At 44.8% G+C, this 72,089-nt stretch overlaps 2 pseudogenes across 2 annotated transcripts; both read right to left on the minus strand.

Annotated features, from left to right (window-relative positions):
• Window positions 1–17,945: 17,945 nt before the first annotated feature.
• On the minus strand, window positions 17,946–18,207 carry LOC308438352 (splicing factor 3B subunit 5-like; annotated as a pseudogene). Its single transcript has one exon. The product of its transcript is annotated as a splicing factor 3B subunit 5-like (transcript).
• A 10,610-nt stretch (window positions 18,208–28,817) lies between these two features.
• LOC308438354 (nuclear receptor coactivator 2-like) lies at window positions 28,818–33,987 on the minus strand (annotated as a pseudogene). The gene is made up of 3 exons: window positions 31,857–33,987; window positions 31,049–31,269; window positions 28,818–29,888 (listed from the first exon to the last, which is right to left on the minus strand). The product of its transcript is annotated as a nuclear receptor coactivator 2-like (transcript).
• Between the last annotated feature and the right edge of the window lie 38,102 nt (window positions 33,988–72,089).

Consider the following 72,089-nt stretch of genomic DNA (forward strand, 5'->3'; position numbering starts at 1 on the left):
TTCGTGCACAGCCGTTGAATAGCAGAGCCAGGGTTTGAGTCATGTCTGGTTATATGAGTTGGCTCTTAAGTGATCACACACAGCGTGGATCCTATTTGATCTGGCAGGGTTGAGTTTGCCACCTGCATACCGCCTCACCTGATGCCAGACCTGCTCTCCAAGCACCATCCCTGCTTAGGGTAAAAGTTACAGCCTACCTGGATACCTCCCCCCTGGGCTTCCAGCTTCAATGCAAGCTAGCTCACAAGGGAGACTTCCACAGCCTCTGCCCTCAGTTGGTGGCCCAGGCCCCCCACAGTAGTCTACAGATCTCTCCCCTCTCCCGTCTGCCTTCCACAATGAAGATGGAATGAGCTTCTGTGAATCTGCACTGAGCTGTCTGATCATGTTGCCTCCTCACTCAAACACCATCAACTTCCTGTTTCCTAGGAAGGAAGGCCTGGCATTTTATTGGTGTAGCATCTACTGGAGCAGCCATCCCCACCCCCCACCCCTGCTTAACTGCACCTGTCAGTGGAAATGTCACTTCTGTACGCAGGCTTCCAGATTGGATTAGGCTCCCTCTTTTAATGTTGCCTCGAGACAATATATATTTTTAAGCACCCGTCAATCACCCACACCGACTTGTTCAGAGTTTGTTCTCTAAGAACATGGACTTCATGAGGACAGGAAGAATGCTGCTTCATGCTTCATCCATGTCCCGTGGCCCCTTAGCGCAGCGCTCTCCACAGACCAGGCACCCGATGTGTACATGAATGAGTCCCAGTGACTAGGGACAACGATTTGCAATTTGCTTCACAGGTGATCACAACTCCTGGGCTGCTGAGGTGTGGTCGTGGGCCTGGAGATGCCTCTGCTCTGATATCCTGCCCAAGGTTAGATGGTCGACTGCCATTGGCACAGGCTGCTGTGGGCAGGAGGTCTAAATGCTCTGCTGTTGGTCTCACCAGCAGGTGGGGGGTGTTAGCAAGGAAGTGGTCAGAGAATTCCTCTACAGCAATCTCTTTCCCTAGGACAGAGGTTCTCAACAGTCCTAATTCTGTGGCCCCTTAATAGAGTTCCTCATGTTGTAGTGACCTTCAGCCTCAAAATTATTTTTGCTGCTACTTCACAACTGCCATTTTGCTACTGTTCTGAGTTGTAATGTGAATATGGGACATGCGGGGACACCTGATTTGCAACCCCTGTGAACGGGTCACTCAATCTCCAATGGGGTTTTCACCCACAGGCTGAAAAGCACTGCCCTCGGGGGGCTGTCCAAGACCCCTTCATCTCTTTCGTTTTTCCTCCCTCCCATGTACTTTTTCCTTTCACATGACCATGTAGCCAGGTTGGCCTTGAACTTGTGACCCTCCTGCCTTTACTGCTGGCTTTCTAATACCATCTTTTGCTAAGACCATAGGATAATAGTTCTGCCTGTGCCTTCCCTCTGTCAGAAATGACCCCCACTTTCTAGACAAATCGTGTCCTCTTTCTAGCATTTTGGCTCAACCAGTCCTGCCATTTGCACCCACTTCTTAGCACACTGAGTGAAATGTTTGCTCTGTGTTGGCCTGGGCTGGATGGCCCATGCCTTTGTGGCCACTGTCCAGTTGATGGCCCGGACAGAGGACCATTTGCTGGAGTTATTTCTTTCATTTTGCCAGCTGCAGGCTTTCTGAGCAAAGGTGGAAAGCCCAAAATGCAATCAACTGTTATTTAATGAATGAATTAATTTACACACCCTGTCTAGGAAGGCGTTGTTCTCATCCTGTTTCTTCACGCGGTTTTGGTTTCAGTCTTGATTTTTTTTTGACACCTCATGTTGACAGACTACTAGGCGGCCATTTTCAGTCTTTATCTTATTGAATTTGACATGTAGGCTAACTGTGGAGTAGCCGTTGGCTTTTCTGTACTGAGATAGGAACTGTATTTTATAGTTCAAAAAAAAACTTGAAAAGGACTGATTTTAAAAAAAGAGGAATAAAAAAGAAACAATTCACAGGAATGGGGCTACATCTGTTTAACAAATTGAAATGTAATCCAGAGTAGAAAAGCATCTGCCTGCCCTCCTCCCAAGACAAACAGAATGGACAAAAGCCTCCAGTCCCAGATGGCTCCATGGGTGTTTCTACTAAACAGTGAAAAGCAAAACAAACAGCCTCATAATTTTATGCAAAGATCTTTCCAAAAAAACCTTTTGGGGGTCGGGGAAAATGGTTCTTAACTCATCTGTGGGAACAGCAGCATCTTGGGAGTTGTACCGTATTCCTTATGAAGACACACAAAAAATCCTCACAAATTATTAGTAAACTGAATCTAGTAATGTCTACAGTAATACAGTATGACCAAGTAAGATTTCTCCTAGGAGTACAAGGGTACTATCATTGCAATCCACTCTCTCGACAGTATATAAAAAAAGCCATATATCTGGCCCAATGGAGACACAAAGAATCCCATTCATGAAAGAAAACCTAAACGTTAGCAATTTGGAAGGGCACACCCTCAGCTAATAGTGTGCATCTATACGGGGGTAATAGTATGTTGCCTATTAGCTGCCTTGTAGACAACCATATTATCTGAGATTCAGGTAGACTTACTTTGTTCTTTTTGAAGCATATTCCTTTGCCTTTTGTTTGTTTTGCTTGCTTTAATGCACCTGTTAGGAGCTCCCCCCCCCCAAAGGAGGTAGAGATCGTAGAAACCTTTCCTTAGTCTTGATCTTAAAGGGAAGACACCTAGTCACTCAGTTTTCTGCTTAGTTTTAAAGACGCTTGGCATACAGATGCACCACTTCCATTTTCCCAAGCAGGGCTGCCTAGTCATGTACCAATGAAGGTGACTTCATCTGAACCTTCCCATTTTAATTAGTGACATAAAGTCGAGAGCCATTGGAGAGAGAGGGTCAGAGGTGAGAGGAAGGGAGAGAGTAGGGCCAAGATGGAGATCAAGAAGGGCGAATTGGATCCAAGTGGACTTTATTGGCGTTAGGTAGCTATACACATTTTAAGGATGTTGTAGGTCTTTTATCTCATATGGAAGGGCAGTCTGTATCTTTGTCATTTGATGTAATCCTATCGTGTAAAGGGTTTGTGGATTGAGAGTTTGATATATAAACCTGTATGAAAAGCTATCAGGCCTTAGCGTCATGTTTGTGCTGGGCAGGGTGGTCATTTTACCTGGGTTGAAGAGAATCGTGTGAGCGGAGTGAAATCGGGGACAGCTTGGACCGAGTGACAAGAGTCCAGGCTCCAGCTCCATATAAGAAGTGGCACCCATGGAGCGAGACCGAGGGGACCGATAAAGAGATAAGATGAATCCATTTTAATATTTACTGCAACACCCCCAGGGTGCAAAATCAACAAGACAGATATATTTTTAATATGCTTGACTCTCTGTCTTTTTCTCTTCCTCAAACACACACACACACACACACAAACACGCACACACACACACACACACACACACACACACACACACACACGGCCTAAGGAAAGTACACAACACTGCACAGCTTCATTCCCTCGCCACTTCCTTGCTAACACTCCCCACCTGCTGGTGAGACCAACAGCAGAGCATTTAGACCTCCTGCCCACAGCAGCCTGTGCCAATGGCAGTCGGCCATCTAACCTTGGGCAGGATATCAGAGCAGAGGCATCTCCAGGCCCACGACCACACCTCAGCAGCCCAGGAGTTGTGATCACCTGTGAAGCAAATTGCAAATCGTTGTCCCTAGTCACTGGGACTCATTCATGTACACATCGGGTGCCTGGTCTGTGGAGAGCGCTGCGCTAAGGGGCCACGGGACATGGATGAAGCATGAAGCAGCATTCTTCCTGTCCTCATGAAGTCCATGTTCTTAGAGAACAAACTCTGAACAAGTCGGTGTGGGTGATTGACGGGTGCTTAAAAATATATATTGTCTCGAGGCAACATTAAAAGAGGGAGCCTAATCCAATCTGGAAGCCTGCGTACAGAAGTGACATTTCCACTGACAGGTGCAGTTAAGCAGGGGTGGGGGGTGGGGATGGCTGCTCCAGTAGATGCTACACCAATAAAATGTCAGGCCTTCCTTCCTAGGAAACAGGAAGTTGATGGTGTTTGAGTGAGGAGGCAACATGATCAGACAGCTCAGTGCAGATTCACAGAAGCTCATTCCATCTTCATTGTGGAAGGCAGACGGGAGAGGGGAGAGATCTGTAGACTACTGTGGGGGGCCTGGGCCACCAAGTGGGGGCAGAGGCTGTGTATGCATGTGTATGTATGTACATAGGTATATAAGTATAGGGACAAATAATTGTCTCTTGTAACATGCGCTCAGTCATGTACACACTGAATGCTTGGTCTGTACTCATACTTGTATATGTATGCATATATGTGTATGTATGCATGCATGTATATTTCATGAAATTTGTATCTGATAAATGACTCATCAAAACATTACACATAGGACTCTTAAAACTCAGTGTAGGAACCGGAGAGATGATTCAGTGGAGAGTAAAACGTGCTCCTTTAACAGAGGACCTGAATCCAGTTCTCAAAACTATCAGAGGGATTAGAAACTTTCTGTAGCTCCAGCTTCAGGGGATCCAATGCCCTCTTCTGGCTTTCACTGTACCTGCACTCATATGCAAATGAACCTACAGAAATACAGACACATATTCCCTCTCTCTCTCTCTCCCTCTCTCTCTCTCTCCCTCCCTCCCTCCCTCCCTCCCTCTCCCTCTCTCTCTCTCTCTCTCTCTCTCTCTCTCTCTCTCACACACACACACACACACACACACACTTAAAAAAATGAACATTTTAAAGGAGATATTTGTAAATCCTTAAAACATCTTTAATAAAAAACAAAACAAAACAAAAGCCAGTTTCAAACCAATCAAAGTTCCAGCATTGGGGGTGGGGGGCATGAGGGTGAGACAAAGAAGGGGCTCAGGAGATTCCACAGGGGCCAAGGAACTGTTAGCAGCTAATGGCTCCTGGAAGAAGGAACAGTCAGTTTTCTTTTCTTCAAGGTTGTCGCCTGTGCTATGCTAGGTTGCCCAGTGCTCCAATGGTGGCCTTACACATGCATGTGTATATAATTAGACGCCGTGAGCTATAAACAACAACAAGAACCGCTGCCACAAAGTCTACAACACAAATCAACTGAGGGACAAAGGTTTGAACAGAATACTTGTCAAAGACAAAGACACATGACGAACAAGCACAAGAAGATATGAAAAGTGTCACAGTGTAACAGGAGCAAGGTCCACACAGCTGCAGCAGTTGCTCAGGCAAGTGCAAGCTGACACACTGATGCTTGGAGGGCTTTGGATAATTTCACACTCATTGCTGGAGATGCAAAATACACAGCCAGCTAGGAAACTGCTTGACCATTTATTTTAACACACGCACCTTGCTGTATGAGAGGAAAGCCTGTCGTGAAGAATTTATCTGAGGGAGATGAAGACCTCGGATCACCCAGGAAGCTGTGTGTGGATACCTATAGCAGCCTTAGTCATAAAGCCAGAAAAATAAATGTTGCTTTGGTAGATGGATACAGGGTAGCACACACCTCCAATCACACAGGCAGACAGTGCAGCAGTGTAGAGAAATGGACTACAAATGCTCTCACAAGGCTGAACTGAAAAAAAAAAAAAAAACTCCTGCCAAGTGAAAGACATCAGATCCCAAATGATTCATGCTGTAGGGATGTATTTTTGTTCAGAAACAGAAATCAGAAATGGAAATCAGACCTATGGGTGCCAGGCTTCCAAAGCCTGGGGAAAGAGTAGGCTAAGACTGCCCAGGGACACAAAGGAACCTTTCAAGATGTTACAAACATTCTATACCTTGTTTGGGGGGAGGTTCCATGTCTATATAAGGTTCTCAGAATGAACTGGATGAATGATGTATTTTTGCTAATCATTCAAAGACTGACAGTGGTTTGCAGCCTACTGAAGAAAACTTGTGAACGAAACCAACAAGGGATGGAAGACAGCTCGGTATCTTCCAAGCTCTCTTCCAGCCTCTATCCATCCTGAAGCTGAGGTTGTTGTGAACATGTGGATGTAGGAGGGAAACAACCTACTTTCTGAGCATTAGCCTGCACTGGGGGTGATTTGCTTCATACGGAGAAATCTCTGTTCTGTTTGAAGACAGTAATAAAAGTGAAAGAAATGCTCTATACAATTTAAACAGCCATGTCAGACACAGTCTTTTAAGAGGAACTTTATTTGGTACTGGGCAAAGGGTGTTTTGAGAAGAGATGCTCATCTTAAACATAGAAATCTATATAATTCTACCATGTCCCAGTGCCCATTTCAAAAGCGATTGTCTTATACTTAAGGTCCAAGGAAAACTTCTAGTAAGTTTTGCCAAATAACAAAACAGAGCCAAGGCAAAAGCACTGCCAAGGGCTGTAGCAGGGAGTGACTGAACAACGGTGAGGAGCTGTGAGGGAACACCCGGGATGCTCTTTAGACCAGCAGTACAGCTCAGAAACACTTGTAAGCAGAGATATAACCCTGGATGCCCCGTCCCTCCTCGGACAGTCTCCGTAGCAGGTCAGCACATGTCATGACCATTTTCTCAAGACCTAAATACCTGTACCATCTACCCCAGCATCTCTCCATCTCTCATGATGGTCTGCCATCTTCCTCCCTGCACTTGTGGTCTGGCCTTTTACATGAGCAGAGATGATGGTTGTGATGCGATTCTCTGACACAGGAATGTAGAGCAGCCACATTTCTTTCTTTTTCTTTTTAAATTACTTTTTAAAAAAGATTTATTTATTTATTTATTTATTTATTATTTATAAGTACACAGTGGCTGTCTTCAGACACACCAGAAGAGGGCATCTGATCCCATTACAGATGGTTGTGAGCCACCACGTGGTTGCTGGGATTTGAACTCAGGACCTCTGGAAGAGCAGTCAATGCTCTTAACTGCTGAGCCGTCTCTCCAGCCCAGCCGCATTTCTTCTGTTTCCTTGGATTCATAATTTTTTTCCACAGTCGCCCTTTATGTCCCACATTTTTGGCAGAGGAGCGAAGTTAATGTTGAGACAGTGAAGACGGGCTGAAACGTATAACCCAAAAGTGCTTTTCAGCATCTCTCAGAAGCCTGTCTGATCGCCACTGTAGCAGGGCCATTGGTATTATTATGAATGAGTCACTATGGTGATACTTAGTCTCATAAAAAATTTTTTGGGAAAATGTCTGAAAAATGAGCTCCAGATACACATAAATGATAATTAGCTAATAGGTCTGCTCAGCTAAGAACCAAATACCTTTTCTATAGCTAGGAGAGGCTTTTCTTTCCAATTAAATTTTTTAGAATTTCACACTTCAGTATTTACATACTTTCTACCTTTTCCAACTCCTTTCATGACCCCTCTGTCACTCTTATTACTCACCCCTTCTTTAATTATTTTTTGTTACATATATACATGTGTCCGTTTAGTGTTGTTAATATGCATATGTGTTGTCATTGCTTAGGGAACCATACTGTTGAGATGTCACGGGTGCAGCTTCCCTCTTGTAGACAGTATCTTGCACTAGATGCCCTGGTCCTGTGGTTCTTAGAAGTTCTCCATCCTCTTCTATGGCACCCCCTGAGCCTTAGATGTGGGTTTTTCATTGTATATGTGTCAGTGAGGGACACACAGTCTGCAGACTGTTGTTCTCAACAGTTTGGTCACTTGTGGATTCCCCGAGGACCTAGTTCTCATAGTATTTGAAAGTGTTATTTAAGCTTGCAGGAGAAAAGAAGAAGAAATAGTCCAAAGCAACTATAATACCTACAAACTACAACAATGACCAACCTGGTGAGATACAGTGATTCAACAGCCGCAGCAACCAATAGCTATGCAATCGGACTTAAGGCCAGCTTTCAGTAGGAGGGTATTTATGCCTGTCACTGTAAAACTAGCCCATTACTCACTGTTGGAAAGGAAATGCACTTTAAATGAGAACCCACTAACACCACCTTCCTAAACTGGTATAATTTTTACCTGAATTTAAATTCCCATCCATCTCCAGATAAATGTAGCTCTCATCCTTTATATCATATCTATTCGTGTGTGTGTGTGTGTGTGTGTGTGTGTGTGTGTGTGTGTGTGTGTGTGTTGGAGAGGCTGTTGGTGTCACATTAAGGAGACTAAATCAAAGCACGTTCCCTTGGAGTAGTCTTACCAAAAGTGAGCCTGGGGTTTCAATTCTTTCAATTCCTTCCCTCCCTGTCTTCTGCCTTCTCCTGTCTGTAATCTCCGTCTTAGGAATCTGAATCTCTTCCTGCTTGGAAGCTGTCTTGATAATCTGTCTATCCCTGTGTGTGTCCCTAACAAAGGGCTTTGCTCTCTCTTTTATTGAACAGCAGAAAAAGTGTTCCTACGGCAGAGGGGATGGGGGATACTTTATGGAAATCTTGACAGAATTTTACCAAGGATTGAAACTTTATCAACTACAGCTGTCCCAATGACCCAGATCACAACCAGACAGATGTTATATCAACATCCAGCAATATTCTCATGCTGCCTTAGGATTTATGGTGGATATTTGTTTTGTAGGCATTCATTACTGTAACACAAATGTATTACTCTAGGTCAGGGTCATGGAAGAGTACACAGTTTAAAACTATGCATTAGTTTAGATATAAAACCTGTGGGAAAGTCAGTGCAATTAAAGTTGTTTGTTGTACTGTTCTCTTAAAGGCATGGTAAACAAACAGGCTGAAAACACAGTGGTATAGCATCCTTAAGGCTCAAGTGATCTCAAGGTGGAACTTTGACTGTAAGGTTCAACAAAGTTCTTCTTTCTTTGAATGTGAAAGACATTTTCCTAACAGTGTCGTGTGTGTGTGTGTGTATGTGTGTGTGTGTGTGTGTGTGTGTGTACATGTATAGGATTCAGAGGGCAACTTAAAGGACTTCATTCTCTCCTTACATCATATAGGATCCAGTGATTAAACTCACATCATCAGGTTTGACAGCAAACACCTTACCCACTGAGATATTTTGATTTTTTTTTTAAAGATTTATTTATTTATTTTATGTTTGTGAGCACACTGTCACTGTCTTCAGACACACCAGAAAAGGGCATCAGATCCCATTACAGATGGTTGAGAGTCACCATGTGGATGCTGGGATTTGAACTCTGGAAGAACAGTCAGTGTTCTTAACCACTGTGCCATCTTTCCAGCCCTGATGCAGACTTTCTATTCTTCATCTTCATCCTCTTCCTCCTTTTGTTCCACTTCTTAGTCATCTTCATCATCTTCTGTCCTGCGCTACTGTCTCGCCAGCAAGAATGCACTTGGACACCAGGATCCTTCTGCAGCAAAACCTTTATTGCATCTTGAAGAGGAAGACACCGGGCAGGAAAAGGGACCCTAATTTATACCCCCCAAGGGTGGCGTGTCACTGTGTGATTAGCTGCCCACTAGTGGTCTGATCGTGACGCCCCGGGATGGGCGGTGACTTGGCTCGCACCACTCTTTGCACATGTGCCCAGTGGTTATTTACCACACTTTAGCTGATTCATGGCACCTGAAACCAGCGCCATCTTGTAAGGGCGCAGCCTTCGGCCCTCAACAATCTTCTTCATCATCCCGTTCTTCATCTTCTCGTTTTTTCTTCTTCTTGAAGTGAATTTTTTTTTCTCACATGGTACATCCTGATTAAAGTTCCCCCTCTTTCTACTTCTCCCTGTTCCTTCCCACCTCGCCTCACATCCCGATCCCCTCTCTTTCTGTCTCTCATTTTGAAACAAAGAGACTTCTAAGGGATGATAATAAAATAAAGTAACTTGAAACAAAAACTAACAACTAGAAGGAAAAGAGCCCAAGAGAAGGCACAAGAATTGTTGGAAGCCGTTTGTGCTGCACCCAAAGATGGCGCCAGCTTCCTGCTGATGATTCAGCAGAGCTGTAGTCCAGCCCAAGGGACGCAGTGCGCATGTACCACGCACGTCACAGCCCGCTCTTGGGGCATGCTAATGAGATACTGGAGGGCGCACCAATCGGGAAGCGGCTCGAGTCTCCTGGGCTTATATAAGCAGTGCACTTTGCTTCCTCGGAATTCCCCTGCTCAAGAGTTCATTACAAGAGTTCGTTACAATAAAGGTTGTTCGCAGAAGAATCCTGTTGCCACGCGTCGTCCTTGCTGTTGAGACGTTTGGTGCGCGACAAAGATTCAGAGACCTACTCATTCCCACACGTCAGATTCCATAAAATCTCTAAACCGGAAGCCATAAATATACTCACATACACCCTGCTGCACACACATGTAGACCCCGTGCTTGCTACTTCAGTCTCTGTGAGTCCTTCTGTGCTTTGCTCATGTTGATTTTACAGGGTGTAGCTGCTTGTATTACAAATGCTAATTATGTCCCCCCAAAAAAACTGTTTACATAAGAGTATCTGCAGTAGCTTCTGGGGACCTGCCCCCAGTTGGTCCTGATTGGTAAATAAAGATGCCAACAGCCAAGAGCTGGGGAGGGCAGACAGGGGTGGGATTTTAGGATTCCTCATCTTGGGACTGGGAGATGGAGAGAAGAGGGAGATCCACCATGTTGGAGGAAAGTGTGGACAGCAGAGAGACAGTCTACCATGGAGAAGAAAGGCAAGGGGAATGCCCCAGGCTCTGGGCCAAGGAAACATGGCTAAGATGGCTGTCTAATTGGAGTTAAGAGCAGCCAAGATGGAACATAGAATTAGTAAGTAATAACTCGGTATTAACAGCATGGAGGTTAGGCAATGGCCCAACTACTGTGCTGTTTAAGGCGTATTAAAATATAATGGTTGTATGTATATGTCTTTCACTCGGGAACATAAACCATTGAGTCAGATAGTGACCCTATGCTGGGATTTATCAATTAATACTAAATGTTACAAGAGGTTTCCTTGGTGTCCTTCATCCCCTCTGGATCTCACACTCTTTCTGCCCCGTCTTCTGCGGGGTTCTCTGAGCCTTAGGGGAGAGATAAGTTGGAGATAGAACATTTAGGGCCGAGCGTCCCAAGATCTGTCATCACTCTCTGCTTAATGTCTGGCTGTGGGTCTCTGTGTTTGTTCCCATCTGCTGAAGGAAGAAGCTTCTCTGATGAAGGCTGAGCAAGGCAACTGAGCTTTGAGTATAGCAGCACGCCATTAGACATTAGTGGTCATTCTCTTGCTACTTTTTGTTTGGCTTTGTGTTTAGAACATTGGTATTTGGTTTTACCCCAGATCCCTGGGCTCTCTCTAGCCTCAGGTTGTTGTTCTCCTGAACAGTGCCAGTAATGGGTTCTCTCTAGTGGACAGGACCTTTAGTCACATCAGACAGTGGTTGGTTGCTCCCACAGGCTTTGTACCACCATTGCACTAACATCTTGCAGGTGGGGACACCATTGCTGTCCGTCCAAGGAGCTGTGGCTCGGTTGGTATTTACATATTTCCTTTGTTAGGGTGTAGACCTCCCTGTACTAAGGACACTAGAATGTGGGGGTGGACATACTACGTAGCCACCAACTAGACATCTCCATAGTCAGCAGTGATGTGGCCTTGCCATCAGTTATGGGGAACAAACCTTGGCAACACCCTGGTTGTTTAGGGATTCCCATGTTTGGCCAATTAGATGTAACTCAACATTGGGACCAGAAGCTTCATTTGGTAAAAAAAAAAACAACAACAACAAAAAAAAAAACATGGCTGATTGAGGCAGAGAGAATTTTACTATACATCATTTGTCCATGAGTTACAAGGCCCCCAGGTCACATGCTTTTCATACCTGGGAGGCTTATTGTGAGTAGGTTGCCTCCAGGGAAGATTGTCCCTTGAATCTGCTTTCAGAATGTTATGTTTTAAAGCCAGTATGCACCTCTGTCCTTCAGCTCCCGAGTTTAACCTCTCAGCAAGTCTCACGCCGCTCACGTAACCTCCATTGGCATAGCTCTCATCCAAACTATCAGCTTCCCTCAGATAGAGGCCACCAATTTGTTTGGGAAGGACCCAGATGGTGACTTCAGCAATGAAGGGCAAATGGTCATCCAGACAAGTGTTCAGCTCGGCCTTTGCATCACAAAAGCATCCATATGGCACATAAACAGATAGGTCAGGCTGAGGTCCAGTACACTGCTGCTCAACTGCTCATCCGGAACTCACCGCTCACCAATCACTGATGCAGACCTTTGGGTCAGTTGGCTGACCCCTGTCCTAGGTGACTCCAGTCAGCTTCAAAACCCTTCGGCCACTGTTTCTGCTCTTTGGGTCTTTACAACACCATCAGAATCCTCTCTTCACAGCTGAAACTTTGAACATCTGCTTGTGACTTTGTCCTGATCTCAGGTCTAGAACTCTTACCACTGAAGCGGAAATGTAAGGGTTCTTTAGAAAGCCAGTTGTGTTTTGCTGGGGCAAACGTGTGAAGGAGTGTTTTCCTGAGGTGGACACAGGTGAAAGGATGTTTTGCTAAGCAAGCATGGGAAAGGACTCGTAATGGAGGATCCTCTGCTAACAATACATATGTATTGATCTACCTTACATTGCATAGTTGAGCTCCATTTGTTGGGACTCTGTAGAGAGAAACGCACCAGAAAAGCTCCTGGTGGTGTGCTGGCAGCTTCTTGCTGCTTCGGAGGACTTGAGGCCATTGGCAGAGTGATGTCAGCTGAGACAGACTCGTGCTGAGGCAGGACCTGTGGAAGACAGTGATGTTTGGAGAGTATAAGTAGGACCCAATAGACTTTGAGAGGGTCTTGCTGGTACAGTTAGCCCGGCAACTCTTCTTGGCCTTCTGTCTTTGCGGATCTTTGCTTCGTTGAGGGAGGCATGGCAGAGAACTTCTCTTGGTCCTGGTAGCTCCTACTGACTCGTGCTGATTTAGCTGAGGCCTGGCTGTCCCTGCTGGGTAGTGTCACTGCTGTGGATTTCTGTTTGCTATCCTGACTCTACCAAACTGGACGGCTGGTGCCTCCATGAAGTGTTTGCAAGTGGATCGAGCTGCGTCTGCTGCTGCTGACCTGTGAACTGAACTGCCGATTTCCTGACAACACAGATGGGAGTTGCTCCAAAGAACCTTTCTAAACAGGTCCACTTGCCCCATATCCTTTCTTTTCCACTACCTCTGGTGGGTGGCGGGCTAGAAGGAGGGTTAAAGAGTTTAAGAACCATCATTAAAAGTAGGCTTTGGAAAACAAACAAGTTACATACTGTGTCAGAATGCTTTGTGTTCTTCAAGTGTGCTGTGGTCACCGCCTCCTGTCACCCCTTAGTCTTTGTATGTCACTTTGGGGACTCCTTTCCCTTGCTAAAATGTTCTTTCCAACTTTTGATACTAATTCTTCTTTTTACTTGATTCTCATACAGGACTTTGGGGCTGGGGGATAACTCAGTCAGAAAAGTGTTTCCCAGAAGTCCAATGCCCAGGTGTAGTGTCGTGAGCCTGTGGTCATACCTCTGGGAAGGCAGAGACAAGGATCCCTGGGGATCTCTGGCCAGCCAGTCTAGTATCATAGTGAGCTCCTGGTCTTACTGAGAAACCCCATCTCAGGAAACAGCTCCTAAAGAGAGTGCCCTGAGTTGACCTGTGACCTCCCAACAACAGGGAAGGCTTTCTTTGGATTGTCTTTGTTCCGTTGTTGTAATTTTGTGATTACTTGTTTAGTGTTTATCCCATGCAACAGTAAGCTCCAAGAATTGAGAGGCTGATATCTCTGAGATCCCACAAGGCACACAGTATCTACATTGGCAAAACAGCTGATCACAGATAGCCCAACTTGAACGCAACAGTCAAGCCAAATAGAGATCTTTTTATCACACCAGAAAAGGCTGAAAATGGGTGGTGTAGTATCTCCACAGAGGCTGCGGAGCCCCAAGGAGCTTGCTCTTTTCTACTTTGTATCCTTATAGTTGTCACGTGGTAACCTTGGTTTCAGGAATTGCACCTGTGGTCTGGGCAGCTCAGCAATACCGCCAGATGCCCAGGAGCTTCGAAAGAAGCAGGTCAAACCCAGCAATGTCAAACCCAGAAACGTTCCCTTTCTATTTTACCATGTACACCTGATAACTTGTACTTCCAAGTGAACAGGGCAGGGTGGGGGTGAAGGGGCAGTTAACTAGTTACAGATCACTCTAGGGTCTTGAAAGAGAAGAGATTATTTCTGTATGAAGTAAGAGAAAAATTAGCATTAAGTATCTCTTGTGGTGAGCAGGTTGTCTACATATTTTCTGAGTAACTAAATGAAATCCTCAAAACTAATATTTGGCCCAAACACTTCTAATTCAGAAAGAGACTGCATCATTGTAGCATGTGCGTATATAACAAACCTCTTGTTTGTTTGAGACAGGGTTTCCCTGCATAGCTCTTGCCATCCTGGAACTAGCTTCGTAGATCAGGCTGGCCTTGAACTCAGAGATTCACCTGCCTCTGCCTCCCAAGTGTTGGAATTAATGCCCAGCCTTAAAATTTTTTAATTATTTGTTAAATTTAAATTTTATGTGTATATGTGTTGACCTGTATGTTTGCCTGTTCACAACCACCTGTGTTCCTGGTGCACTCAGAGGCCAGAAGAGGGCGTTTAATCCCCTGAAAATGGAGTAAGTGTGGTTGTGAGCCACATGTGGGTTCTGGGACCTGAACCCTGGTCCTCTGCAAGAGCACCTGGTGCCCTTGACTGGTGACTCACCTCTCCGTCCCATTTCCTACTTTTAGCAAGCATTGTTCTTGTGGTTAATTTTTGGCCTTCACTTACAAAACCTATTTTTAATGCTCAAGGGTGAGCAGAGTCCAGACTTGCTATAATGCCTGCTGACTGTGGTTTCTGCTTCTGCAGCCCTTCTCCAGCGAGGCTGTGCCTGAATGGCTTTGTGAATGTGTGCATCTCAACCCAACATTATTCTCTCTTGAAATACCTTATTACAAAATTATAATATATAAATATTTTAGCAGTAATAACATGGGTAATCATCCTTAATGGCCCTATCTGCCTATAGGCTTCTGGTTTAGGATACAGTATTGCTTCAGGCGACATTATGAACATGATTTTTATGTTGCCCTGCTGTGAGCATCTTCAAGTCAACAGCAGAAGAGATGCACTTCTCTTATTTAATTTTTTAATAGCTCCCTAACCTACGTTGGGAAGACTCACTCTATGAAGTTCAGAGAGGGAGCACAGCCTTAACAGCAAAACCATCCTATCCTCTGCTATTTTTCTTCTAGTATAAGCTTTTTTCCCCCCAGCTTCGATTTCACTTAGGGAAGTGAAAATTGGATTTTTTTTTCTGAAGTATTAAAGAATCGGAATGAAGATGTGCTTTAAGATGGAGGTACAGTGTTAATAATTTACAGTGCTCAGTGGCACTCGGAGACTGCACGTGGCAGGGTTGAGCCTGAGATGCGTGGTTTCCTGGCCTCTTCTCTGGTCTGCTTTTCCAAACTTCTTGGGGAACCACTTCTTCAAAGTGTGAAGGTTGAAGATTGTCAAGAGCCAGGTCAGAAACTGGACTTCTCTTAAAACTTCAGACCACTCCTGTGGCTGAGGTCCATTACTTCCTGCCAGTAAAGATGGAGATTCAGAAACGTCCGTGCCTCCTTCTGAGACCCAATCCTGAGCCATTTTGGTTCTGAGAGCTGCGCTACATCTCTCGAACAGACTCTTCTCTTGATATAATTGCTATGACATGCCATTGTAATTCACACCCTCACTCTCTCTGCTGCAGAGTTCTGCAGATCCATGGAGGACACCAGTGCCTGGCCTTCTCTGATTCACCAGCAGATCCCTTTGGCTTTGTGTGGAGTGGAAATTTGTTGTACACGTTTAAAGCTACAGGTAGCCATATGACGTGGTTCTCGAGCCATGGTTCTCAACCTTCCCAACGCTATGGCTCTCTGATACAGTTCCTCATGCTGAGGTGATCCCTGTAATTTATCATAATTATTAAATTATAATAAAGGAATGACCATCCCATGCTAGCGCCCGCTATTCTCTGGCCCCAGTGATCTCACTGCCTCCATGGCTAGCCCCATGCAGAGACCGCCATCTCATGGTTCTTTCTGCGGACTCTGCTCACATTCCCAGCATCCACCCCTGTGGATTCCCAGTAACCCAGTTAAAAAAACATCTAGAGGCTTGTAATATTTACCAATCAGATTTTGTATCAGTAAATTCTCACCCCACACAATGAACTCAGAGTCAATTGATAGAAAGTGCCCACCTAGATAAGACAAACTGCTCTGTAATTATCCATCCCTTATAAGATATTCATAGCTACTGGTGACTATTTAAAGCCACACAGATCTGGGTTGCCCTTCTCTTCCTCCATCTTACCCCCCCATATCTCCCACTTCTTAAAAACTTTCAACCCGCCCTCCTTTTCTACTGTCCAATCACAGGCTCTAGCATTGTCTTTCTCACCTGCTTACAGACAGCAATCTACAGACCCCAACTGTAGAATTATTTTCATTGCTACTTCTTAACTGTATTCTTGCTACTGTTATGAATCATAACATAACTATCTGACATTTCTGATGGTCTTACGTGAGCCATGTGAAGGGGTTATTCAACCACCAAGGGTCGAGACTCACAGGTTAAGAACCACTGTTCCACAGAATGGTCTTTAAAGGAAATTCTGGTAGAATTGCTTCCTAACCCTACAGCGCCTTCCTTCCTTCATTTCCTTTTGCCTATGTGGGATGAAGGTGTAACTCCTCAGAGGGAATAGGTGTAAACTGAATTTGTGTTAGCATCACAGCCATCTCCTGGTTTTCTTGGCTAGCCTCCTGGTAATTTTGGTAGAGTTGCCAGACTTGGGTTTGGGTTTTTTTTTTTTTTTTTTTTTTTTTTTTTTTTTTTTTTCATTCATGAGTACTATACATGTTCCTAACTGATATAATTTTTTAAATTCGGTGTCTTATAAAACAATGTCTGCTGCAAAGTAATTATTGAAGCATACTTACTAAGTGAATAAGTCACGAGTGACGTTAACAAGTATTTCTGTGCATGCTTTCTAAGTCACTTCCATCGACAGGAAAACTGGTCCGAAACTGTATTTGCAGCTCCATGTCAAGATACTTCATCACTCTGGTATACCTAACTTCCCCAAGACGCCCCCCCCCAGAAGTCCTGCTTTGCAGAGCTCCACCCCCTTCCCACTTGTCTGGGGGACCTTTTCTTACAGCCGTGCAAAGACGTCGCGTATTTCTGACACTCAATTCACCTCCCTACAAGGGGATTATGGGAAGGAGTCCTTACCCCAGAGAGTAAGTACTGTTGGTTAGGAATTTTTGAAAAGATGGTAGTCGGTACTGTCTAAGTAGACAACAGGGAGGCAGAGGAAAGAGCAAAGGGATGGTTGTTAGACTCCCTCAACTCTGCGTCCCCTGCAACCACACTCACATCTGTGGAGCACTTTGCCAGTGTTGGTAACTTCTGTGAGCATCGGTCGTACCGCCTGCTAAGTAGAGAGACTATGAAGCACCCATCTTTCAGATTATGGGAGCTCAGAAGAGGCAAGACATGAAGCTGCTTTGTAACTGAGGTGGCAGGCGGGTGAATGCTCTAAATGAACCTATTAGATTAGATCTGATATGATTAGCACAGTCAAAGGAGAGTCATGAGAACACTTAAGTGTTTTCTCTGTGTCCTTCCTTGGTTTCTTTGGTCTCTTGGGATATTCTTTCTTAAAGAACAAATCCTAAATTATATATATATATATATATATTATATATTATATATATTAAATAAAGAAAAGCAAGAAGACATCAACTATTGAAAAGCAGACTCAGAATGCGCCATCCCTCCCGTGCAGTCTGCTCCCTCGCTTGCCGATTCTGAGATCACGATCCTGGACAGTTCCCAGAGGACCCGGCAGTCTCTCCATGACTTGTTCAGAATCGTCCTCAGGAAAGCAGGTCAGGCGAGACACCCAACACTTAGAACGGTGCAGAAGCAGGAGTAAGGAGCATCGGTCCACAGCTGGCAGATGGGGAAGACCGGGAAGCGCTCGCCTCAGTTCACCTCGGGCTTGTCCGTCCGGCAGGTCCGCTGGGCATTTTCTCCATCACGTTGAAGCGCATGCGCGCGCGCTTTGCTCTCATTCTCAGCAATGGCGAAGTAGGTTGAGGAGGTCGAAGTGACCCATGTAGGAGCAGTAGGAATCCCGGTGCTAGTTCACAAGCCATTCCCACTTGGTGGTGTCGGCGTGGCCCGTGCCAAAGTACTTGGACTGCAGATGCTCCAGCTGGCTGTGGATGGTGTACTGGTCCGTCATCTTACCGCTTTGCTCTTAGGCTTCAAGGTCAGGACACAGACAAGAAGCTGCCGCTCTTGGCGTTCAAATGAGCTATTGGGATACTCTGATTTTGGTTGTACCACTTCCAGTTGTTGAAGTCTCTCAGTGTTCTTGCCGATGCTTTTACCTCCTTATCCTTGGACACTGCCGAATGCTCATGAGGGATTCCTACAAGTTATCCATTAGCCTCTGGAACTCTGCCAGGACCCCACTGAGCCAAAGTGCTCAGGCATGTATTGATTAGACATCCAGGTAGTTATGACAGCGGCCATGGTCACATTCCCGTGGCCTATCAATACTGAGCCTGGGAAGGAGTATCCTGGGTTTCCCTCCTTTTCTCTCTCTTTACCTAATTGTCTACACAGCGATTTTGCACAAATTTTACAGGGATTTCATAATGCGGTATTAGGATCTTTATTTTTGTCAAAATCCTATCTGGTAATCCAGTCTCTCTCTCTCTCTCTCTCTCTCTCTCTCTCTCTCTCTCTCTCTCTCTCTCTCTCTCTCTCTCTCCCCCTCTCTCCCTCCCTTCCTCCCTCAATATAAGTACACTGTAGCTGTCTTCGGATACACCAGAAGAGGGCATCAGATTCCATTACAGATGGTTGTGAGTCACCATGTGGTTGCTGGGAATTGAACTCAGGACCTCTGGAAGGGCAGTCGGTGCTCTTAACCACTGAGCCATCTCTGCAGCCCCAAAGAATTGTTCTTATCACAAAACAAAACTAATCCGGTGTCATGTTCTGTGAATCACTCACCTCAAGGTTCTCCTGCAGGGTTCTGGAGCTCACCCAGACCCAGGGAGTGGGTTATCTCAGTAAAGGTTCTTTGGAAAGCAGAGCCCGGCCATGGAGCTGAACGCCAATGACTCATTTGGAAAGTGATTCTGGGAGCAGTGAGGGGAAGGCAGTCCTGCAGGGCCCACCTGCGGTACCCACAGAAAACATTCTAGACCGTTCTGTTCAAAGATTTCTTCCCAGGCTCTCCCTCTCCTGCACTCCCAGGATTTGTGCTTCCTGCCTAAGCAAACAGGTCATGGGAGCAGAATGTGAGCTGGAATGAGTAGCGTACAGTAGGGCAGCTTGCACATCACTGAAGTGAGACGGGGCACATAGGCAGACTCGGTGCTGGAGACATAGCTGAGAGCTCTGTATCTGGATCAGCAGGCAGCAGGAAGAGACAGTGAGCCACTGGTCCTGGCTTGAGCTTCTGAAACCTCAAAGCCCACCCCCTGTGACACACTTCCCCCAACTAGGCCACACCTCCAATCATGCCACTCCCTATGAACGTATGGGGGCCATTCTCATTCAACCCACCGCAGGCAACAAGTGCATCGGAAGGAGCTGTCACGTGAATGTTCTGGTTTTGTGAGTGTGGGCTGTCCTGATTATGAACCACTGCATGCAACTGGTCGTTGGCAGTTTTTAACAGCAGTAATATCTAAAAGTTGTTGAGTATTATTCTGAAAGTCATTGAGTATTTTATGTGCACTTTAAAAAGATTCCGTAGTAAGTACTTTACAAAGAGCTCCAGTTAATAAGATTATTAGCATTATTGTTATTTATATAGCTACCGGTACATGAATTAACTTACAACCAGAGTAATTTTGACTATTTTGTCATCATTATTAGCAGTGAATATACATACATATAATATGTCTATATAATGATATATGTGTATATATAATATACAATTAATCACAATCCAAATGAAATCGGTTTCTGCATTCAAAGGTAAACCCAGTATCCACATCTGCTGTGTACTATCATATTGTGTGATGTGTACTATCATGTTGTATTATATGAAGCAAGCAAGGCTCTGTTGAGAAACATACTGTCTACTGTTACTATTATAAATGAACATGTTACTTTTGAGCAGTGTTAAACATTTTGCTCCAGAATAGCCCTATTTTTCTCTTCCTTGGTTTTTCAAACCTTAAATTAAAGGGCATGGTGGTGTACACCTTCAATCCCAGCACGAGGCAGAGGGGCAGAGGGCAGAGTCAGAGAGATCTCTACTGTTCGAGGCCAGCCTGGTCTACAAAGTGAGTTCCAGGACAGCCAGTGCTACACAGAGAAACCCTGTCTCAAAACAAAACAAACAACAAAACATTATATAATATCTTTTATAATAAGATATTTAAATTTGCTTAAAGGGCTTGTGTTAGAGCCAATTGTGTGACCAAGATTTTCACAAAGGAAACGGTAGGGCCTTGAACTGCAGGGAGCATGCACTGAATAAAGAGGCATGCAGGCGGGGTAGCTCTGATTCCTCAGGGACACAGGTCCTTAGACGCTCTAGGAGACCTGTGCTATGGGGTGGGCATCCAGGCATGGTGGCTCTGAGCGGCTGGGAGTTAGACAGGTTTCCTTATAGGTAGACTGGTAGGGAGAGGGCCAATGGCTAGGTAATAAAGATGGTGGGCTTCCCAGCTGGCCAGCTTATTCCTAATCCTCCTAGCCTCAGACAAAGCCTGATGGCTTATCAACAAGTTTAAGGATGTGTTTATACAAGTTATGAGCCACTGCTCATAACAAGAGATTGCTCATCTGCAATCTTGTCTCTCTTCAAACTGACCAGCCCTAAGTTATGGCCAAAACAATAACAACAACAAACCAAATCCTTCAAAGACATTTAAAGTTCTCAGTTGTTGCCTTCTGTCTATGATCCATCCCACAGTTACCTGGCAACAGCCAGGTATGCCTGACACTATAAAAGGGGCTGCTTGCCCCCCTCACTCTCTTGTTCTTGTTAGCTTACTCTCTTTTCCTCTTCTCCCTTTGTCCCTTCTTCCCCCATTCCTTTGCCCCCCCAATGTGCTCATGGCCAGCCTCCACTCCCCTACTTTTTTATTTCTCTGTCTCCCTCTTCCTCCCCCCTACTCTCTACCCCTACTACCCTCTTAACTCCCTTACCCATGCGCTGAATAAACTCTATTCTATAGGGTGACAGGCGCATGTGGATGGTCCTGGGGTGGGGGGAGGGGAGGAATGCCCCAGCATGGGTCTGAAGGAGGCACCCCCTTTCCCCACACCTTACCACACCCCCATAGAACATATCCCTCTCTGTCTTTTTATGAACACAAACCCAACCCTCAAAGAGACATCAGGCTTTGGCTTCCTAAGTTTTCCCTTTGCTTTTTCTGGGTGGGGGTCGGGGCTTCGTTTCTGTGTGCCTGCTGTATGTGTGTGTGTGTGTTTCCCCACTGTTAAAAAAAGCCTCCCTTCACTAGAATGTGGATGCCTCAGTCTTTCTTAGAAGGGAGAACAAAATACTCATGGGAGGAAATACAGGGACAAATAGAGGAGCGGGAACTGAAGAAAAGATCATCCATTGACTGCCTCACCTGGGGATTCATCCCACATGCAGCCACTAAACCCAGTCACTATTGCTGATGCCAAGAAGTGCTTCCTGGCAGGAGCCAGATATGGATGCCTCCTCAGAGGCTCTGCCAGAGCCATACTGATACAGAGGAGAATGTTTTCAGCTAACCACCATCGGACTGAGCACAGGGACCCCAATGAAGGAGCTAGAGAAAGAACTGAAGGAGCAGAAAGGGTTTGCAACCTCATGGGAAGAACAACAATATCAACCAACCAAACCCTCCACAGTTCCCAGGGCCTAAAACACTGACCAATGAGCACACACGGAGAGACCCGTGGTTCCAGGTGCATACACAGCAGAGAATAGCATTGTCTGGCATCAGTGGGAGGAGAGGCCTTTGGTCCAGTGAAGGCTCATTTTCCCAGAGTAGGGGAATGCTGAGGTGCTGAGGTGGGAGTGGGTGGTTGGAGGTAGGAGCACCTTCATGGAAGCAGGGGGAGAGGGGAGAGGGGAGGGAGAGGAGTGGGAGGAAAGGGGATAACATTTGAAATATAAATACAGGGACTATCCAATTAAAAAAAGGGATGAAAAGCATTTTTTGACTGGCTGATTCTATATGCTGTGCCTTTTAATTCCTTAACTGGCAGGGAAAATAAACTGACCAAGACCCCTACAAAGTAATGTTAGCGAGCATGCACTTAAACCACTAAACTGAACCACTCCAGGGGTGGAAAGGTTTATTGGGGATCAAAGCACCAAAGCTCTTTCTTCAAAGCAGAGAAAGATGGTGGGAAGACAGGCAGACTTCATATGATGGACAGCTGGGTCTTTGAGCTGATACAAGTGTCCAACTTCAGATTAGAAGATGCCCTTGCCTGAAAGTTGAGCTTTAGGTGGAAATTCTTGGTAAACAGAATTCCGAATTCTGGCTGACCTCAGCCCACCTCTCAGTACAGGTTTCCTGTGTCCCTGAGGGGTCAGAGCCACCCTGCATGTCTCTTTATTCAGTCCAAAGCCCTTACACTACCCTTTCCTTTGTGGAAATCTTGTGGGCGAGGGGCACATGGGAAATGGTTACATGACTGACTCTAACACATCTTTTTAAGCAATACTATTGTAATAAGCCCTTAGGTTTCTGTTTACCAGACCAAAGTCCTTCTGTTCAGGACCTTGTTACAAGCACTGCCACTTTGGTGGGCTGCTCTGGACGTGAAATTGCAGCCTTTTGTTCATGATAAGGGGTTGGGGGTGATGATAGACCTCCGGTTACTTCCAGCTGCTTGGAGGGCTTGATAAGGGAGGGGGTCTGGAATGCTGATCCAACGCCTGCAGGCAATTGTAAGAGACCTGAGGAAATTCTGCCAGATGCATCTGGTTTACTGACCCTCAGGTCATTTGACAAATTCTCTCCCCCAAAGAACCTCAGACTCTCACACTTTCATCCTCTCCACTCCAGAAACATCTCTCCAAATTAATCACAACTTACTATATTAATAATATAATAAGTATCAATTTTATAATCATTTTATAATTATATATGACAATCATATAATAAATTTATAATTTTATATTATAAATATAATTACAATTTTCATTAAAAATCTTTTTTGTTACAAGTTTTAAGTTAACTTTGCAGCAAGAAGCTGTAATGTTTTTCCTTGTTTGTTTTATTTTGTTTTTCCCACACTCCTAATAATGGTCTTATAAATCCTGAGATAAATCAAGTTTACGTTTAGGCAAAAGTTTTGAAGATAGTAAACAAAGCCAAGGAACCGGAGAGGGAGTATTCAGAGGGCCAAACATCTGCCATTACATTCGGCCATCAGTAACCTCCATTGGAAATAGTTTTCCTTTTAGCTGTTCTTAAGCGTATTGGTGCTTCTCCTCCTCCTCTTCCTTCCTGGGCTGTTCTGTCTTGTTTCTCCTTTTCCCAGTCACACAGTGAGGTGGCTACCTTGACGGGGGACAGAGGCTTTGGGGAAACTTTTAAATAAATGTGCTTAGATCGAGAGTGGGAAGACCAAGTTCCGTGTCCAGAGCCAGGCTTTTCAGCAGGTGAAGCAACATGGGAAAAGATTTTCACATTATCCATACAGAAAAGATATTTGAATCTCTGTAAGTCCGAACCCAGAGATCAGAGGGAGGGGCTAGAGGAGCGAGTGGAGATGGAAGACTTAAGAGAGAAGAGATGTTTCAGATCATTCGCTTGTGTGGTGTCCTAAATTGTCACCATCTGGGGAAAATTTCTGGCCATTGAGACTGATTATCTAGTGTGTACTGAGGTCAAGCCCTTTTCAGGAAGACTGTGAATCTGAGAGGACAGGTGAAAAGAGTTGATGTGTTAGGAAGGGCCCATGGGTGAGACAGACAGACAGACAGACAGACACACACACACACACACACACACACACACACACACAAGACAGACAGACAGACACACACACACACACACACAAGACAGACAGACACACACACACACACACAAGACAGACAGACACACACACACACACACACACACAGAGAGAGAGAGAGAGAGAGAGAGAGAGAGAGAGAGAGAGAGAGAGAATGTGTTAAGAAGGGCCCATGGGTAGTTCAGGCTGTAGCAAGTGAAAGTATGTGTGTGGGTGTATGGGGGGAGGAGACAGAGACACACATACAGAGAGAGACAGACAGAAACAGTGACAGAAACAGACATACAGAGAGAGAGAGAGACAGACAGACACACACACACACACACAAAGACAGAGAGAAACAGAGAGAGACAGAGAGAGACAGAGAGAGTACACAAGCTCCAAGAGCAAGCAGGAGACAGAACAGCTGAGAAAGAAGACGTCCCATAAAACCTTAAAAGGATGACAGGGAATTTTAAGGAACAGAGAGAGGGGTAGGTGGGAGAGACTTAGGAAAGGGGTTCATAAACAGGAGAGACCTGGGGTGGGGTGCATGCTGCATCCACAGAGTCTCAACTGGAGGCTGTCCCCAAGGGGAAAGAGACTCCTCTTAGAAAGCTTGTGGGCAGGTGTCCCTCATCCTCGGAGTGGGGCATCCAGGAGGGAATGGTGAAGTTGTCTGAGGCACCTGTGGACTCATGGGGCAGGCTCCAGAAAGCCAGAGATACAAAGCGGTCGGCTCCAAGGACACTGAGTGGTCAAGGAGCAGAAGTGGGTAGCAGAGGTGAAGGAGAGAAATGGCTGGAGAGGCAGCCTCTAAAATTTGGAGTGGAATATTAGATGGGAGAAGCCATGCAGGGAAAGTTCCATACACAGGCGGGACAAACTGTCATCAGTTCAGTTAGGAGGGGAAGGGCCCTTTGGAAGGCTGTCCAGTGTTTCTCTCCCAGGGTTTGCTGTGAAATATAAGTGAGGGGAAGGTTTACTGGGGATCAAACCTTGTCACCAGCACTGCTGGGTATTTTTTGGGGGGGGCAGCTTACTTTGGACTTAACAGGTCTAAGAGAGCATCATTTTAACAGGATGAGTATTTCGGATTGGAGGCTCCATTCTCATGCATGTTTGGGCAGAGCCAGTTAAATTTTACTTCCTGCTTTGCTAATCTGATGTGTTGAGCATGAATACGTCGCTGCTGCTTTGTGAGCTGGCGGCAGGAGCTGTCTGTCTGTCTATCCTGAGCTTTGCAGGGACTGTTGGCAAGTTGTTTCCCTTTTACAGGCCTCACCCACACCCTATCCCCATCCCAACCTCGTGGTAATATACAGGAGCCAGGCCAGGTAAACACCAACCTCACATTCACCTGTACTTTCCAAGTTCCATGTCAAGGGTATGTTTCTTGTCTTGTTTGACAAGTAAACAGGAAAGGGCAAGACAAAGAAATCCCAAAATGCCAATGAATTTTAAAGCCAAATGCAGGTATGCTTGACAGCAGATGGTGTATACACTTAAACATCTGCTCTCAGAATCATTGCCTGGTTTCTGAGAAGGGAGGTTAGTTGGTTCCTTTCAGTTTCTGTTTCAACTGGAGAGTACAAGCCTCTTGTGAAGGTTGTACTGGTTAGCTTTTGTGGACTTGTTACAAATTAGAGTCACCTGGGAAGAGGGACCCTTGACTAAAAATTTTTCCTTCATCAGATTGGCCTCTGGGCAAGTTTGTAGGGCATCTCCTTGATTGCTGATTGATGCTAGAGCCCAGCCCACTGTGGGTGGCGCCATCCCCTGGGCTGATGGTCCTGGGTTCTTTATAAGAAAGCAGTGTTCCTCCATGGTTCCCGTGTCTGCTCCTGTTTGGTTTCCTGCCTTGACTTTTCTAACACATGACCTGTGATCATGACTTGTAAGTAGAATGAACTTTCCTCCCAAAGTGTGGTCATTGCTTTGTGGAAGCCGCTGAAAGAAACTAAGACGAAAGGTGAATGTGGTTTCTCTTCATTCTCCCAAACTCCCTATGGCATGGGTGGAGCTAAGAATTATCTGAGAATCAGGCCTGTGTGTCTGTTGGTCCAAGCTTCCCTCTACCCCTCTGGGCTTCACCTCCCGGCGGGGAACGAGCACATTTGGTTAGTGTTGTCAAGACCTTTCCAGTCCACACCCATCTTTCAACTGCCTTTAGGAACTGTTTTTTAGCCAATTGCTTTGAGTGTTTCTATTTGACTTTTAACTGTAATTTTGCCTCTGTCAGCCAGGTGCAGGTCACCAAACCCAGGTGTTCACCAGGTGCAGGGCATTGGACCTCTAGTCTAATCTTGCACAGCAAGCACCTTGACTAAGCCTCAGTCCTCTTCCCCTATCCCGTCCTCTGTCTCCCCACCCCCACTCCTTCTATTCTAGACTGCCCTCAAACTCAAAAGGGAGCTCAGGCTGGAGTTTGACTACCGAACTCCATACCTTCTAAGTGCTGGGATTACAGGCCTGTGTCAAATTCTTAGAGAATTCGCTGCTGTGCTTAGTCTAGGGCTATGTGAGGTAGGCTTTCTGGCTAAAAAGTTTTTGCTCACAGGTGATGATTTGCCCAAGCCTGGCCTCCACATTTACAGGTGTCCCTCCAAGGAGTAACCCTGCTGCTGCTTCTGAATGCCTGCATGATTAGCGGTGTTAACTCCCAGCCAATCCCAGCTGGAGATATGTTAGGCCTGATAAGGCAGTAAAGAGGTTACACCTCACAGGGACTGCAAAGATGAACTAACTCATACTATCTGGAGCCAGGGAGAAGAGCCATTTTCGACGGAGTTTAATCACAAAGGCAGAACTGGCTAAGCAGGGATGTGTTGGCTTTAGGGAATGTTTCTCAGGACACGAGAGGTAATCCTAGCAAGAAAAAGGTGATGCTCAGAGGCTCTTAGAAAGATGGGCCAGGCTGTGAGTCTTGGGAAGTGGGGGACAGATGCTGATTTTCAAGGATATCACTTCTGTTTGTTTTTATTGCCGTTCAAGAGCCGGAAACGCTCTTTTATTTTGGAAGAGCACTGGGAACAGCATCTTCTCTGGGTATGACTTTGCCTTCTCTACCTTCAGGGCTTCAAAACGTGGGCAGGTGCTCCTTCTAGGTGTGGAAATCTTGCCCCAGAATCTGACCATCAGCCAACTATTTCACACAGGTGAGTCAAACCCAAATGGCCTGGACGTAGTCCTGCAGCGTGTCGTTAAGAGTAAAAAGCAAGAGCTGGTGGCCAGCTCGGTGACATGGTGTTTTCAAAAATAGTGCACCCAAGGCTCCGGATTCAATCTCTAGCCCCGGAAAGAGAGATAGAGAAAGGTAGCTGTGGTGTGAGTCATGTTAGAGGAACGGTAACACCCCACATCATATGTATAGGATTTTTTTCACGACTAAAGCATTATAGAAAACATGGGATGATAATGTCCTTAGAAATACATGCTGGTCACTAAACACTGGCTTTGTGGGATGCAGTTAAAAGCTGAGATGTCTGATGGAGGACAGCTAGAAGGAGGTGGTTTAAGAGACACTATGTTTGAAGAAACGACCGGAACAAAAAATGTTTTGCTATTATCCCATGTGTGTGAAGTGCATAAAATACGGCTTCTAAGATATGAATGTAATTAAAGTGCTCAGGTTCCAGAATATACCACGTTCCACAGTCATCCGAGGGATTTTTGGCAGTCTTACTCAGAGCAGTTTCAATTGCTTTTTTTTTTTCCCCCTTGCTGCTTAGTGATGTAGTTTCTCTAGGGTTTATTAAGAAAGAATATAAACATATAAAAATCAAGACTTGGTTCCTACAGTGGCTGTATATCCTATAGATTAGATACATGATTCATGAGCAGAATCTCAAGGTTTAGAAAAGTTTTAAGTCTACATACAAATCAGGTCTAGTCAAGGTTCGGGTAGCCTTCGCAAAACACCTTCAAAAGGCATTGCTCTGAAGGTTATCAAATTTAATTACTGAAGTACCTCATTTTTTGAGTCAACCCCACAATATGCATACCTCACAAAATTGTACAGTTAAAACACTAAGTTTCAGAACTTAAACTATTGCTTGTTTACATATAAATTGGGTCTTTCTGTACCTTATAAAATGCTGGCTTTATCAGCACTGCTAAAAACAAAACCAAAAAGACAAAAACGTGCACGGCCGAGGTCTGTTGTGACGTCTGCCGTCTATTTCATTAGTGTGTGTTCTCTCATTTTGGAGGCCTGAGCTGATGGGGCAGCCCAGGCTTCCTAAGCAGGTGCCATGGCCTGACTGGCATTCCATGTCCACTTTGCTCCTCTCCCGGACAGGAAATGCACAGGAAGCTGCTGCGTGTGGCTGGCACCACACTGAGAACTAAAGGGCTTCCCTGGTCTCTATGGTGTAGGCTGTTGTTTTTATTTTAACGGAATGAAAGAGGGAAGGACAAGAGAAGGCTGAGAGGGGGAGTAAGTAGATGCCAATCAAACTATCTCATTGATCTAAAAACAATTCAGAAATGAGTATTTCTCTTGGATTCATGAATTAGGGAAAACTAGTTTGGTCTTAACCGAGGAAGACAGGAACAGACACTTGTTAGTCCAACAACTGGGCCCTCCTTCCGACAATCTTGGCCGTCGGCTTCCAGGAGAAGTTGTCCCTCACCAGGTATCAGAACTCACAGTGTTGTCCAGGGTCTGTCTCCACTAAATGGAGGCTTTAAGCTTAGAACACCTCGTGTTGGTCTGTGTTAAAAATTCCTTTCCTCTAGATTAGATTCTGATTTTTTTTTTTTTTTTTTTTTTTTACACCAAATAGCCACAGGAGCCAAACAGGACAACAGTATGGTTCTCCTCAAACACACACATTTAAACACTGAATGGGGATGGAGTCGGCCTGTGGACGTTTACTTGACAGGAGATCTAAGTTGTACTTTGGTGGATGCAGTGAACAGACTTTGGGGTAGGTCTGGAGGCGAGCTGCAGGTTGCAGGCTGCAGGGAGAGGCCGAGGTAGCAGCCTCGCCAGCACGCTCTGTGCTGTGGGCCAGGGTCCGGCTGTCTGCTGCTGTATCCTGGGGGCACTGGCAGCACATCCTCTGGGTGAACACAAAGAGACACAGCTCTCCAGACTGGTAAATGATTTGGAAGCCCAGTGGGTTGAGGAAAGACGCAGACAGCTTCTCCAGGGTCAGCGGTATTTCCCTCTTGCTTGATCATGTCTATTCCAGACAGTTGGTTTGGGAAAAGGTTGCCTCCCCTCAGAAGCAGGGTCATTGACCTGCTTGGGACCCACGGAGGACAGCCCTGACATCGGCACGAAGGTGGCTGAGGTCATGGTCATCTGGCCTGTCCTCTGGTTCGTGTTCTTCAAGCCACCTGTGTTGGTTGCCATGGACACGCTAGTGTTTGCTTGTTGCCCAAGTGTGGTGGGGACTATTGTGAAAACCTACCGTTTCCACCCATGCCCCCCTGTGCCCATCCATTCATGTCTGAGGTGGGCTGGTAGGCTGGGTTGGGTTGAGACTGCTGCATCTTGGGATTACAGGTGGTATTGAGTCATCTGGGGAAACATTAGAGGGACCCTGGGGAGTCCTAGCCTCATTAAAGTAGGACCAGGTTGTTGACTTATTCCGTAGGTTCGAGGAAATAGGAACTGCTGGCCATTGGCCTGGGGCATCTGGGGACTGCTCATGCCTGCTGGTAGACTAGAGGGAGCCACCATGCTTGGGGGACTTTTCAATCCCTGTCCTCTCATCAAAGATGACTGCTGGGCCAGCTATTACTAATGCATCTGTCTCTGGGGAGGACGATGATCTAGGATTTCTCTCCGCCTCTCGGCCAGCTCCTGTGCCTTCATAGGAGCCTGAGATGGTACTCCAGGCCTCAGAGTCAGGTTCACATTAGAAACACTGCTGGTCTGATTGCTAAACAGCTGGCGAATCTGCTGTGCTCGAAGGCAACGCTGACCCGTCACACCTGTCGGAGCCCAGGAAGCAGCACTGTGATGGTCACAGAGAATGATTGGCAGTCGCACTTCCCAGCGTGCCTTCTGGGGAATGGGTACCACAGTGTCCAACTATGAGAGTCCCTTGTGCTGCTACTACTGCCATGAACTGACCAACAGCTATCCTGGCCAAAGACGGATGCTTCAGCCTCAGGTCATGAATAAGGGGCCTTCCGAGTTAGAAATGAACATGGGAGGAACTCGGTTTAACTCCCCCATAGCCTGAGAGAGTCCTGCCTATACACTGGACATCTGCCGGCGAGAATAGGCGGCCCTTCGGCAGCTCCCTCATGACCTGCCGTGTCCATGTCCTACAGTGGAGTCGCCAAGCAATAAGGGTGCTCTTCTAGACCAGCTGTGTCTGGCCTTGTGGAACTACGCTGGCCTCAGGGATACTGATAGAACTTTGGGGTTACCAGAGCTGGCCAGCTAGAGCCAAGCTGTAGCTACAGAGCGGTTATCGAGTCGAGTCCAGCATTATGCTGGAGCAGAAGCACCCTGTTTTCTATAGTGGCACGCATCTCAGACACAAATGGCCCAGGGTAGTTTAATCCTTCCATGCAAAAATCCAAACTTGCATACCAGGGGACAGTGGCCAAATTACACCATAGTTTGTATACAGTGCCCCCCGCCAGGCCTCAGGCCCACAAACATAGGACAGAACCAGCCAAACCAGCTGAAGCTTCAGCATTGCCTTCAAGCACAGCAGATTCGCCAGCCACTTCTGAATCAGATCTAATTTTCTAATGTGAACCTGACTCTGAGGCCTGGAGTTCCCTCTCAGGCTCCTACAAAGCCACAGATGCTGGCCGAGAGGCAGAGGGAAATCCTTGAACATCATCTTGTGCAGCAAAAGATGCATCAGCAATAGCTGGTTCGGCAGCCAACAGAGATGAGAGAACAAGGGTTGAAGAGGACTCCAAACATGGTGGCTCCTTCTGGTGTACCATCAGCCATGAGCAGTCCCTGGAGGCCCTAGGCCAATGGCCAGCAGTTCTGTTTCCTCCAAACTACAGAATAAGTCAGCAGCTCGATCTTGGCTCTTCCTGGGGCTATGACTTTCTAGGGTCCTCTAATGTGCCTCTCCAGATAGCACATACCCAAAGTCACATGATGCTATAGTCTCAGGTCGAAATCTCTTCCAAGTTGTCCAGCTCACTGCCAGCCTGGCCACTGGGCTCAAAACTCCTTCACAGATTCTATAGCGATTAGCTTGGTGTTACTGGCAGGATCTGTCTTACTGTCCAGTTGCTCAAGTTTGGGGCTTATTTCTAGTAAACCAGCATCTTCAGTATCTTCGTTGAACAAATAGCACAGTAGTGAGTTCTCCTCCTCCTTGGGGCTCTCTGGCTTCTGTTTGACAGTGTTATAGATGGTCCTGCAGCTGTTTGTATTTTGATGATTCCACTTCCCCAAGAAGTGCTGCCTAGTCACATACTCAGGTGACTTCATCGGACCTTTCCATTTTAATTAGTAAAATAAAGGCCAGAGCTGGTGATTAGGCAGAGGAAGGGAGGGGGAGAGAGGGAGAAGGACACAGGAGGACCAAGACGGAGTTTGGGAAGGATAAATTGGATCTAGGTGGGCTTAATTGGCATTAGGTAGGTATGAACGTTTTAAGGATGTTATAGGTCTTTTATCTCATAGAAGGGCAGTTTGTATCTTTTGTCCATTGGATGTAATCTTATTGTGTAGAGGGTTTGTGGATTGAGTTTGTTATATAAACCTGTATGAAAAGCTATCGGGCCTTAGATTCATGTTTCTTCTGGATGGGGTAGTCATTTTACCTGGGTTGAAGAGAATCGTGTGAGCGGAGTGAAATCGGGGACGGCTTGGACCGAGTGACAAGAGTCCGTGTGCCGGCTCCATGCTAGAAGTGGTGCCTGTGGAATGAGACCACAGGGCTGATAGAGATAAGCCAGATTCGTTTTAATATTTACTGCAACAGTCACTTCTAACCCAGGGGCTGAGGTGCTGGACTCCTGGCTCAGCTCTTTCCCTATGGCTTCTGCTGTCAGCTTGGCCAAGTCCACAGGGAAACTGCTGTCCTGTAAGAGTCTGTGCAAAATCTTAGGCTTCTTCTTGAACGAGGTGCTATGCATGGACCCAGGCCCAGGCAAGCTGCCTTTAGAGCCCTTGTGTCTGCCAAAGAGCGGAGCAAGGGTGAAGGTTCCATCTGGTCAGACTTGGTGGTCAGCAGCTGTAGGAGTTTGGTTCGCCCTTTGCTCTTATGCAGCAGGCCGTGTCCCTCAGCCCTGTCCCCGATGGCTGCCTGGGGCATTCTGGAATTGTTGGGCCCCTTTTCTTCAGGAGGGCAGCTGGCCTCTGTTGGTCCAGTTGTACCTTCTGATGGCTCTCCATAGAGTACAAAATGGTCCTTGGAGTCCAAGCTTCCCATCTTACTGAGTGGGGGAGGATTCACATTAACTGGGGTGTTCTGCAAACTGCCCATTTCTAGGTCGAGTGAAGCCAACAATGACCATAGTTGAGACCATGTGACCCTCCTGCTAAGGGCCTGCGGTGCACTGAGGAACTGTTACGAATAACTATGGCTATTTCCTGTGCTGCTGAAAATTCCCACTGGGGAATGCAAGCTTCCTACAGGGGAAAATTGACTGGGATGGCTGGGATGTGAGGCCCGCCAGCCATCCAGCCACACTGGGGCTCATGTGGTGCTCTGGGGAGAACACAGAGCTAGTTTGCTCTAGGTTCATGCCTGGGCTGCGTTGTGAGGGACTGTTCACTTTAAGTGGATGGTTACTACCCTGAGGAGTAGTTGCTTGCATGCCTGATACATGGTTTATGCCCCCAGGACCACCAAACCTGCCCATAGGCATGCCTGTTTATTCCTTTGGGCCATTCATGGGAAAGTGTATATTGTTACTGAGGGTCACATCTTGACCTGGGTTCCCACAACACATGGCCTGACAGGTGGGGCTGCTAGAGCTAATTGAGCTCAAAGCTTCCCCATCACTTGTCTAGTCAGATCCGGATTCATTACACACACATTCTGCTCTGTGTAGCTTATATTGGAGGCTCCTTAGTCCTTAGTCGTCTGAGAGCAGATGAGTTTGCTGTTTGTGCAACAAGAGTGCCATCAAAGAATCACGATTGATCTGACTGAACGCCAATCCCTGTCTCAGAACTTCATGATGATGCCTCTGGGTGTATGACAGAGACTCCCCTCCATTTGGCGTGTGGTACTTCTGAATACATCTTCTCGCCAGATCCTCTCCGCCTGGCTTCGTGGCATCTTTCATGGTGCTAGTGTCCAGAGAAGTGATCTTGCTTTGGAGGTCCTGGCGGGAGGTGAAGCTTTCTGGAGAGGGAAGAGCTGGTCTTTCCTTCACAGGGACTCTTCATGCCACACAAATCGAGCAGGACTGCAAATCTTCACCTTCCTCTTCGACAGACCTTGGTGGAGACACACGATCTCGTATTTCTGATGTGCTTCCTGCTTATCAGGGCTCCCTCTGAGTCTGGCAAAGGCTTCACTAGCATCCGACAGTCGAAGGTATGGCTGTTCCGCCTAGAAGGTTCTCCAGACCAAGGTCCCCCTTTCACCATGTAGTTTGGCAGTAGGATCTTGACAAACTCAGTGTGGTCCCCAACATTCAGGATGCTATAGACACTCTTGCTCATCAGTTCTGCCCGGTTATACTGTAGATACTGTGTCACATTCCAGGCTCACAGTGAAGAACCCATCGAGGGACTCAAGCATCATACATAGGCCCCAGTGCATCCTTGTCAATAACACCCTGCCCCGTGGACATATCTGACTTCTGCACTTCATCTTTCTGGGCTGCTGTTGCTTTCTCTTGGTCTTTGATCTGGCAGATCTGCTTCATGGTTTCTTTTAAGACGGCACATTTGTCAGGTTTGAAGTTAAAGTTGTCATTAAAATTTGCAAAAATCAGCTCTGCGTGTTCCTCTATGTGCTTACCCTCCTGCTTGTGATTACGCTTCTTGGTGCTCCTTTTGGGGTTGGGTCTGAGCTGGTCAGAATATTCCTTGCATTTTTTTAGTCCCTGCCCTGGACGGGTGAGAGGTCTTTACTCCCATCCCATTCATCTTGAACACATATTGGCAACTGTGCCTGAACAGTGCAAGAAGATCTGAAATTGAAGCCTGCAAAAAAAAAAAAAAAAAAAAAGTCTCGGCCAGTGACACGAGCTGCAGCCTCCTTGAGCTCTCCCATAGCGCCTCTTTTCTCACCCAGGACTCTGTGTCTTCCGGTCCTTCCCAGCCCTCCCCACCCACAGCCCAGCAGAGTCCCTGACTTGGCTATGCCTCAAGGATGGGCATCGCAGGCTTTGCACACCCAGGCAATGGTGCCTGCACACATCAACAGCCTGCCCGGTCAGAGCATGGCTCTGCTGGTCCAACTTCAACTTCTTAATTATTTTTGGTTTCCAGTTACAAAACGAGAAAATGGAGCCAAGGCTCTTATAATATGCAAGGCAAAAACATTTACAACCCTTTAAAAAGTGTATTTTATACATGTAATAATTCAATGCAACCTCCCCTAAGGGGGGAAACCCCATTGTGCCAGACATGCAGTGAGCTGTAAAGTTCTGGTGTTAAAAAAACACAATGGCATGGTTTTATGGTGTAGCTGGAGACTCTAACTCAGTAGCATGTTCACTTACATAAGAAGTGTTAAATTCGGAGAGTGGACATGTCTAGTCTCAGGGCATGGTTTGGGCCCAAGTGGTACAAGCTCCAAGGACTGCAACGGACTAGTGGCTTTTTTTTTTTTTTTTTTTTTTTTTTTTTTTTTTTTTTTTTTTTGCCTCAGGGCTAGCTGATATAATTGCAGCTATTTTAAGAAAAACAGTGCTTAAAATAAAGACTGAAAAGTGTCAACTAAGGTGACAGAAACTCCTAGTGGTATTCCCTATACCTTTATACTGTTTGGAGTTTCTCTAATTTGTTCCAATGAGTATGGACTGGAGACGCTTTTACTGGATGTCTTCAGTTTGGAGAAAGATCGCTTGTACCTTATGTAAGTAGATGTTCTCTAATGAGTCAGGATGGGGATTTTATCATCACCCTTAGCATGGGCAGCGTGGGTACTTAACACTGTCTTCTAAGAGAGGGTAGTCAATTATGCACATGACCCATCCCAGATTTCCATGTTCCTCTGGATTACTCACAGGCCAGAGAAGTTCAGACAGCAACTTCAGTTACTTTCCTACGTGTTCCAAAAGTTTGGTACTTTATGGAAAACCAGGCGTCAGATGACCTGCCCTGATGTTTTCCAACCTAGGACTAGCTGTTAAAAGGCTCGGTTTTCTTCTGCGAACCTTGGAGGCAGCTTTCTGGGGGTGGGTTTTACAGCCATGGCTATAGTTGCTGCATACAGTACTGCTTTACAGCTTCTCATCTGGGCTCTGTTGGGGATTGGTCAATTCTGAACCTCAAGATCTGGGGTTGAGTGAATCTCACTTACCCAGGCCTTTGTGTAAACCTTGCTCCCCAGTGTAAAGCTATTGGTTAAACAGTAGATGCAGCCAGTTACTGGGAAGACTTGAGGTAGGTGGGTTTCGGTTACCAGGCTGTGGGTCATTGGTAGAGAAAGAGGCAGAAAGACAGACATACACAGAGAGGCAGAGAGAGAAAAAGACACACACACACACACGGGTAGAGAGAGACATGCACAGAGGCAGACCCACACACACACAACACACAACACACACACACACAGAGAAAGCCAGAGAGAAACATACACACAGAATGGGGGAGACACACATACACAGAAAGGGGGAGAGACACAGAATGGGAAGACAGAATAGTAGAGAATTGGGGGAGAGAGAAGGAAAAAGATCAGGATGTTCCCACTAGAGGGGATGCACCAGGAGCACGTGGCCCTAGAAGTATGCCCAAAGACAGACTGATGGAGCAGAAAAAAAACCCAGGTGAGACTCAAACATCAAGTTGGGGAATGCATCTGGGAAATAGCCAGTTTAGTGTAGAGAAAGAGTTGATGGGTAATCCTCCAGGAATTGTGCTAAAGCTAATTAAATCCATAGATAGGACTCTGCCATGATTATTGGTAGGGGTGGCTGGGCAGGTCATAACGAGCTAACAGTTAAGTACATATTTCAATAACGGCTCTACCAGAAATGGACTGCAAAGCATTTAGTTTCTCTACCATAGAATTTGTCACACCTTACTAGAATTTTATAATTCTAGTTCCCAACAAACTATAAGGCCTTCGCTTTTATTTCAGGCCCAAGACTGTTCCTGGTATAAATAACGGCCAAGTAATTATATCTATATATATCTATATATCTATCTATCTATATATATCTATATATATATATCTATATATATATATCTATATATATATATATATATATATATATATATATATATATAGAGAGAGAGAGAGAGAGAGAGAGAGAGAGAGAGAGAGATAAAGAGGGTGGTTTGAGGCCAAGTGTTGGGCTACATGCTTTAATAGGTCAAGTATGAATTCAATTGACTCACTATCAGCCCAAGTAGGCAGGCACCATTATCCTCTTACACAAGAGAAAATGAATGAAGGAACACAGGCTAATTAACTGGCTAGGTTTCACAGCTAGCAAGTGGTAGAAAGGTAGCCCAGGCTAGCCTCAACCATGCTATGTAGCCCAGGTTGGCCTTGAACTCCCGATTTCCCTCCCTCCACCTCTGAAATTCTGAGTTTGTAGGACACACCCACCCCAGGTTCTGTGTCATACACTTTCTAACAGATGAAAGGAGGTTAGTCATGTGTATTGACTAGCTGGCTGGGAAAAAAGTTTACTCATACAAAAAGTATGCATAAAGCTTTATATACTGTATGAAATCAACTCTTACTGCAATGACTAGTATCAGATATTTGATATGTCAAACTACTAAATAGCTCTTTACACTAAACCAAACAAAATTATTATTAAAAATAGGTAATTATGTTTGGTTTTGAGGCAGAGTTTTATGTAGTTCAGGTTGAGTTTGAATTTGCTGTGTAGCCAAGGGTGTTCCCCAACTCTTCATCCTTCAGCTTCTACCTCTCAAATGTTAGGGCTTCAAGTGTGTTCTACACAGCTGGCTTTGAGTTGTGGCGCTCTGATTTTAAGTTCAGAAGGATCTGCTGAGCAGTGTTGGGAAGGAAACTTTTGTCCCATTGTTGGGTTTCATTGACCCTACCTCAGATCAGCAGTGGCTGCCCACCCCTCCTGTCCCCAGCAGGCATTGAACTTCATTCTGGCTGTGGTTTGTGTGGAAGCCTTGGGCTGGTTAGAGAAGGGGGGATGGGAAGATGTCTTTGGGTGAGAAGAGGAGAGTCTCCCTCTAGCGTTGCTGTTGCCAAAGATGACCCTGTGTCAGCCTCTGACCTGCTTATACTTTTGACCTGGTTTTCAGGACGTCTGTGTCTGTTTTTTGGAGCTAAGAGAGCTGAGCTGGTTTGAACAGCCCTGGTGAGGGTTTATTTAGTACCGAGTGAAGTGTGAGGGTGGCTACAACCACGCAGCCATAAATTCGTGGATGCTCTGCCCTTGTTTAATCCTTTAGCTTTAAAAATGCCTGACCTGTTATCAGTCTAGGGGGTGGCTGCAGCCGTGTCCCTGGACACAGAGATACCTAATGAGCTACCATAAAATGACTACTTGGAATATTTTGGACCAGATTCCAAGCTTTGTATCAGCCCTTCCAAAATGGCTAACCAGAATACCAGTGAATGCCCAGAGGCGATCAATCATCGGCTCTTGAGAACTTGAGGACGCTGCCCCATGCCCCTGGGGTCCAAATGCAGGCCATACCTGAGGATGCCATCCAGAAGAGAGCCGTGATGAGGATGAGGATGAGGATGAGGAAGACCCTGACAACCGAATCTCCATCTGCTCCTCTGACGAATGCATTGCCTGCGAGGAAGAATTCTCTGATCCCAATGAAGAGGGAGAAGGTGGTCACAAGAACACTTCTAACTTCAAAAAAGCCACAGCAGTCAAAGCAGAGGACGAGAAAGAGGGGGAAAAAAGAAGTCACAGAAGAGGAGAAAGCCAAGGAGGAGAAGCCGGAAGCCAAAGGGGTCAAAGAAGAGGTCAAATTGGCCTGAGCAAGGTCTGCATCTCCATCTTCTCCCCAAGATCCTCATTTTTCCTCAATTTCTCAGATTTTAGATTTTCAAATCCTCTGTGTATTTATATAAAATATATTAAATATAACATCCCCAGGGACCAGAGCACAGAGCTGGGAGAATTCTCTCAGAGCTCCCTTGTCTGTCCTGCCCCAGGTCTTAGTTTTGAACCATCTAGGGTCTAAGTGAAAAGAAAACAATCAGAAGACAAAACCCTGAACTGCCGAATGACTGCTTAGGAGCTCTGTTAAGATGCCCATATTAAGCTTTGTAGAAGGGGTGACTGGATCTTCTGGAACCCCTGTTCAGGCATGGGTAATATCAGCCACTTTTAGATTGAGATATTTTCAAAGTGTGTGGGACTCTTAAATAAAACAACACATTTCTTTCTTTCTTTTTTTTTTTTTTTTTTTTAAGTTTTCTTGGGGTACCTAGCAAGAGACAAGCACCCACAAAAATTATCTTTTCAATTCACACTGTCACTGGGGAGAAATGCACTCATCTACTTGGGAACCCAGGTCCAGAGAAATATGAGGGGTCGCTGAAACCTTATACATCCAAGGTAGGCTAAGTTCCAGGTCAGTTCCAAGATGTGTGCTTCCCAGATCGCCACTCCCGTTCTCTCAGAGGTGGGGTTTCGGTGTGATGGTTGTTTCACCGGGTCGGGTTGAGGTTGGGGCATCTCGGGCCTCCTGGAAAACCTCCTTTCCTTTAGATAGTGTAGCAACGCTAGGGTGTATACATAGCCTTTGAGATTCTGTTCTGGGCTTAAATGGACAAATTGCCACTGCAACTTAGGGTCGTACCCGTGGTTCTCAACCTTCTGGCTGCTGCAGCCCTTTCTCATAATGTAAACATCTGAGTCTTCGGATGGTCTTAGGTGACCCCGGGAAAGGACCATTTGATAGCTCGCAGAGGGGTTCACAAGTTGAGAACTTCTGGCTTATATTTTGGCTTGTGGACGATGCACTACGGGAAAAATCGTCTGATCAAAGGGTGTGGCCATAGAGTTGTAGGAGGAAATTAGAGCTGGATGAGGCATTGCTTCACGCCGGTTTCGTTTTAAGTAAGGTTGCAGTTGGAGATTAAATCTTTCAAACCCTGGATTTGTGGCAACTGAAGAATGAAAGCAATGCCTGCCGAGGAGAGGGGAAGGTCCTTCATTATGTCTTAAATCACAGATGGGACCGAGGGTTGAGGAATCATGGCGAGCTGAGAATTTTCCTAGATATTTAGGGCTTAACTAGGAATGGTGATGGGGGGGGGGGTATCGGGGAGGAAGAAGGGGTGCTGTTTGGCAACTGTCCATTCACTGAGCAAGTTGTGGGGGGGATTTGTAGTTGTCTCCCTGGATAAATTACCCATTCGGAGCACCTCACTTGGCAATAATCTGACGCTGAATGATAGCCAATTACCAGGTACTCAATTTTGGATCAATATCCCAGGCTCAAGCTCATTAACCCCCAGTCCTATTATCACACATGTGAGGCAGATTGTTTTTAATGTGATGACAGTTTCGGTGTCTGAATCCGAGTCCTGATGTGGTACAAAGCCTGGACGCAGGCAGGCATCCCTCATCGATGTGACTCTCTTCCCAGCCCATAAAGTGACGTCTGTGAGTTAATAGATGGTCTGCTCCCAGTACACAGGGTTCCGTGTGAGCTCACAACCTTGATGGATTTCCAGTTGTCCCTTGTCTTATCTCCCATCTCCCTGAGATTCTAGCTCTTTAAGGGGACTCTAGAAATCCCCCTTAATTTCTGCAGATTAGTTCCTTTTTTCAAGATGTTGGTGCTTAAAGCCTGTTTGTGCTGTTTTGTTTTTTAACCTAGTTTAACCTCTGTGTTTTCCTGTAGCCAGATTAATGTGCATACTTCATGGGTGGGATGTGCAACCCCCCCCAAAGATACACCACCACACCTACTGGAGCCATTCACGTGCTACCTCATTTTCTATCTCTGCAGGAAGAAGCCAATTATTCATTATAGTATTATCTCAACAGCTAATGGGTTCAACTTAAAATTACTTCTGAACCATATGGCTGCATCTCTTATTTTTTTATTTAGGGTCCTCTTTGATACTGGCTGAGTGGTCATTTCCTTTGCTGTCTTTGAAGTAAGGCACTGGCTGCCGAAGTAAAAATTTTAAGTAAAAACTATTTCCTTTTTGACGCATCATGCCGTCTTGATGGCTTGGAATGTGAATCCTGATTTGATAACATTTAGCAGAAATAGTTTGTTGTTCACCCATCTCTGGAGGGTTGGGGAAGAGTATCTATCTTACCGCTACACAACCCTTATATATCACACAGATTTACCAAGTGAAAACACTATACAGATACATCTAGATATTGTACTAGTGGTTCACGGGAGCTGCTTTTGAACCCCAGCAAACATTTGGCTACATCTGGGGATATTTTTGGTTGTTCCTCTCTGTGCGTTGTGAAGGCTTAAAGTGGAGGCTGGGTGTTGTGGCACAGATTTTTAATCCCGGCACTCAGGAGGTGGAGACTGGTAGATCTTTGGATTTGAGGCCAGCCTGATCTACCTAGAAAGGTCCAGAACAGCATAGACCCTGTGTCAAGAATAAACAAAGACTAGCCATCCCTGCTAGTTCCAGACAATTGCAGTGATTGTCAGCATCTTCTAGGTAGTTGGTAGAGCTCTTGGCTTATTTATGTTAGTAATTTATTTTGTCCTTAGTCAACCCTGAAATAGATACATTGTGCTAGTTGAAAACTTTATCTCAACTAAATAAAACTTTATTATGAAAACTTTGGAAATCAATAAAATCATCATGTACCAAAATTTTGGAGTTGTTTGGGTGGTGGAGGAGTGTATAAAATAGATACCAAAAGTGTGAATTTTTTTGTGGACCTCCACAGTCTCTGTTCTGAATGCCCGTTTCACCATATGGAAGTTTATTGAGGTGTATAGACTTTGGGCCTGGTTAACTCTGATGTGTGATATTTTATGCACACATATACTCAGATCCTTTTGTCTATGGAAATACAGCATGAATTCAGTGGTTTCTTTTTCTTTTAAATGTATGGACCTTAGCTTGGTCTCTGTCGCCCAACTATGTAACGAGTAGAGAGTCTATGTGCCCATGAATGAACTGATGTTTGTATATCAGCTACAGATCCTTACAGATCACATGAGGAGATCATGCAAACATGTTTAACAAGTAGGCCACCTGTAGAACTAGATGCACAGAATAAAGCCTTTTTTTTTGTTCTTGTTAAAAATCTTTGCTTTTTTAAAAAAGTTATACAAAAGTCCTGCCCAAATGAACTGTGACTATCTTTGGAATAGAATTGCAGAGACACAATACTCTTCTCTATATAACTTGAATGTTTTATGATGATGTGTAATTCTAAAGAAAAACCAGCACATTCCTGCTGAGGATATGTATATCAGTTAGAAATCAATAATCACAGCACTCATGCAGGGATATCCCTCACGACCAAGTGCCATCAATAAACCAAATATCCTGTGTTAACGGAATGCACACACACTGTGCATATGAGATCCTATATGTTTTACACACGGAAGCTTATCACAGTATGTCTTTGAGAGGTCTTAATTCCTGCTTTGCAAGTGAGAAACCCGAGATACAACAAAGGCAAGAAAAGTTACCCGAAAGCCACAGCAGTAGCATTTGAGTGTCTGGGACTTGATCGCAGAGCCGTGGCTTGATACCATGTGAGTGGCATCACGGAGGACTGAAGGGCTGTGCAGGGGAAGCAACCTGGGGACTTGAGATCACCATGGTTTCCTATGACAGGAATACCAGGTTCATGCTAGACCATTAAGCCTCTGTAGGGCAGGCACTGTGTCTGTATTACCTTTCCTTAGCACCCAGCATAGACTTCTTATGAAGGACAGGTCTTTAGTAACTGCTTGTGACATTTAAGGGTTAAAAACCCCTGAAATAATCTGCTTTTCAGGCGAGTAGGCATCTAAATCCTCTCCTTCATTCTCCATAAGGAAACGTTTGATTCAGTAAACTGGCTTGGCTGTTGCATGTGATCACAGGTGAGGGTGGTCATTTCTATGTTCATTTGTCACGCACCTTGAACACCTCCCACGTGCAGACACTATGGTGCAGAACTATAGTTCTGGGGTCACGCTTGTGTCTACTTTGCATAGTCATTGCTTAGTGGTAAAAGCTGTCTGAAACAAACTGGGCAAACACTGGCATACGGAACGTGCTTGGCTCTCGGGAGCATTGCAAACCCTATGAAGAAAAAGTTGTACGACGTACACTTTTTATAGTAAATTAAAAGTATTACTTTTAATAGATAATAAAAGAGAAAAGTTCTAGTGCCAGATGAGGTACTGATGCTATGTTATTGAAACAAGGAAATTAAACTTAATGGCACCAAGGGGAAAATATTAAAAATTATTTTCTGGTCACATGTTATTAACCGTAATAATACAATAACTAGAATCACATGGGAAAGTGGGCTGTTCACATCCTTAAGGAGAAAATGGCCCAGGAGGAAAAGAGGAAGGCTCTGAGGCTGCTTACATCCAGCTTAACTGTTTCCTGGCTTCATCTAACATCCCAGAGTATTTGGTATTCCCAGGGGCATAAAGCCCACCTTAAACGATCCTCATTACAAGCCTCAGAGTTATTTTATGTTGTCCTTGGAGACAGAAAATAAGCTTTTACCTCTCTTCTGGATTCATTTTCAAAAATGATTCTTGGAAATGAGTTTTCCTTAGACACATTTATATATAATGACAAGCTAATATCTTACACACCGTTACTGGATGTAATAACAGCATGCCAAACTGACAAGAACCAGGCCAGAGATGGAAGGCAATTAGCTGCAGAGGGAACACTACCCAGCAGAAAGGATGAGCATCATCCCCTGTGTGGTGGCTTAATGGTTACCGAGTGATAAATGTGAACTTCTCTAGAGGCAAAGCTTCACACAAGTGCAATTTGTCCTTAAGGCCCCACTTTTTGTGTTCCGCATAGACTTTAACTGTCAAGTCCTCTTCACCATGTAGAAAAGCCACAGCCCAGAGCCCAACATTTAGTAACTAACTGATTAGAAACTCTCTTTTTGATATGAATGCATAAATGAACAGATGGGTGGGTGGGAGAATGGGTGAGAGAGTAAATGGGTAGATGGATGGATGATGTACTGGCTGCTTTTGTGTCAACTTGACACAAGTTGGAGTTATCACAGAGAAAGGAGCCTCCCTTGAGGAAATACCTCCATGAAATCCAGCTGTAAGGCATTTTCTCAACTAGTGATCAAGGGGGGAGGGCCCAGTCCATTATGGGTGGAGCCATCCCTGGGCTGGTAGACCTGGGTTCTATAAGAAAGCAGGCTGAGCAAACCAGGGGAAGCAAGTCAGTAAGTGACATCCCTCCATGGCCTCTGCATCAGCTCCTGCTTCCTGACCTGTATGGGTTTCAGTCCTGACTTTCTTTGGTGATGAACAGCAGTGTGGAAGTGTAAGCTGAATGAATCCTTTGCTTCCCAACTTACTTCTTGGTCATAACATTTGTACAGGAATAGAAACCCTGACTAAGACAGATGGGTAGATGAATGGGTGGGTGGGTGGATGGTTTGATGGGTGGATGAATGGGTGGATGTGTGAGAGAATGGATGGGGTAGATGGGTGAGAGAATAAATTAGTGAATGGATAAATGGGAAGGTAGACAGGTGGACATGTGAATGAATGAGAGGCTGGGTGGATGGCTTGCCAATTCACTAAAAGGTGTAAGGAGGTTTTATGTCATCCACTTATTTAGAGGTAAGCTATTGGTGATGGGGTTTGAGAAAGGGGAGAGAAGAGTGTTTTATAGAAGGATTTCTGGTTCATGCTTTATTTTATTATTGTGGAGAAATATCCATGCCTAGCACATGTATGCAGCTCAGGGGTCAACTTTTAGGGTCAACTAGTTGTCTCCCTCCACTGTAGGTTAGAACTCAAGTCTTCAGGCTTTTGTAGGAAGCAGTTTTACCCACCGAGCCATCTTCCTGTGCTATTTGGCTGTTCGTGTAATACAGAGCATGGAGAAACACTGCCCAACGAGAGGGGTCTTTGCTGTTACTTTCTAGCTATGTCATCTCGGACCATTTCCTTGCTGGCAGGAATGAACCAGCCTGTCCACGTCCCAGGATTTCACTGGAAATCAAAATGATACACATATTGTCCACCATATAGTTGGAGCTCAGCCAAAGGGGGCTTATCCTCAGTCACAATCTGTGTCAAGAGATGCCATAGATAGCTAAGACAACAGGAAGAGTAGAGAGTCAGATATGGATGAAACACATCTTGTCTTTCCAGACACTGCGGTACTACTGTTGTTGTTGTTTCTCTCGGCTCTTCTTTTCTTACAAGACTGCCATTGCCCGTGAAGTCAGTTTTCTCCATCATGGGTAGGATAATCGCCTTCAAGTCCTTTCTCACTCTGCCTTGGCCACCCAGGGTCTTTCATTTTTCTTCAAACATAGTCTTTGGGAGCTCTGCGGTGACTTCTCACCTGGCAGGAATGAACCTCCCAAGATGCTCACAGGATGAATCTCTTTATCTCTCCCAAGTCCGTGCTCACTGAGGGCTGCTTGGACGACCTGGAATGTTGGTATCTTATCTACCGACCCCTGTGTTCCCGAAGCCCGTTTCCCTGCTATTTCCCCCTCCTTGGTGACTTGAGCCACACTCTAATAAAACTAACACATACTTATTTATCATGTTCATTGTGCGTTTATCTGTCAATCAGGAGGCGGGAACCTTACAACGGGGAATTCTGTGCTTTCATTTTACCAATTTTCCCAAACCTCCAGCTCTATCTATAGTCTGACAATAGACGAGTATTTGGTGGATAATGATTAAAACAGATTTGTGGCAGTAAATATTTAAAAAGGCAGCTCAGCAGCAGAGCCACATACAGCGAGCTACAGAGCCATGAGCCACACACAGAGCCCAGCTTCCTCTGACCCAGGCGGTCAGAGCTGTCTGCCTTGGCTGCTTCTGACTGAGGCAGTCCAAGAGCCACCCCAGCATGGCACCTTACCACGCCACTGTTCCCTTGGTGAGATGTTACCACGCCTGGCACACATGTCCCAATTCCACAGTGGGCTTGATGCGTCCTGTCACCATACTTTCTCTTGAACTCAATTACGTTGCTGCATTAAAGAACACACCAAAAAATATAACAACCTGTATTTATGCACAGAGAAGAATATTAACATCTGCCGCCATGTTTGCTCCCAGCTCCTCCTCCCTCTCACTCCTTCCTTCCTTCTCTGACTTTGTCCCTCCCTGACCTTTCTTCTTGTCCAATGACATGGCTTGCTTTATCCTGGATCTGCCTTTCTGCATAATGACGTCATCTTCACAGATAACTGACCTCCAACACATCAAGCACATAGAAATGCAAGGAACAAAATGGGTGCCCAACCACTCTAGGTTAGAGCACCAAGAGTGATCTTGCAGCTCTTTCCCTCCATCTGTCTCCATATCCCAACAGAGATGCTCATACTGCCTCTGAAACATCTATCAATCCTTCCCTTCATTTCTACACACACTGATCCACTAATTCCTACCAAATGATGGTCTGCATTTTCTTCTGTGGCTTCTTGTTTCACTGTGATCCAGTGGTTGTTTATGTGAAATACAGATTTTATTTATATTGTTCTAGTACTTGAAGACCCCTCAGTGGTTCCCTATCAGCTCCTGGTTGCTCTGTCACTAGCAAGCCATGTGAGGTAGGCAGAATGATACTCTTTTTCCCTGCAAGGCATCCATGTCTGAATCTCAAACTTGTCAACATGTCGGGTCACATGGGAAAGGGAAATTAAGGTTACAGGTGAAATTAGGGTTCATAATCAGGTGATGTGAAAATATGGAGATTTCCAAGACTTTCATGGATTTTTCCTATGACTCGTGTAATCCCCGGGAACTTAGACTTAGCATCCAAGGCAGGAGGTGGTGGTCTATGGAGTTTGGGGATGGATGAAGAGGACCACATACACAGCAAGGATGTAAGACAAAAAGTGGGAAATGGGGATTAGTGACACCAACCTTTTATACTATTACAAATATCAAAGGATTTGCAAATTACCAAGCATGTACCACAAACAACAGGTACTCTACAACTTACACAGTGCTTATCTCTGTTGTCTCCCAAGTCATCTCCAAACATCATCTGTCCCTTTCTCTTGATTTGCCTGTATAAAACATCTCAACACTTGACTAGAAAAATATCTTCTCATTCTTTGAAGACTGAGAAGGCCTATTAGTTCACCATTGAACAAGCATCTTTATATCCTGCTCCCAATCAAATGCCATCTGCTATCTCTCTGCCTCTTCCACTCTATGACTGCGTGGAATAACTAGCAAGGCACGTGATACAGAATTGAGGAAGGCGTCCCTGCACGGACAAGTGTCTCCGATGCCTCATTCTAACCTGGTCCACGTTAGATATGCTCGAAAGGAAACCCAAGTTCAAGAAGACGGAGTATCCTGCTGCTAGGTGGCAGAAAAGACAGATTTTGTGGTTTTAATTTACTGTGGACAAATGCCTAGAGGAGGGCCTGGTACATGGCTCAATATGTGTCAGGGTAAATATGACCATATGAGGTGGTAGTGTGAATAGCGAAGTGGCCAGATATTTATTGTGTTGATGGCGGTGATGGTGGTGATGGGTGATGGTGGTGGTGGTGGTGATGATGGGTAATGGTGGTGGTGATGATGATAGTGATAGTGATGATGGTGGTGGTGGTGATGGGTGATGGTGGTGGTGATGGTGGTGGTGATGGGTGATGGTGGTGATGGTGGGTGATGGTGATGATGGTGGGTGATATTGGTGATGGTGGTGATGGTGGTGGTGATGGTGGTGGTGATGGGTGATGGTGGTGATGGTGGGTGATGGTGGTGATGGTGGGTGATAGTGGTGATGGTGGTGATGGTGGTGATGGTGGTCATGGGTGATGGTGGTGATGGTGGGTGATGGTGGTGATGGTGGTGGTAATGGGTGATGGTGGTGATGGTGGGTGATGGTGGTGATGGTGGTGGTAATGGGTGATGGTGGTGATGGTGGGTGATGGTGGTGATGGTGGTGGTGATGGGTGATGGTGATGAGTGATGGTGGTGGTGGTGGTGATGGGTAATGGTGGTGCTGGTGATGGTGGTCGTGATGATGATAGTGATAGTGATGGTGGTGGTAGAACTAACCAGTGTATCCTATACACTAAGTATTCACTAAACTCTTTCTAAAGTCTCCTCATAGCTCTGAGCTTGGCAATACTAATATTTTTACTCTGACATAAAGACACCGAGGAGCTTCAGATCCTTTTCTGAGGTCTTGGCTGTGAGTAAGTTCGCAGTGTGTGAGCCATAGAACGCTGACTCAGCAGCCCTCAGACTTGGTTTGGTCATTTCTATTTAAAATACCAATTGAATTAACTACCCCATAGCAATCAAAGGCTTATAACTGATCTTAGGATTAACACTAAAGTGTCAAGAGTCTAAGGCAGTGGTTCTCAACCTATGGGCTGTGACCCCTTTGACAGAGCTTTGTCTCTAAAAAATATTTGTATTATGATTCATCAGAGGAGTGAAATTTCAGTTATAAGTCAGCAATAAAAATAGTTTATTTACATAAGGAACTGCATTAAAGGGTCGCAGCATTAGGAATGTAGAGAACCGCTGTTCTAGTGTAACTCAGAACTCCTGGGGGAGCTACTCCTCTCCTGTCAGCAGGAGCAAGAGACTGGGGACAGCAGTCCCTCCCCACCCTGTGAAGTGTGTTTACCCCTCTGCCATGAGCTTGCTTTAATGCAACTTTACTTTCGGTGTAATAAATTGTATTAACTTTATGCTTGAGTGAGTTATCTTTCAAGATAGAAAAATGTGTATTTCCAGGAGTCTTTTTTCATTTACCCATGGAAGTATATAGAAGTTTAAAAAATGGATTTTAAGAGCATCTGTGATGGCTAAGGAATTGCTATTTCAGTCTTGAAAATTGCCTTTTCTACCAAAAACACTGAGCAAGGAAATCAGGCCATCTGATTTTGCTGGATTGGAAACATTACTCAGGAGCTGAAATGCCTCCAAAATTTGACCCCCTTTCTCCCTGACGTTATAAAAAAAATAAGCATTGGGATTTACCATTAGAATACTTAAGAAGATAATGCAGAAAGCCAACTTTTAATTAATTTTAAAGATTGTAGGCTCCAAAATCTCCTGAGATTAAAAAAAAAAAAAAAAAAAAAAAAAAAGAAAGAAAAGAAAAACTATTGTGGTAAAATTTAGATATCTCTATTGAGTCACGTGGTGGGTAGTCATGGGGCTCTAAATAAATTCATGAGGTCTGTGCAATTTACCTTAGCTTCCTATTTTTAGCCTATTGCTACTCTATTAGGCAATAAAACAAGCAGCTGTGACAGGAACTCCATCTCTGTGGTTTAGCCAAAGTCTCTGTAGCCATCCCTGAACCTCCTTCCTTTAGTAGCCATGGAAAATTAGTTAACCTCCTAGTACAGATCCCTGCTGATCAAAGGCCCAGCTTGGGAAGAAGAGCTTGTGTGTTGCTGGTGGTCACATTTCACCCTTGGTTACAAATACCTGTTGTCAACATTTTTATCATTCCTTGGCCATCTGCCAGACACTGTCCTCTTTCTGCTGCTGAATCCAAAGCACATCACCCTTTCTTCATTGGCAGAATCTCTGCTAGAAGACCTGCAGGATTTAAAGGGACTTTGATAGGTAGGGGTCCTGAGGGAAATGACAGAATAGCACTCGAAGCTATCTAAACATTCATATTAGAATCTCAGGGTTCCAACCAGGACATGAAAGCTGGTAAGAGAGCTACTTCCTCCCACTGCCAATGAGACAGGTTGACAAAAAAACCACACATGTTCTTGAGTCTAGGAGAAAGTTGAATTCACAAAGAAATTAGCTAGCCTGAAGTCTCAGGGAAGGCAGGTGTCACCGAAAAAAGGCAGGGTGAGACATCCTGTCAGGTCTCAGGGAAAAGACTGGGTTACTCTGCCAGTAGTCAAGAAGAATTTTGTTAAATGTCTGGATAAATTGCTGATGCTTGAATTTGGGAGCTACTCTAACAAAAATGAGACATACCTGTGTGGACTCTATTTTGCCCAGAGACACAAAGGCCGTTAAAGGTTGGATGGGTGGAAGCTAGGAGCCTGAAGAATACCTGTTTGTAACCAGGCCAGGAGGAGGGCCCATTACTATTGAAAACCAACCCACCCAGGACCCTCTGCCTGAGTCCTTTTCTCTTTGAGGAATGAAGACCTTAGAACACAGAGTCAGCAACAAAGCTTGGAAATGAATACAAGAAAAACTACAAGACGCCATTTTGGGCTGGCACCGTTTCAGGCCCTCACCATTAGAGACCCTCTTTGCTTTCCGTAAATGGGAGAGAGAGAAAATTGTAAAAGAACCTCAGCCTGGATCTTGGCCAAACAAATGAAGACAAGAAATAACATCTCATCTCTCCTAATTCACCACCTACCACGCCAGACAACACTGGGAGCAACAACAGAAACATTTTTAAAGAGTCTAAAAGAACCATCTAAGAGAGGGAGGAAGGATTTAAGACAACTGAATATTATGTTAAGGTGTCTTGGAAAAAACATATACAAATGTGCATAACTAGGTAGGGAATCTCATTGAAGACATGGAACCTCAAAGAAATGGTCAAATAAAAACACAAGGGCAGAAAACATGTCCAAAATGCCAAATGCCTTTGAAAGACTCATCAATGGCCTTAACATTTAAAAAGCTGGGGAACTTGAAGCTTAAAGAGAGACCAATAGGTATTATTTAAACAAAAGAAAGCCATCAGACTGAGTACCCACGCACTGTCGGATGAGACCAAACAGCATATGAGCTTTGGAATTTAGAAAAAAGGAATGAAAATAGTGTTGGTATCAGGAACCATGAACCCAGTAATGACGTCATCCATAGGTGACAGGACCCACCCCCACTCCTACATTTGTTGCCATGGCAATAGCCAACATTCCCAGTGGACATTTGGTTTAGCTCCCACCTTTACCTGGGAGCAGTTACATCACAGTTTAAATAAAAGGCAGACCCTTCCTGCCCCCCTCTCTTTATTCCTTCTTCCCTCTCTTCCCCCTTTTGTCTCTGTCGTCCTCAATAAACCTCTTCCATGTGAAACCGTATTGGCCTGCTGTGGTCTGTCTGGACCCGAGCCACGATTCTAACACAACATTGATGCATGGGGTGGAGCTTAGACAGAATGCTAACAAATGGAGCAGGTAAACAATCGGAGTAATAGTGGTTGAGACTTTTCCAAACATAGTGAACTTAGAACCGAGTGTCCATCTTGTCGCTGTGTTAACAGCTCAGAGATAACATGGACCTTAAAAAGCCAAGAGACTTTGGGAATCAACTCAGAGTTTAGAAGGAAGAGCTGTCAAAGTTGAATTAAAAAAAAAAAAGACTGTTTTTATAACCAAAACCAAAGGACTTGATTCTTGGCATAAAATATGTTGGAGGAACTTCTTCAGATAGAAAGAGATTTGTCCAGCACTCGGGGCTGGAGAGATGTCTCAGCAGTTAGAAGTACCTGCTGTTTTTCCAGAGGAATTGATTCCGGACCCATTAACAGTGTCAGAAGCCTCACAACCACCTTCACCTCTAGCTCTAGGGAGGTCTTAGGCCTTCTTCTGGCCTCTTCACACACACACACACACACACACAAATACACACATACACATGCACAAACATACACACATACACATGCACACACACAAACATACACACATACACATGCACACACACGAACATACACACATATACATGTACACACACATGCACACACACAAACATACACACATATACATGCACACACACATGCACACACAAACATACACACATATACATGAACACACACACATGCACACACATAAACATACACACATATACATGCACACACACAAACATACACACATATACATGCACACACACAAACATACACAGAGTCATCACTCACATAGACATATATGTACACACTTAATATAAAAACAATACTTTGAAGTTTATCCTATACAAACAAATGAAGATCTCTGAAAATAGTTAAAAACGAAAGTATCTTGGAAGTCTTTTTTTTTTTAACCTTTAAAAGTTGCTCGTAAATATAAGCAACTGAGAAATAGTTCCACTTGGGTGACAATGTGCATAAGAAGAGCATGTTTGTGAAGAGGAAAAGGGAGTGAGGGAAGGGTGAGGCTTACGTGGTGACAAGGAAGATGGAAAGATAGCAAGAGCCAGAGTTAGGAGTGCGTGACAGATCTGTCACACTCAGGAACTTATGGCAGACATGGTGGCTTATACAAGACCTACCTGTGGTTCAAGACTCGGTACTGTTATTTTCTTGGAAGAAAAATAGTGCCATATTAAAAAATAAAAGGATGTGATACTTTATTGTGCATCGTGGTGAAGCAAAAATCCTCCAGTGGGTTTTTTCCCCTGTTTTCATTATCTGTGTGCGTGTATGCATACACTAGCACATGTGTTGGTACACATATATGTACGAAGCATTTATACATGCATGCGTGTGCATATGGAGGCCAGAAGTCAATTTCAAGAGTTGTTCCTTGGGAGACATCTACCTTGTTCTTTGAGACAGGGACTCTCACTAGGACCTGAGGCTTGTCTCGTAGGCCGATCTGGCCAATGAGCCCTAGGCATTTGCCAGTCCTCACCTCTCTAGCACTCAGATTATAAACCTGTGCCTTCACACCTACTCTTCAACATGGAATCTGGGAGGTTTTCTCACCTCTCCTTCCCTCCCTCCCTCCCTCTCTTTCTCTCCCTCCGTCTCTCTCTCTCCCTCTCTCTCTCTCCCTCCCTCCCTCCCTCCCTCCCTCCCTTTCTCCCTCTCTCTCCCTCCCTCCCCCCCCTCTCTCTACCCCATCTGCCCATGCATGCTCACATGGGTTCTCCTCCTTCTCTTTCTAATGAAAGGACATCTGCCTTTCTGCATAGACAAGGCTCTGGAATCCGAATTACATTGAGTTAATTCACGCTTAACTGTTTGAATGGCTACATTGCCCTCAGCTGTGCATCTCTTAATGCACAAGATGCTAATTATTAGGCAGTAAGCCACACTGTGTGAGTTCCTACTACTTGTCTTTCAGGATACAGATGTCTGGGGGTACACCGTGCCGTTGAGTGACCAGTAATGCTCAGTCGGCAACAGGCATCGATCCCAGAACACACATGAGGGTAGGGGTGCAAAGAGAAATGACAACATGGTCCTTAAGGGACAAGAGTTATTTGTCACAAAGTTGCCACCATCAATTAATTGACAGCTGTAGCAATGCTTCTCAGCCTGCTTGTAGGAAGACTTTCTGCCAAACTTTGTTTCTGCCTTATAAGGCCTCCCAAACTAAACCTGCAGTGTTTGAAAGGAGCTGGTGAAAAGCCCCTGCATTTCCTGGGAATTCACTAACAGATCTGATTAATCTTTTGTGACAGAACCGGGAGCCTATTACTTTCTCATAGCTTAGGGGAGAGACACAGTGGTATCTTTTGGGAGTTCAAGAACTAGACCTTGAGAAGCCGTGGGAACGCTATGAATTGGTAGAAAACAATAACATTTGCACAGCTGGACCATCTGGTGTGTTATTCAGACATAGCTGAATTTGTCACTGACGGCAGCCATAAAGCACCCGAGGAAGACAAGCTGACATCTTCCTCTCATTTTCCAAGGCTTAATTACTTCCCTTCCTTACGTTTTAGAAATGAGAACTTCTTCTGCAATGGCCTCAGCATTTTTAAAAATGAGATCCTTTGAACCTTTGGATCCATTGAACCAGAATGTTCCATTTTCACTGTCGACTCTAAGCGTACCTTCCTTCCGTGCATGTCCCTCCATACAATTCTGTATGGAGAATGCCTTCTGCTATATCTATCTTTGATTAAGAGATATTCCCCTCCTTAGAGTGATGTAGTAGGTCCGGCTTTGTCTGTTTTGGGGTTTGAGGCAGGCTTATGCTATGCTTCCAAGTATATCTGGCTTAAGACCACTGTTGGAAGCAGATTGTTTAGATAGTCCCTGGGTCTTTCCTGACTGCTCTGTGGCAAACCACCCACCCTCTTGAGACCTCAGTTTCTTCATCTTAGAATGTAGATAATTCTAAGTGCACCCTGTAGGTTTAAAAACAGAGCACATGAAGTTGGGAAGGGGTGGTAGTTTGAGTATGCTTGGCCCAGGGAGTAGCACTATTAGGAGATGTGGCCCTGTTGGAGTAGGTGTGGCCTTGGAGGAAGTGTATCATTGTGGAGGTGGGCTTTGAGAACCTTCTAACTGCCTGGATGACAGTCCTTTCCTGGCTGCTTGCAGAATAAGATGCAGAGCTCTCAGCCTCTCCAGCACACTCCCATGCTTCCAGCCATGATGTAAATGCTTTTCTTTTACAGGAGTTGCCTTGGTCATGGTGCCTTTTCACACCAGTAAAACCCTAAGACAGAGGGGAAGTAGTTGTGCTGTACAGAGGAACTGGAAGGGAAGGAATCGGGGTACTCTGGACCAAAACATATTATGTGCATGTATGAAGTCTTTAAACAGTATGAAAAACTCACTGAAGATAAGTTCCTATATAGTAGACGTGAGAGTAAGTCAATTCAGAGCTTAGCCCAGTGTTTGTCACATAGGAAGTATTGTGTAGCTGCTTTGGTTATCATCACCATCATCACCACCGCCGTCACCACTACCCCCAATGTTATCACCACCACCACCACCACCATAGCATTAGTTTCTGTTAATAAGCTGAGTTGTATGTAACATCACTTTCCAGTTATTTTTAGACAGTACAAAGTTTCACACACATGCTTACAAGAGAGGCTATGTTTTATACTCCGAACATGGAAAATTCACCAACGACATTATGCCAGCAGCAGCGATAACAGCTCATTGATTGCACCATGGCGATGTAGCAGGCGACGCTCCGTGTTTTCCAGTTGACAGGCCTTTGCTGAGCGCCTCCCACATGAATAAGATATTGAGAATCCAACAGTGAGCCCAGGGCTGCTGCTTGTCTGCGATGGAGGCGTTATTAACATTCCTAGGCCACAGAGAAATTGAGTCCTCATGAATTTAAACTGCTTGCTTATTACTTAGTTACTGTGTGAGACTTCTGAAGAGCCATTTGACCCCAAAGTCGGTGTTGGGTCCGCTCCATTTTGGTTTCTATTGGCAGAACAATAAAAGTCTTGAGACTCACACCAATCCAGCTACATTTGGGAAATGTTCACTATATTACCGAATAATGCTGTGGTGCATTGTCTTAAAATAACGACAGCATAAAAGCTCAAATCCTGAGTCGTAAATGGAATGTGGTGGAAGAAAGAGAAGGCCCTTTTCCTAAGTCAGAAGCTTCCACAATGAAATCCTGAGGGGCTCCACAGTCAAGAGCACTGGATGCTTCTGCAGAAGACCTGGGTTCAGTTCCCAGATCCCACACTGTGGTTCACAATCATCTATAACTACTTCCAGGGGACTGAAGCCTCTCTTCTGACCCCGAGGGCACCAGGCACTTGTAGGATATACTACATTCATGGTAATCACCCATACACATCAAATAATAAACCCAATTTTTACTGAATAATGATGAATTATTATTAGAAATCCCATCACCACTTACTAACTGCAATTTATTAACAGATTAAACCAAGTATCAATATTGGATAACATTTTATTAGAGATTCGGATATTCACACAGACTCTCAGTAACGCACTGGTTGTGTTTTCCTTAGGAAGTAAAACGCTTATTCTCCCAATGGGTGAAGTTTTAGTGTGTATACTAATAATGAGATCAGCCAGTCTTATACAATGCTCTGAAGGATGCACAATGTTGTCTGTGCATAGCTTTAAATGCCTTGCATTCTACCATGAGAAAACACCCAGACAAATCTGAAATGTAAAAATGGAAGTCTTCATGATCATTGGCTTGGGCTCTTCAAGAGCAGACAATGTCATGGAAAGTCCAGGAGACTACAGTCTTGACTGCATTGGCTTCTGGGATTAGGAATCTGATGAAAGTTTATAAAAGTCATTTTGTTGTTAAGTAAGAGGATTTGAAGACGGGCCCTATATGAGATATATTATTAGATCATAATATTAATGTGGGTTTCTTGGTTGCAATAACTTCATTATGGGCTGCAAAGGAGGGGGTGTCGTTTTTCAGATGTGTGTGCCAAATACTTAGGGGTGGCGTGTCCCTGTGGCACGGTGTCTGTAACTTAACTTCAAATACTACAGGTTAGTGTGCTTTGGTGGGGACATGGAGTGAGAGAGAAGGAGAGAGAAAGAAAGGGACAGGCTGACATTAAGCAGAGCATTAATAATCTAGGCAAGGTACGTAGTGTTCCTGCATTATATCTTCACCTTTGGACATTTTAGACTTTGAGGAGGGGCGAAAGCCCAACGCTACAGATCTTCGCAGACTAAAGTTTGACAGTGGCTGCATCCGTAAGCAATGATAAGTAAGCAAGGAGGAAGTTCTCCCTTTACCTCCACACGGATGTGTTTACTGTAGGCGCCAACGAATAGAATTTAGCTCATGTCCCTGAATTCCAGCTTCTGAGAATGTAAAGCTAGTCGGTCCAGCTCTGGTTCGAGTTCAAACTGGCTCTGGGGCTAAGAATGTTTTAGCCACACAGACACACTGGGGACCCAGTTTCTAGAGTGGTAAGGGGTTGACTCTCTGCTGCCTGGGTCCCTTCAAAGGGTCTACTGCAGTAGGTGACTTTTGAGCTATGTTGACATGAGTTAGTAGGAAAAGCCCATGTGGTTGCTACTCATCTGGGGACAGTCTCCACTGAGACATTGTTCTCCAAAGCAGAGCACCCTACAAAATACACAAAATACACATCACCCACCCAGATGTATACATACCTATTAGTAAATGAAACTTCCATTTACGATTTTATATTATAAAACATGCACACTGGTATAACTTAATATGTATGAAATAACACTGAGCCAGAGTTCTGAGTACCTCTTCTGACTCCAGCGTTTTCATGAACCCTTTTTTGCATTGCTTTAGCAATTTCTATTTATTGCAGGAACTTGTTTGTGACCATTCACACATTTATTAACACCTACAGGAGCCTTTAATTTGGTCTCATAAAGCAAAATGAGAAAAGCAATTAAAATCTTTATGCTTGCTTACTTTGGAATGAATTGTACATAGATTCTTATTTACCCTGATGATGGATTAGACTCACCAGTACATACGTCTTTTCTTGAAATTAATGGACATTTGAGTTTGCTTTTCTTTGAACTGGTTACCATTCTTTTCTCTCCCATGGGATCCTGATTCTTCTCCCTGGGTTTCTCTGTATAACAGAATCCTGGCTGCCCTGGACCAGGATCTGTACACCAAGCTGACTTCGAATTCCCAAAGATCTGCTTGTCTCTGCCTCCCAGTGCTGGGACCAAGGGTGAGCACCACACCCAGCCCAAGAACACTAATCTTTAAGTAGGTTTTTTTTCTTTTTCTCTTCAAGCCTTTTCATCAGATAGCTATCTGCTTCCTAAAACTGGAATGTGTTAAGTACATACGTGTGATCTGAAGCAACACAGCATAGGGTACATTAATAGATTATATGTCATAAGTGTTTCACTAAAATCTTTAAGTAAGAAGGGACCTAAAATACAAGTAGGTATTCTAGTAGCTTCATTAGCTGCAGGATTTACATTAGGGTTCAGAGCCGAGAATAGATGGGATAGATTGCGTTAGGATAGGCCAGGTATTATACACAATATGCAATTCAGTATAGTGTAGTATCAATACGTTTATATAGCAGAAAGAGAGATGGAGAAGAAGGGTTTTTAGGGATCGTGATTGTGGACCTCCGAGTGCAAATCTACAGATGGGCTGGAAGGCTGGAGACCCCAGAAATCCTCAAATCCAAGGGCAGTTTGCTGGAAGAATGACCTCTCCCTTGGGAAAGGCTAGTCTTTTGAGCCGATCCCTCAACTCAGGAGCTGAGACGCACTGGCACTTCAGAAGGTAATCGTCATTATTTGAAGCCTAGCGGCTTTAATATTACTTAGAAATGATCTTTATGGCACCATCCAGCTGCATTAACCAAACATCTGGCTACGGTGGCTCCGTAGATTGCCACAGATTTGACAGTCATGTTTACTAAGTCATCCATGAGCATTCTATCCACCTGCCCAGGCTGTCTTCTGGGTTGGTCTTCTCATTGGACTATTTCACTGTGGGTGAAGTTCTTTTATGCTTGTGCAAGCATTACGCTCGAAAACAACTATTTCAACTACGCGCCGGTACATCGAGTTACTATGGCTTCGGTGATGCTGTTCCCATCAACCACTGCAGAATTCCCCCTGTTAAGCTCTTACTGTGGGGGCTGCTGCGGGGGGGGGCAATCAGACACTGATCCGGTTTTTGTTCTGAGGAAACTAACCTGCTTTCCTTTCTGGCTGCCTTGGGACTTTTTGTCTTTCGTGTTCTCAAATTTACCCATAAGAAATTTAGCTTCCCGGGCTAGTGAGATGGCCGGTGTGAAAGCACGTCCGCCATTGAGTCTAAGTCTTGAGCTTGATCCCTGGGTCAGACATGATGGAGGGAGAGAACAGACTCCAGCAAACTGTCCTCCACCTTTCCCTGCCTGGCTTTAACACACACACACACACACACACACACACTATACTACACACACACACACACACACACACACACACATATATGTATACATATACATATGGATATACATATACATATATATATATATATATATATATGCTCAGGAAATTTGTATTTTTTCCCATATTCTTTGTGAATTCTAGTGTCTGTTCCCTTTACATTTGAAGTTCTACATACTGTTTCCTTTATCGTTTATTTTCAAATATTTCCTGCTCCGTTCTACCCCTCTCTGTCTAAGTTTTCCTGAACCTTCTGTCACATAACTTAACATTTTTACGGCTTCTCTTCATGTCTTTAAAGCTCGATTTCTCTATTCTTTTGGATATTTTCCCAAATAATATTTAATCAGAGTTTGGGCCTTTTAAGTCTGTCTGCTCCATTTTGTAAACCTTTATTTCACCAACGATTGTTTTTATATCTAACCAGTCTTCAGCTGGTTTCCCTCTTTACCTCTTTGAGAAGTTTCCTTTGTGTTGAGGTTTCTTTCCTAGCCTGTCTACAGGTTCCGCTTTCTCATCTGTGAGTGAGATCTCTTTCTTTCCCAGTGTCTACGGTTCTCAGATGTGTTTCTTCTAGAAATGCTTGTCCGTGGTAGTGCACCAAATGTCTGGTCACTGAACTATCATGGAGGGTCAAATTCAAAGCTTAGGGATACACTGGGTGAATGTCAGGAGGACCTGAGTTTGAGTCTAAAGCCTCTGGCACTGTATTTACCCTCATTTCTCTTTTATCTTGCTTTGCACACACACACACTCACACTCACACACAATCACACACACAAACACACACACTCACACACACACACATACACTCACACACACACAAACACACACTCTCACACACACATTCACACACACAATCACACACACAAACACACACTCTCACACACACATTCACACACACAATCACACACACAAACACACACACTCACACACACACACTTACACTCTCATACACACATTCTCTCTCTCTCTCTCACACACACACAAACACACACACTCACACTCTCATACACACATTCTCTCTCTCTCTCACACACACACACACACACACACACACACGTGCGTGCAAAACCAACAAAACAAATCTAAACCCAAACAAACAAAACCCATCTCAGAAGAGAAAATGTCTCATTAAGAATGTCTCTGTGTCTGTTTTCTGGTCCTTTCTTCATGCTGACCTGCCATTTAAACTGGGGCTCACCCATGTCTTCTTCCAAATCTTTCTCACTGTCCTGTCCTGGGCTCCAAAAGTTACTCTCTTGTTTGCAACGACACATCCAGAATTAGGGTTAGGGAAGAAAGTCAGTGGTTGTTTATTATTATTATTATTATTATTATTATTATTATCATTATTATTATTATTATTTCTTGCTTTATTGGCAACCAATCTACAATCCTCATGCTGGCCAGAAGCACTGCTGGCGTGCTGGGTCCGCTCAGACGGTCACACATTGCACCGGGTCAGCTTTCTGCTCTTTCTCCTGTGCTGTGAGGCCCCGCCCCACTCAGGGCCTTGTTTGAAGTTGGTCTTTGAAAGGCTGGGTCCTTTTCCCTTAGGGAGAACTATCAGTCCTGTGGCCACATCTCAGGCTTGCTGGACTCTTGACTTGTTTGATGAAGTGAATCTCACGTAGTTCAGACAAACCTCAGATATGATACATTGCCAAGGCTGTCCTTGAACTGCTTTCTACCCTCTCCTTCCAAGAGCTGACCTTTTATGGGCATGTGCTACCACACTGGGTCTAAGATCTGTTTTTAGTTGACATCATTTACGGAATTGTATCTGCATCCCTCCAGTTCAAAGGTTCAAGGGCTTACACCCCGGAATCTAGGTAGGCTGCCGGGTTTCTAAAGTCCTGTATGAGAGTCGGGAGTCTATTGAGAGGCTCTGTAGGAATTTGCATTCTTGAGGAGACCAAGCTCAAGACGCTGGCTCTTTCTGTTCCGATGTGCTCTGCATCAGCTTGAGAAGGCGTGAGAAACTCACATTCCTCCTCTAGAACAGCATAGCTGGGAGCATGAAGCAGGTGAGAGCTGAGCAGCGCCAAACTGTGCCGAACTGTGCCGAACTGTGCCGAACTGTGCCGAACTGTGCAGGCGGAGCCGAGCGCTGTAGCCCCACTGGTAAAGACTATGCATCAGGGCACAGATCCCACGGCTTTTGAATCTTAGCTTAGCTAGTATTATTTTACTTTCGATAAGTCCTTAAGCCTCTGTTTCTTCACTTGTAAATAACAACAACAACAACAATGATAATAATAATGCTCACTTATATACTCGAAGGTTGTTTTGAAAACAAAAGGTTATTTAAAAATCAAAAACAAGCTACCTAGAACAGGGCCTAGCATTAAGAATATAATTGCTATTGCTTTTCTTTTTATGGATCCTTCAAGGTTTCTGAGCCATGGGCCTCTGGGCATGCTAATGCCTGAAATTGTGGCTCCCACATGGTGCTGTCACACCTGAGAGGTGCCACAAAGGCTAATAGACAGATGAAATACTATGTCAGACCCAGGGAATTCATCCCTATCCTCTTGCTAGTGAGCCTACATCTCAGATAGCTCTCTCTGCTTTAGGACACGCTATCAGATCTATTAGGGAACAGAAAGATGTTAATTATAGTTATATATTTAATGATGTATATATACATCAGCATTTGAAGTTAGGCAGACTAGCATTAATTTATAAGTATCGGTCTCTCTCCTGTCTGACAAGCCGTGAAATACTTTCATCAAATGCTTCCCGGAGATGTTGTGATTTCACAGCTTGGAACGGCGCTTGCTGAGCCTCGGCTGCTCAGGGCTCCGTTGCATTTTCAGGAGAACTCAGAACTCGCCACATCTCATGGTGTCACTAGCAACTTTAGTCTACCCCCCAAAACATGTGCCTGCACCATCTCAGAGGGTTTAAAGCCTGTTCACTGTGGCCTCTTAGTGCAACTGCAAAAGACTTGAGGCCTGCGCTGTTTTTGTTACGGCGGAGGAATAATTAACACGCCTGTGCTCCATCACCTTTGCCTTCTTACAAAGGCCCAGTCTTCGGCAGCTTTTCTAAATCTGTACTTCTTGACCTTGGGAAGCTTGGTTGGAGGATTCTGAGTTCGAGGCTAGCTGGGCTAGTGAGTTCATGTCTGGTTTGGGTTATGTAGAGAGTGAATCTCACTCCCAACAACAACAACAACAACAACAAAATCATAATCCTCATCCAAAGCTAGCACCAGTGGGATCTAGTTTAGGTAAATGTGTTCAAACTATTTTAGAGTCATGCAATGCTCACATACCTTATTATGTATCGACTATAAAGCAATTATTGTCCTGATAGGTAAGTTTGGGGTTAAGACGCAATTCACCTTACCTTTTAGTATTTGTGGTATTACTTTTATGATGCTAGTGTAAGATAGTACCTTATTGTGTTAAAATGAAGATTAACTGAGATGATGTAGCTAAGGCCCAGGGGACAGGGTCTGCCACATTGGCAGGGCCCTATGTCTTATCGTCATTGGTAATTGTTACTGTCACAGATGGTGTTCACAGTACAGATGCTCCCTCCCAGGGCCATGCAAGTGGGGAAAGAGAGAACACAGGCCTGGAACTTTCTCAGTACCATTCCCAGGTGTGGACTAGGACTTGTTCTGCAAGGTGTGTGATATCCACAGTCCCAATGTATTTCTAACACGGCTGCCAGCTACATCTGGTGTTTGAGTCCGGTGAGGAAACCACAAACCCTGAATGACCTTTCTACCTCTCCAGCTGCAGCCGAGCACCTACCATTCCTACGTCACAAAGGCCGCTGCAGGAGGTGTGACCTCACCAACCCACGACCAGAACCGAGGCATAGCTAGTTCCCATAATCCTCTTGGCCCCTTCTGAAGACACACAGATTGCTCTTTCTCTTTTCCCCAGTAGTCAACAATCTTCCCCCAGCTACTCTTCCTGACTTCAGAAGTCACTGCTCTTAGAGTTTCAACACACAGGAAAGGATCAAGACAGCCTTGCAAGCCTGCTTGGATGACAGCAACAGCGGAGTCATTATTTCACCATGACACTAGTTTCCAGAGAAGGGAAATACCGATGTCACCCTCTTCCTCTTCCCACTGGTATCTTAAGATGGAAAAAAGGCCTGAGTAATTAAAGGAATAATGCCAAGCTGGGATTTCCCCTGTCATGATTGTCTTCCTCATCCTACATAAAGGCCACTCTGACAGTGACCCATATTCCAACGTGACTCAAGTAAATGTGATTATTAAGCCACGTTAAGGAGAACCAGGCAAGGTGACTTATTGTCATGCTAAAGAAAGCGCTATGTCAGGGTCCACGGAATGAAGGGTGCTTTGAAGCAATTTTTACTCAAGTTTGGAGAACATTTCACTAACAGAATGGAGTTGAGTTTGACGAGCACAGCTGGCAGACGGATGCACATCACGTGACATCTACAGCATATGACAGTTGATTTTTCATGACCAGTAAGATGTAATTATAGCAGTGTTCCTCACTTGAAGTGTCATTTACATCAAATGGAAGTGTGATATATTGGGGAGAGGGGTTGCTCAGTCTATAAATAGTCCTGCCTTGGGATCCCCATCTGGCAGTGGTTGAGCCAGTGAGAAAGGGTGATGAGTTCTCTGCCTCCCTACAAACTTAAGACTGTCTTGCAGCTCCTCTATTTGGCTGCCTTGAGAACACACTGGACGCATTATTCATCCCTCAAACTCGGTCCTCTTTCTGATTTCCTGTCTTCATGTAGATGACGCCATCGTCTGGTTAGAAGAAGCACAAGTCCAGCATCATCCTAGACTTTCCCTCACACCTAGATCCAGTTTCTCTCACTTCTCGCCGGCTGTGCATTACTTACCGCAGGTCCTCTTTACCCTGGCTGTCATGTGTTCATACCATTGTGACCCGATCAGCACAGTAGTATTTTAGAGTGCATCTGTGCTGTAAGGCACAGAAGGAAGGGGAAATGGACAGACATCTAGAGTAGAGAGCTATCTTGGAGGAGGCACACTGAGCGCACGCAGGGTTGACTGGGAGTTGGGGTGGACATGAGCAACACACTTGACTGTGATTTCCTGAGGAGGGACTGAAGACTGGCTAGCTGGAGGTGGTTCTGGCAGGCACGGGGGCATGAGAGCTGTCCTTAATTGTCTGGTACCTGATTCTTATGATAAGGAAAGATGATTAAAGCCCAGAGAGAAGAACTAGAGGAAGGAGGTGGGTGGAGATGAAGGGCAGAAGCTGTGTAATTGGTTAATCTTGAGCAGGGCAGTCCTTCCAGAATCAGCAAAGACACAATTAATACACCCATTGCCAATCTTCCCCCAGCTACTCTTCCTGACCAGCGTGAGAAGAAAGACTTGCTCCCAGTTCTATGGCCACAAGCTGTGCCTTATTGCTCTTTCAACATGGCACTAAGTGATCTGATCCCTGACCATTTCCACCTTGAGCAAACTTCTCGGGTTATAAATTCCTAGCCACCTTTTCTTGCTTTTAGTTCCTCATATGTGCCAGGTTACCTCCATGGTAACACACACACACACACACACACACACACACACACACACACACAGCTCACACACAAGATACATACAATAATATATACACTCATATACATAAACATACTGACACATTCATACACATACATACTCATCCACATATACACTCACACACATACACACTCACTCACACATACACAGATACACACACACACACACCCACCCACCCATACACACCCTTATCTTTCTGCACAGAATGATTTCCATTCTCCTAGTCTCTGTGGTTGTACCTAACCTCTCTGACTATCAGCTGAAGTATCACTTTGTCAGGGAAACCGCTCTCTTCTTCCCACTGGCAGGGCATGTGTGCCTTAAGGTTCTATAACCTTTCATGCTTTTTTTTTCTTCAGTATGATTATCACGCTTCCTGATGGTGTATTTACTTTTAGGATTAATTTCTGCGGCTGGGGAAGCAGAACTGTGTCTACTTGATCCACATTGCATTCGTAACTCCTAGCACACTACCTCAGTGTGTGTGAAAGTCTCCAGTAAATGCGAGATTTAAGGAAGGGCTACAATAAGATCCTCAGATAGAGCAGATTTATCTATATATCTATATTACCTATAATATATATATATATAATACAGTATCCTCAGATACAGGAGCTATATCTGTGTCTATATCTTTACCTATATTTATATCTTTATCCATATCTATCTATCTATCTATCTATCTGTCTGTCTGTCTGTCTGTCTGTCTGTCTGTCTGTCTATCTATCTATCTATCTATTAAGATATTCTTAGATAGAGCAGGGATTTGGAACATTAGCGAGATTATATACCATATCTAGCTGGTGGATAGAGCTTGCATTTAGTTGATACAACACTGCTTGCCTTGAAAATGCTTTATAATTTCTTCTGAAAGTTTACAACACACATAATTAAGAGGCAAATGATCTGCTAGAGGAAATGGGAAAAGGGGGACTCCTTAGGGGGGAAGAGATGGGTAAGTACAGAAGGTGGTAGGAAGGTAAAAGGGAGTAGCAGAACACAAGTGTTCTGATTGGAGATACGGGAACAGGGAGGCGAGGTCGTTAGGGAACAGGGAGGGAGGTAAGTACAGCATGGGAGGTGTGTACAGTAGCAACAAGGATGTCTGAAAAGTCACAAGGAATCATACAAAACCCTAAAATACACATGATTCTCTCTCTCTCTCTCTCTCTCTCTCTCTCTCTCTCTCTCTCTCTCTCTCTCTCTCTCTCTCTCCCTCTCTCTCTCTCTCTCTCTCTCTCTCCCTCCCTCCCTCCCTCCCTCCCTCCCTCTCTCTCTCTCTCTCTCTCTCTCTCTCTCTCTCTCTCTCTCTGTGTGTGTGTGTGTGTGTGTGTGTGTGAGAGAGAGAGAGAGAGAGAGAGAGAGAGAGAGAGAGAAAGAGTTATAGTTTCAAGGTTACAGTAGTGACATAAATACCTTAGCAGTAACCAACACTTCTCTAATTGGACTTAAGACTTACTTAACAAGAAGGGGAATCATTCCTGATACTGGAAACCTAGACAACTGCTCAGTGCTAGTGAAGTCACGGCTTTAGAAGGAGAATCTATAACCACTAGTTTACTAAACCAGCCTGATGGCCACAGATATGTGTAGTTTCCACACCTCATCAAGAAAACCTCTCCTTGTGACAGGTCGTGTACCAAAATGCAGAGTTGTGGAGCTCTATCCCTGTGGATATCCCAGGCATGGTATGTTTTTACTTTCCTGCTCTCTGCTTGCATCTGAAGATCTGGAACTAGGGGAAAACCATGGGTGAGACAGCACACATGGCTTTTGTCCTTCTGGATTTGGATTGTCTCACTCCGTACAGTATTTTCTAAGTCCATCCATTTACCTGCAAATTTCATGATTTCGTTTTTCAAGCTCATCAGGTATCTGTCTCCCTACATATTTGGGATACAGAGAAGTGTCTAAATCATATAAATCCTAAGTTCTAAATGGCAGTGGGCAATGGCTGTTGAGAAATGTCTCAATGTTCTTGCCTTGGTTTTTGTTTTTGTTTTTTTAAAATGACCCAAATTCTCACTGTATGGTTACCCTGCACTGTAATAAATTACAACTACAGGGTCATGTGCCCATGAGTTTGTTTGCTTTAGCCTTTTACTTTTACGTCCACTTCTGAAAAGCTAGTGTGCAACTAGGACGATCAGCCATCAGAGGACATCCAAGGCATATAGAAAGAGAGAAAATATGTATGTAAGCCAAGAATCACTGTATCTGCTGCTAATTTAGAGAAACAAGTTCTGTTATTAATTGGTCTTATGAGTCTCTCTAATTTACATAGTGATGAATAACCCACAAAGTTGGAAATTAGGTTATTTATCACCGACTTCTTAACACTCAGTGTGAAAACTAGTACTTTGTAGATGTTTGTGAAAATAGAAAAATGAATTTAAAATAACCTCTAAGTCAACAAACACGTACACATACCCCCGAATGAGCATGGCCACCTGTGTGGAGACCAGATAAAACTGTGAACTTCACCTTTAGTGTCTGCTGGCTTCACACACATATGATGTCAGCATCTGCCAATCAGAATATTTAGAGTTCCATCTGAGTTGCAGGTGAGCCCATGCTATGTCTGATCACGTCCTGGATGATAATTCATAGTAACTAGTTCCATAGAATTCATACTCTAGAGAGTGGTACAACTAATCTGGACATGATAGACGTGTCTGGGAGAATATCTGTAGGTTATGAGAGACTTGAGTATCTATAGATTTCATCATCTGTGGGGAGTACTAGAAACAATTTTCTACAGATACTAAGGGATGACTGTGTATTCTAGTGCATTAAAAAATCCACTTGTTGACAGAATATATTTATTCATATCCTGAGATTGTATCCTGAAACTTTTATATAGATTTATGATAAGGTGATACATAATTGGACCTTGGAAAGAGGTAGGCAGGGAAAGAGGCTAGAGGAACGGAAGAGGAGACAGCAGGCAGAGATAAACGGAAGAAGAGATGGAGGCAGATGTGTATGTTCCTCTTGGCACATCTCTAGCTTGATGAGGTTGTCATGATTATTTCAAAGGGTTTCTATGGGTCTAATTTATCTTTTCTGGATGGGCAGTTTATATCCTTGTTTGCTGGTTGTGAGTTTATTGTGTAGACAGTTTGTGGACTGAGAATTTAACATATAAGCCTGTTTGATAAGTTAATGGCTATGGGTCATGTTTGTACTGGGCGATAGAGAAAAGGAACACACCGGGGCAGTTGTATCTACCTGGGACAGAAGCAGCAGGGGTGTTACAGTGAACCCCACCTGAGTTAATAGAGGTGGCATAGAGCACCAAGATACAAATCCCCATAGTGCCAGATGGCCCCTTGGGAGCTGGCAAAACCAGGGATAAAAAGGTTAAGCCGTTTTAAAACAATTACCACAACACGCTTATGGTTACTGTGCATCTGTGTGTCTTGTGAACCTATTAATCTATTGAAAAGCATAGAATCTCCCTGCATTGTGCAATTCTTTACTATCTACCTCCGAGAATTCTTTTATACCCAGTAGTAGTAGCTTCTATTTCAATATTTTTGACTGGTGATTATTTCTACCCGATTCCTGTTGTACAGTAGCCAATGCACTGGTGTGGCCATGAATTGGTCACATTCTAGCCAAAGTCCTTTGAACAAGAGAACTTGAAATCTGGCCTCTTGTTGGCCTCTGGGAGCCTTACTGTTGGATCCATCCTACGGGACTCTCTTTTTAACTTCTGTTGTTGATGACTGTGTACCCTGACCAGAGCACATGACCCTATGTTGTTTCTGTAACATGTAACCTGCTTCTATTTTTTTTTTTTTTAAGGAGAGGCCTGTGATTTCACCTGTAGGTAGTTCTAGAAACAATTACCTATAGATACAAAGGGATCTGGAGGGGCCTGTGAAATGGCTGGGTTGTTACAGCTGCCTGATGCCAAGCTTGTTGACCTGAGTTTGGTCCCAGGACCCACATGGCGGAAGGAAGGAGAGAACCGATTCCTGAAACTTGTTCTCTGACCTCCACAGGCCTGGCATGCATGTGTTCTGATTATATCAGATTAAATTAGATTCCCAGATCTGGATTAAATGGTCTTGCTGTGTAGTTGAGGCTGGCCTTGAACTCATGATCTTCTGGCCTCAGCCTTCCTTTCTGAGTTCTGGGATTATAGGCGCAGGTCATTACGCACCATCTGCCTGGTTATTTGTGATAGGAGTAGTCGTGAATCACACCGCCATTCTCCCAAAGCTCTGTTAAAGCATGGCATTATGGTGTAGGCACCTTATTAAAGTGTCCACTCTGAGTGGAGCTGAGGCTAAAGTCAACAGACATCCCCAGAAGGGACATACATGGCTTGTGGAGAGGGCCGCTGCTGCAGCCTTGAAGGGAACTTGAAGACGGTTGTCAACTCAAGCATACAACTTCCAAACTTTGGAGCCGGCAGGCTGTGACGTTCTAGTAGGGCTAATAAATAAGTAATATCAGCAGACTTGCCAGCCAGTCAGACCATTAGTGCCCAAGAGAAGTGAGAACCATCACTACCGGGCCAGAAAAGGCTCCTTTGCCCAGCGAGATGAAGTAATGTGGAGCGGGAAAACAGCACAGGGCTGGAGATGCGAACTTTGGTGATGTTCTGGCTGTAATACAAAGCAGCTTTCTGATCTTGATAGGAAAGCATGTTTCAGGGCTGAAAGCCAGCCCCCCACGAAAGTCAGAGTCGCTGGCAGGTGGCCCCCACTTCTGTCATTACAGTTTGAAAAGCACGGGCTCATAGCATGCTCATAGCACCAAGCCTTGCTTCCTGGTTAAAGAGTTTAGAAACGATGGCATGAGGTGGGAGGTGATCCTGGGAGAGGGAAGTGATCCTGGTTGTGATGTGTGATGTGTTTATAAAAAAAATAAAGAGAGGGGGCTCTATGGAGGTGTAGTCAGGTATGATGGAAGCAGACCTATACCACATGAGGGTATAACTACATGATGATATAGTATAGAATAGAGTTTATTCAGGGTAGAGGGGGAGCCAAGAGGGTAGTAGAGGTGAGAGAGGGAGGGGAGGGGAGGGGGAGGAGTAGGGAAGGGGGTGGGAAGAAGAGAGGAATAGAGGCTGGCCATTAGCATGCAGAGAGAGAAGGGGGAAGGGAATGGGGAAAGAGGGGGAGAAAATGAGGAGAGAGGGAGCAGAAAGACAAGAGCAAGAGAGTGAGGAGGGGCGAGCAGCCCCTTTTATAGTGAGACAGGGATACCTGGCTTTCAGCAGGTAACTGTAGGGTGGAGCTTACCTGGCTTTCAGCAGGTAACTGTGGGGTGGAACTTAGACAAAATGCTAACGGTGTGAGAGGCTAAGTTTTGGTGTGTGAAGAGACAAGGAGACTTTCAAGCAGCACCCCAGGTCTGCTAAGGGAAGAGCAGCTAAGCTGCTTACCCAGGAGAGGGCTGGGGCCTTGAAACTGTACTTTCCTGTGACGTTCAGAAAGCCGCTTTTTGTTTCAGTAAGAACATCCCCAAACCAGGCTGGGTTCTTTCCCAGGAAGGCAGGCTATGGACAAAGATTTCAGCACATTGCGGATCACTGACATTCTACCTTCTCATCTTTATCCCCCCCCAAAGAGTCCCTGATAGTATGAAAATAATCAAATGCCTCCCTCAAACTTCCTAGTCTGCACGATTTACATGAAGATCAATCTGAACTGAACAACTTAAAAAAAAAAAACCTCTCTATGTGTATGGGTATTTTCTCTCTTTCTGTACGTGTGTGCACTGCATGTGTGCCTGGTTTCCAAGGAGACTAGAGGAAGGGATTAGATCTCCTAGGACTGGAGTTATAGGTGATTGTGAGCACCCAACTGAGCCAGGGTCCTCTGTCAGAGCAGCTACTGCTCCTAACAGCTGAGACATCCCTCTAGCCCTCTGAACTTTATAAAGATACTTGTTTTATTTTTGCGCATGGATATTTGCTTGCATGTACATGTGTATACTATGTGCATTCCTGATGCCCATGGTCTCCAGAAGAGAGGGGAGTTACAGGCATGTGTGAGTTACCATGTGGGTTCTTGGGATGAAACAAGGATCCTCTGGAAGGAAGAGCAGTGAGTGTTCCTAACAGCGGAGCCATCACCCCTCAAGTCCCGGGAGTATCTGTTCCTACCAGTCTTAGTCACCTCAAGTGTGTTCCTCCATTTTACAACAGCATTCTTTCCTGGTGTGACGTTGATGATCATGTTCAGAGATATTTGAAGGTGATATTCACAGATGCTAAAAGGCTGCTATGGTGATCATGGCTATGATAAGTCACTACAAAGATGGTCAGAGATGCTCTACAATTGAGCACTACTACATGCAGGAGCCGGACTGGCCAACAACACGGCCTCAGAAATACCGATTTTAAAGGACATCTAAAAATCTAATCTTTTCTATCTAAGCAAAAGACAGTACGAAAGCAAAGAGGAACATGGAGTCTGAAGTTTTGAAAGCACGTGAAGATGTGGCCATCACTCCAAGATCAAACTGGCTGCCCTAAGAGCACATTGCGACGTGCTCATCGCTGTCCGATCAAACTGGATGATCTGAGAATTGCCTTGCCATGAGTTAGCAAGGGCCCGAGGTGTATCCTTCAGGATGTTTGCTTCTATTGCTTACTTTCTTGAGGAGTAATTTTAGTTGGGGAGAGAGGTATGTGTGTGGGGGGGGATCAGATATAATTTACACTGTCTCTCTGTCCTTATACAATGCTGTGTGTGACAGGTCACTAAATGGTACCATTTTCGTTCTAACATCAAACCGATGGGCCTCGGAGGAGTCACAAATGGGGCTGAGAGCCGTATCTAGGTTGTGAAGTTCACTTCACCAAAAAACTCCCAATAAAATGTTATTTTACCCAAAGCCTCCAAGAACCGCTGCATCTTCTCATTTTCCCCATCGGACCACACCGTTGCTTGCGTTTGAAGTAATGGCCATTTCTTTCAGGTCCTAATCCCGGGCGATGAATGTCCTTCATGTTAAATTTGACATTTTAACGAAGTTTTCTGCAGAATATTTGAGGCCGTATGAACCTGACGTGTCGTGCTGGAGGCCGGAATCCTGTGTGCTGAGCTGAGGACAGATGGAGCTGTCCATTCCATTCCTGATTAACACCATCTGAACACAGATCAGGGCTTCAGGTATGAATCCCCGGTGATCAATCCATCATGACTTGCTAGATAAATCTGCTGGTTTATAGCTGTATTAGTTATGAATATTTAATTGAATTTGATTTTTAAGAAATCCTAAGCCCACACTAAGTATAAAGACCTGGATCTTTACTTCATTATCTCATTTGACCTTCACGGTACTTCTCCTCAGATGGTGGCAGAACCCACAGTAGAACCTGTATGCCACGCCCTCCTGTCAGTTCTCATCACACCTCTGCCCAGCCCCAACAGGGTCATTGAGCTGCTGCCATCTGGTCTTCATAGATGGACACAGGGTGACAGAGAACATCAGGGTACAAAAGACTTCCTGGTTGCTCTTATCACGAGCTAGAAAGATGCCACCTGACAGGCAAGTTTGACCCAGGGTGAGAGAGGTTGACAGTGTTAGCAGGTGTCATCCCTTACTATAACAACACCTCGATTTTTCTCAACTTGGCCCTAAGTATGGTCCCTTTGTTAAAACTCCGTTTTGATTGGAAGGGAAAGAATATGTATGTCCCTTGTAGAGGATGTCTACTTTAACAACTGCTCCTTGGGACGAGCCAAAACTTGTTCCTCCCCTGTCTGTGAAAGCTCCTAAGATTGCATTGAGAGTCTTCGCTAATTCCATCACATGCCAACTGTTGGCCGCCTAGTAGCAGTTAGCTTTTATTTACACTCTTAGTTATTTGGTTAATAAAGAAAGGTGGTTTACCCAAGATAGGCAGGGCACAGCATTAGAGCTTGAAAGAAGTGGCTCTTATTTCTAAAGGCCAGCTACTCTGACATCACTGTCGTCGACATCATCTTCATCATCTTCACCATCATCATCATCACCATCTCAGGTCCCTAAGTTAAAACTCGCCATCGAGCCCTCAGCCCTCATGGCTGTATCTGCAAGTCTGTTCCTCTACGTGTTTGTGTGTCTCCTTCTCTCTTGCTGCCTCCTGATCCTAAGGCAGGTTCCTTAATGAAATCAGAAACGCCAAGAGCACCGAGATTGTTCTCTTCCTGCAGGCTGGCTTTGAGTGTCTGAGATCTTCTGCTTTTTCCAAATGAACTGTAACTTTTTTTTTCTGTCTGTATAATGAATGGTGCTAGATTTTGACTGGGGTGGCTCCGAATCTATAGATTGCTTTCATGAGAACACCCTTGCAATATGTCACCTTATCAGGGGTCTTTCCATTTTCTAATGTCTCCTTCCATGATTTTCCTTAACATTTTAAAGGTTTTTTTTTTTTTCTTCTTTTTTTTTTTAATATAGAAACCTTTGATTTCCTTGGTTGGGTTTTTTCTGAGGTGTTCTTAAGCTATTGCGAATGGAAGTATTTCCTTCCTTGGCATGCTTACATCGGCATAGAGGAGGCCTACTAATCCTTGTTAGTATTATATCCTGACCCTTTGATAAAAGTGCTTATCAGATCCGAGAAATTTCTGGTGGGACCTTTGGATCTTTAATGCAGATAAACAGAATGGAAGATGGATTTATAGCACAGCCACATAATTTTTGGCAAAAATGCCAAAAATGCACATTGAGAAAAAAAAAACCTTCTTTAAGAAAGGATTCTGGCAAAATCAGATATACATGTGTTAAAGAATGGGACTACAGCAATAGAGACTGAGAATCAAAGTAAGAGACAGCCTACCGAGTGGGAGAAAGTCTTCACTGGTGGGGAATTAA

This window comes from Micromys minutus, assembly GCF_963924665.1.
Source record: "Micromys minutus genome assembly, chromosome: 27".
Taxonomy (NCBI): domain Eukaryota; kingdom Metazoa; phylum Chordata; class Mammalia; order Rodentia; family Muridae; genus Micromys; species Micromys minutus.